The following is a 60,948-nucleotide window of genomic DNA, read 5'->3' as shown; positions in this document are numbered from 1 at the left end:
TTATGATGGGGTGCACCCCACTTTTCCAGTGCTCTACAGGAAGCCCTGAAGTCCTACCACACCCTCCCCCAGGAAATAGCAGCAAAGTGACAAAATGAGCAGGGGAGGTGGGTCCTCCAGACCTGCCTAGAGAGGCCTCATGGAAATAGCCAATCAGAGTCAAGGAGGCTCAGCTAAAAGGAGCTGCAGGGCATTAGCAGGTCAATTCCTAGCTGAGACCAGAGGGGAAAGGAAGGGTTTGCTTTTTTTAGCCAAAGGAGTGTGAATGACAACTGGCTGGACTTGTTGAAGCTGGATTTGCCAACAGAGAGAGGACCTGAGCTAAGGGTGAAGGTAAAAGGGGCAAGGTAAGAAGAAGCCTTATTTGGCAGCCTGAACAAAGGGCTGAATTTAAGTGGTCCAGTGCTGGGGCTGAAGTCCCTAGTGAGGAGAAATAGACTTTAGTTATTGGACTCTTTATTATCCTGGAAGGGGTTCATTTAGACTTGCTGGAGGGCTGAGCTGCTGGAGACTGAGTGGTCTTCCCAGGGTAGCAGGCAGCCTGGAGGAGACTCCAGTGTGAAAAAAGGACAGCAGTATCACACCCAGCCTGTAGGAGGCACTCAAGAGGTGAGTTCACCCATTACAGAGACCTTCTGAGTCTATTGCTACTCCATACTTGCACCCCACAGATTTCTGCTTTTAGAAAACACAAGAACAAAACCTGCTTGCATAGCAGGGTTTGTAACACCCTGATCTCTTGTCTCCAACCACCAATGGCTCTGTCTACAGCAGAACTGATCAGTTCTACTGCAAAATAAGTCACAATTATGAGTGCGGGGGGAGAATAAGGTTATGGCGGGGGGGGGTTACAATGGGTCCAGTGAATTCCTGACTCTATGGCACAGTGGACAGCAGCCATGGAAGTGGAGTAGCTGTGTTCTCTCTCTCTCTCTCTCTCTCTCTCTCTCTCCATGTACTAGGAAGGAAGTCCCCCTGCACATGGCCTGTTCACTTGGGCTCTATGCTAGGAATAAGATATTCCCTGATGTGGATTGCATGTGTGTTTATTACATGGCTATAACAATACTGTAGCTATTACTATCTTTATTTGCTACAGCATCCCTCACCTACAGTGACCTCCAAGCCTTGTGAGGAAGGTGTCTTGACCATTCCACAACTCATTAATCCATACTTGATTTGGGGACGTGAGCTATTTCCCCAAAACCTTTTGCATCTATTAGTCTCATGCACAATAATCATCTTTTGATCCTGTTTTTATGTAGATGTAAAACATTTCAAAGTTTATTCTTATCAAACAAAACTGGTAACTTTATAATTTCATTTTGTATCTGCTTAGACCAAGATATTAACCACGTGATTGGGATTGCTTAATAATGTTTAGGAAATTGCCACTTATTCGTGTCTCTGGGTGTTTGCTATGATGTATAGATTATAAGTGAGTTAATGGAGTGTATAATCTTTACTTGACTGAAATAAGCAATCCCTGGCATTGGTAATACCTTATGCTATATTCTCCATGAGCATTAAAGTTCCATCTTCTAAAAGTAAAGAATATATCTGTTATATTAAATGCCATCTAAGCCTCACAATTTCATCCCTCCTTTTGTTTGGACCAGTTAATTTGATTAATTTGAATCTGTCTATTATTCTGTCTTTGCCATAAAGAGAGGCTGCAAATTTGTTTTCAATATGTATGGGGTTTAGTATGTTCCTTGGCTGTATTTTGGAACATTAATTGAGCTGTGTACTGTTATAATTCTAATACCTCATAAATTTTCAATTTAATGGCTCCCATTCGTGGTGGTGGTGGTGGTGGTGGTTGTTTGTGGTTTTTTTTGTACAGACAGTGGCATTTGTCTGTTTTCTAATGCCTTATTTTTCTTTTCCTTATTCCTAAATATCAAATTTTTTCCAACCCAGGCAAATTGCCATTCTTTAAACAGTGTGGTTGTGTGCTATGTAGAAAACAGTAGATCCTCTGGCTAAGTCATTGGACCATATAACCTGATACTTTGCAAAATTCTAATAGTGAATATATTAACTGTGTGTCTAAGACAGTATATAGGTGCCTAACTTTAGACAACCAAATATTTAAAGTGGAGTATAAGAAAATGGTATTATATGGAAACTTGAATATGTAACGCACCTTTTTTGGGAATTACTGAACTATGTAAAGCAAAATGAAATAGCATGAGCTAGATTGCGTCTGCAATAGTTAGCTGTGGGGAAAGCTAATTGGCTTAAAGGTCAGTACTACTAGCTTCCTACAGGTTTTATACTATTGTTAAAGTGAGTCACCAGATGGCTCTATTGCCCATTAGGTCTGTCTACACTTTGAGCTGTGGATGTGACTCACAGCTCAAAAAGACATAATCATGCTAGGATGCTAAACATAGAATTTAGCTGTGGTCACACGAGCTGCAGGACAGTCTAACGATCCTAAAATATGTATTGGAGCGACTAGCCCATGCCATTGCTAGCTTTCTACAATGCTACTCACAAGTACAAATACTATTGTATTTCTACAATGCTAGCTCTCAAGCTGGGAATCGTACCTACAGCTCCAAGCGCAGATGTAACCTTAGGCTAGGCCTCTGCTTGGAGCTAGGAGTGTGATTCCCAGGCAGCGTGGATGTACTCATGCTAGCTGTCATCCAGGCTAGCATGATAAAATGGCTAGTGTAGCCACAATAGCACAGACAGCAGCAGCATAGGATAGCTGTACCAAGTACATACCCATGGGATTCAGGTGGGCTTGTACTACTAGTTTTAGCACACTCATGCAGATGAGCACAAGCATGACTAGCTTATATGAGCTGGGAATCATACCTCTCGCTCAAAGTGTAGATATAGCCCTAGTCTACAAGTCTTTATTTTTAGCATGTGATCAGCATACAGCATAAAGAAATGCTGCTTTGTTACTCTTGTGTTTGTAGTTTCTTTGTAGTGCTCCTGTGGCAAGCAGCAAGTAAGATTGCCTTCTGTCTTCATCTCTCTAACTAGAGTGAATTCCTGAGGTAGAGATGATCCTTAGAACCAGCCATATATACCTGGGCCTGAAGACATCAGTCCTTAAATTCCAACTAGTCTCCTCAGTAACATTTGCTACTGCAAACACCTCATACCTGTCATCTGCTCTCTATGTTGGCTTTTGATAAAATAAAAAGTCTTTATCTTCATAGTGGTCCATGATGTAGGCCCAACAGACCTAAAAGGAGCCTATAGCCCCTGGAAGAAAACTGTTGGAAATAACTCTGAGGCACAATGGAACTTTTTATCACAAAGGTAAAGTTCATCTGTGCAAGAGACTGATTTCTTTCATCTGAAATGATGGAACAGCCCCATCTTCCCTAGGAATTAAGGAACATCACAAACCTCAGCACTTTCCATTGTAAGTGCAGGGTGCACTTCTTTGAACTTGGCTTCTTTAACGTAAGTGTGCACTCTGCTCTGGGTGTAATTCCCTACCAAAACAAAGCATTCCACTGCATATGTTTCTCCAACTGGGGAGAGGATGGAAGAATGAACAAACCACAGATATGATGCTTAATACACTACTGGAAAGTTTTCAGATATGAGGATTATAGAATAGGCATTGGTGTGTTGGCTGAGATTCCTGAAAAAGAATTACCTCATACCTCTGTTTAAGGACGTGTGTGTGTGTGTGTAGTGTAACTCAAACAAGATTTTGTTACTGATTGCAAGGCTCTGAAATCTGCTAATGCTCAGGGGATGGGTGACAATAAAAATATACCCATCACCAATACTTGAACTATTTGCAGACCTGATATGCATCCAGAAATACTGATTTCTGTGTAGACTCAATAGTATCAGCTTATGAGAGCTACTAGAGAAAACCCATGTTGTAAATGCCTGGATTTAAATATTCAAAAAAAGCTCAAATAAACAATAATACAATGTTAAACTCAATCAACTGGCAGGATTTTTTTTCCCCAATGGATTCTTCAGGACACATTTAATTTCTCGTGAAAGAGGCTAAGAGGAAGTGGCAGGCAGATGGAGTGTAGTGGATGACCAGTAAAAACCCACTGTTGTGAAAACAGAACATACTGCATGGCTATTCTAAAAGTGAGCAAACCCATATATCTTTTATTTAAGATAGTGTTTATTTGGGGGCAGTGGGGCTGGATGGCTCAGGTGCTTGGAGAATTATTCCAGAATAGTTCTACAAGCACTTTCTGATTGATGTTGAGTAACCTCTTTGGAATTATTTGATGGTCTCATTGCTTTTCCTAATAGATAGAAGTCCAATTTGAGTAGTCTCATGCCAAGCTCATCTAAGGCACATCTGGTAGGAAATCTTGAATATAGTAGTCTGATAAAGTTATTTTCCTTTGTTAATAAAAGGGTTGATTCCTAATCCCTTTCCACTCATACTAAATAAGGATTTATACTGTACCACATGTGGAAACTATGCAAGACTATAATGGAGACATAAGCTCTGCCTAAATAGAATAGACTATTTTAACCATCACAAGTGATGTACAGGGAGGGACACTGATTCAAGGACTACAATAGGCACCTTTCCTTTGATCAAGAAGGGAAGAAGTGGATGAAAATTGAAAGGTTAGAAATCTCCTTTTCAGGAAGACAAATAGCACTGGGCAGGAGGGATGCACTGAGAAAGAAATGTCTAAACTATTATCTCTATCCTGATAGTTCTTGTTGCATATCTCATTCAGATAATCAGCAGTAGCTTCAGTACCCAACTGTCTGGATTGCTAACACAGGGTTAAATGGAGAGGGCAGCATAATATAATAGGCTTGGCTAAGTTTTTCTGTTGACCTAGAGTTGCCACCTGTTCAGGTTTTGCCATCTGTCTTTTGAGGTAGCTGGCCCAGGAAATCTGTAAGCGTGCTCAGTACACACTGCCAGCTCTCCAGTGTTATGTGCTCCAGCTCATACCGGATGTCTTGGAGAGGTTTTGTACCTTAGAGATGGCAACCCTATTATTGACCCACCCTGTTAGCAGGTGTTGGAAACCTGCAATGAGATGCCAGTTGAAACCTGCTGATTCATTGTGACAACTCCACTTCACTAACCCATCCTAGATATGAGTTGGAGTGCATCCCCTGGTCACAGGATCTAGGGTGGAGGCTGAGTAGCCTTAAAGAAAGAAACCAAGCCTAGAGCTAACTCAGTCAGCTTCTGAAGAATGGTGTTGGGTGACAGGTGGTGATAACTTGTTAGTAAAGCTAAACTCCTAGAAGAGAATGTGTTTTGAATTTACACAGCATGTGCTAACTGTTCTGACCCTACTCCAGGGCAACTTGCTCACAAGGCCTACTAGATCTAGTACAGAATACAGGAGAACAGAGTGGTTTTGCATTTACAGTTAATCTCCTGCTGAATTCAATTAAAGAGAACTTGCAACAGCTACGGCATCAGTTTACAGTTCTCCACCACTTATCTGATGGCTATTAGCTAGTACCAGAAAGCAAACTAGTGTGGTAAGCTGCTTTTTAATCTTTGCTCTTTTTAAGACCTACAAAATGTTCAAGTCTAAGTCGGCAATCCACTTGATTGCTTCAGGTGATAGAGTGGATAACAGAAATACAGCTGGGACATGATTGTTTGTCACTGACAAAGTGTTCCATAGTTTAAAGTCTGTTTCTGCAGTCACAAAAAAGATGGTGTCTCAGTTCTCATTTATGGAGAAGGTAGGCACATCTGCCATATGATGTATAGATGCAATTCAAAGCGGACCATATTTTCATGGGAGTGAAAGATGAATGAGTTCTTTGAATCCTTGATGAGGTGAATGTTTGGGGTGGTGACATCCATCCACATTGCACTGCTAATCTTCGGAGTGAGGGGAACCCTGAATCTTGGATCTCTTATCCAGAAAACCTTTTGTGGCTTGCAGCATTTGAGTCAGGATCTCAATATATTAGTTAGGTCTTCATGTATTGGAAGATCCTTGTTCCCTCAAATATGATGGAACTCCCGAAGAACTAGATCTTAATGTCTGTAAAGTACATGATTTAAGAATAACAATTAAATCTTCTTCTGAAAAGAATCAGATAATTAAAAATAAGGTATAAAACTGTATGAAGAAATAACACCAGCATAATAAATTTTTCAAGCACTAACCTAAAATGATTAAAGTTGGACTGTTCATGAATGAGCTGGGTAAATTATATTAACTACAATGGGAATCACAACAAAGAATGTAAGTGGTCCCTGAGAGTCCAGACAGGCTTTACAAATAGATACACTGTTTGAGAAGAAAGAAATTCAGTTTGGCATATGGAGATTAAAAGATGAATTTGGTAATATGGAGTAAGAACAGACTTTTTAAATTTAAAGGGACCTTGAACTCAATTCTACAATGATGTGGAGGAAGTACACAGGGGCTACGTGGCTATGAAGCTTGGACCATGTGAATATCTCATGTGCAGAGGTTTCATTTAATTTGTAAATATTTCATCCTTCTCAGTACTTCCAGTGTACCTGTGAGACTGGAGACTTTTAGGACTCAGAGTAACTGATAGCTGTAATCCCCCACTTGATCGACCTTTTCCCAGGAATTTCAATGGGAATTTTAGTCACCTGTAGATTTCATATTAGGATGCTCAAAACATTTCACCATCTGAAGTTGAAATCTCAGACATTCTTCAATCAGAGAGCAATAGGGCCAGAGAATCCTGAGTACAACAGGGTAATGAAACTGGATCACAGACCGGGGAATTCAAGTTGTTTTGAAAAGTTATCCTAGGAAGCTAAGTTTACAGTATGTCCATTATGGAAAAGTGGGAACACTTAACTTTTAAAACCAAATATTATGAAGCCCTGAAATGGGGAAGGGAGAGCTGATTTTTCTCCAGTTCCCAGCCATTAAAAAGGGAATTGTCTCCTGTTTTACTTGACATATCCATCAAAGGCATGAGGCAACATTTGAAGATCAGTGAGAGACATCTGGCATTGATGCAGGTGCAGTGTCATTACTCACATGGTTGGCTCCATACAGAGACTCATCCTCTTCAGCATGACAGAGGGTTGCAGAAATGTGCCAATGGTGAGCAATGGAACTACAAAATATACTGTTGAGTTTTAAGAGCTGTATAGTAGAGTACTATTTTTTTTTTTTTTAAATTTTAGCCAACTTCAACTATTTCCATCTGCTCCATACCACCTTGTTCAAAATTTAGGCATTTCCCTTCCCAAATCTTCCTTTTTTGGAAGGACTAAACAAGAAAGTTGCAAGACTGAAACATCACTTTTAAGCTTATTTCCTCTCCCTAACATACATTTTAATCCCCTTTATAGATCAAGGTAATTGGCAGCATATGTTGCAAGAAAAGTGAGACAATGAAGCCAATAGTCCCCCAGAACAATAAAAAAATTAAATGACATTGGCTTCAATACCAATGCCAGAGAGGATTAGAAAAACAGGTATTATTAACAGTACATACTATCATCCATCCATTGCCTATTTAGTAAGGCAGGGACCTTACTAAACTGTTGGTCAGGACCCCAAAGTGGGTTATGATCTTGTTTTAGTGGGGTTGCCAAGGCTCATGTTAGACTTGTGTGGCTCGGGTTTGGCTTCAGCCCTGGGCGTAAGCTGAAGCCCAAGGGTTTCAGGCTTCAGTTTCAGTCCTGGAGAGCTGGGCTCAGGTTACAGACCCCCTGCCCGGGGCTGAAGCCCTTGGGCTTTGGCCTCCCCACCCAGGGCAGTGAGGCTTGGGCGGGCTCAAGCTTTGGTCCCCCATTCTGGGGTCATGTAGTAATTTTTATTGTCAGATGGGGGTCGCAGTGCAATTAAGTTTGAGAACAGCTGTGGTAAGGTAGTTAAGCAGCTATGTGACATATTGGATTGTCATCTTTGTCGGCCTTGTCTATATTTAAGGCCCAACTCTGTCCCTCCTTACTCATGTTGAATAGCACCCTAGTCTATGAGTAGTGACAGATTACTGACTAGATTTATGTTGAGGGGCTCTGAGATGCATTGTGCATCAGAAAGGATTATGGCTGAATGAGCAAGTGCTTCTTACTTTAAGGCTGCAGTCATATGCAACTCAAACAGAGCCTCACCTGGTGTAAATCATTATAAGCTCCATAGACTTCATCTGAAGATCTAGCCAAGTCTCTAGCCCTTTATGGATATGAAAACTTCAAATTGTGAACCAAGTGTAAATTGAGTGGTGTCTGCCTGAATTTCCACAGATCCTGAAATAATACCCCTGAGAAGTATGAATTGCCCCTTTTCATTTTAATAGGGTATTAATTCAGGTGCCCAGTGATTTCAGAGTTGCTATTGTTAACCATTTCACTGCTATCAAACCATCTCAGGAAGAAGAGGGATGCTTCTAGTGGTCTTGATCAACAGCCCAATAGACAATGTAAAGTTTCCCATTTGATTTTCCTGGACTTTGGATCAGGCTGAGTGTGAAGATCATAACAAGGTTTTGTAAGCGGCATCTCATTTTGACTCCAGTAAGAGGTGCTGCTTGAGAAGTGGCATGACCTGATTTTAATCTCACACTCCCCGCTTCAAAAAAGCCTCACTTCCCACTTCAAAAAAGCCTGACCGGTGCAGTTAACATGCAAGCTGTGGCTTCTTCAACATATTTTGCTACAAGATCTCTTTAATTAGAACTGATCAAAAAATGGAATTTCTGTCCCACAGGAAATTCTAAGACATTGAAACTTTGGTTTAATCTTGAAATAAGACAAAGATGAAATCTCTATTGTTTTTCATAATATGAAATATTCCAGAAATACTATAGGAGTCAGAAGATTGGATAAGGTCAATTTAATATTATGTGTGTAATATAGTCAAATGTATATTTGTATATTATAACAAATCTAAACATTTCAATTTCCCATAAGAGTCTATTCTCACATGAAACCCTTTGCTTAAATTAAAACTGCATTTTCCAACAGGATATCCTATCTTCCAACAAGAAAACTGTTCCATCAGAAAAATTTCAACATGCTAGACTCTAATCAGTCTGTATACAATGCACTCATTTTAGCAGTAATATGATGTATTACTGGGTTGTTGACAAATTATCTTTTTTCTACATTTAGATGCCTCAACTGCTATATTTCAGTTTATTTTCTCTAGCCCATGATGTGCTGAAAAGGACCTGGAGCTCTTCAAACAAATATTAAATCCAGTTTCAACTTTTTGTATCCCAGAGAAGTCTGGGGTTTGTATTTGCTATACTCTTAATTTTTCCATTTGAAACTTGCAGCTACTGGATAGGATTAAATAGAAAATACTTTACTTTTGTTTATCAATTCATGTGTTCACTTTTTAGGGAAAACTATATTAAATGCTAGTTTATCTAAATCTTTGTCCCAAAAGACTGACTAGAATTGAACCCCCATTTTCACAATATAAAGTACCACAGAAAAACAAGGTTGACATGGAGAAGCATTAATAGATATACCAGCAATCAGCCCTAGCTTCATTTAAGGACATTGTACATATGCAAAGCAATATTCAAGATATTAATGCTAATAATTGGAGCCATGGGAATGCTAAAATACTGTTTCTTTTAGATTAAAAGTACTTTGTGCTGGTTTTGGGTACTAAGTCAATAATTACTTGCAGCTATGATGACACTGTTTTACCAGTCCCTGGTACTTAAGAGCACTAAGAGCCAGATTTTTCAAAAGAGCTTAGTACCCATTTGAGCACCATAATAAGTGACCTGATTTTCAAGAGCTCAGCACTTGGGTTTATGCTTTATAGGAAATCTACTCCTTAAACACGTGATTAATTTTAATTCTGCTCATAATCCTATTGATTTCAGTGGGATTACTCAGATGTTTAAAGTGTGTTGCTGGGTGGAGGCCTACTTAGCCAAAGTCAAGTTTGTTTTAAGATTAGCTATGGCTAGAAAATTTGGATCCAGATATTGAATGCCTCAAACTTAAAGGTTTCAGAGGGGTAGCAGTGTTAATCTGTATCAGCAAAAACGAGGAGTACTTGTGGCACCTTAGACTAACAAATGTATTTGGGCATAAGCTTTCATGGACTATAACCCACTTCATCAGATGGGTTATAGCCCATGAAAGCTTATGCCCAAATAAATGGGTTAGTCCTCTAAGGTGCCACAAGGATTTCTCAAACTTAAAGGGCTTTTAAATTTAGAATTGTGGTTTTGGCCCATTATATAGAAAAGACATTTGCTTAATTGGAATGGGATCCTAGTTCAGATTTTGAATACATCCAAAAATTGTCAATAGTGCATTTAAATTCGAGTTCCCTTAGTTCATCTCTATTGTATGAAATCTAAAACAGTACTGTTTCCTTCATACTTGCTGTCAAAACATAATATAATAATTAGCAACACATGCTGTACTATTCCATTTATCATAAAGATAAGATGACACTATTTTTCATTCAGGGTCCAAAGGATATTTTTTTAACCTTTCTGAAAATGTATTTAATGCAGGCATACACCAAATTCAGCTCAGGCTATCATCATCCAGGTCATCACCTCAATTAGGGTTACCATATTTGAATAGTCAAAAAAGAGGACACTCCACAGGGGGGAGGAGAGAGGTATATGCTTGCACCCCCAACCCCTTCCCCAAATTCCTGCCCCCCGCCTCCTCCCCAAGCACACCACGTTCCCCCTCTCTCCCAGCCACGCGAAACAGCTGTTTTGCGGTGCAAGCGCTGGGAGTTAGGGGGGGAAGCAGGCACTCTCTCGAGTGATCAACTTTCACTCTTTCTTGAACGATCAAATCTTCTTTGGGGAAAAATAATAATGGCAAAATCCCAGACTTTTTAGATATTTAAAAATTCCTCCCAGGCGGCGATTTAAGAACCAAAAAGCCAGACATGCCCGGGAAAATACAGACGTATGGTAACCCTACCTCAGTTATATGTGGGTAGAGGACACCCCAAAATATCTGCCACTGAACTGTCTGTGGATGTGTACTACCAGCAGCAAAACTGGGGGGGAAAAACAGGTTTCGCAGAATATATATATGGGCCCCATCCTGCTGTCATTGATTTAACAGAGACTGTGATCTGACAATATCCTTTTCCTCCTCATCATTTTCTTAGACCATGGGCCAGAGAGGAGTCTTTAATCACTCTGGTGATTGTTAATTACATGGATAGTTCCAGTGGAGTAAGGGACTATTCATCGTGAGTAAGAATATTGGAATCTAGCCCTTATTCATTTATTTGGTAAATACATAGGATTTTACAGTCTTTTTTTTTTTTATTTGTGGGTTGTTGGATTTTTTGTTTTGTTACCAAGAACTATTTTCACAATGAAAATGGTGACATTTCTTTATGAAGATAGTAAATTCTGCCAAGAGCAGGTTTAGATAAACTATTTATTGGGAGATTTTTTTTCATTATGTACTTATTTGTATTGCAGTAAAGCCTAGCGGTCCCAGCCCTACTGTACACACAGGTACACACAATAATAACAAAATGAGTTCCTGCCCCAAAGAGCTTACACTATATATAAAATCCTTGTTGTCTGACAGAAATAGGAAAATTTTAATCTTGAACTAAATGTGTCCTTTCAGGCATATTTATTAAACAATATTTCTGGGGAAAGCTATGACACTTGGTCACCTGCATGGTGATACAGCAAACAGAAATACCTGGATGACCAACTGGTATGCCTATATTTCAAAGTGCTTAGATCTCCCTGGGGTTAACCAGCACACTTTGAAATCCAATTTGTCTCCATTTCACAAAGCTTTGTGGCATCATGTTTTGTTTTTGTATTTTTTTTTCTTTGACCTCAAACCTACCATAAAACCACAACTACAAGGAGCATAGTCTTATTTACTTTGGCAAAACAGCCATATGGCATTTAGAGGTTCATTCTAAAGCACAGAATTTAGTCTTTGTGGTATTTAGGTTTCAGTAGGCCAAGAGGCTCTAAAGTCAGGAGAGTTTAGTTGTGATCTAGGCCTGACCTCCGTAAATCCCACCACAGTGAATAGCCTGATGCAGACACTTAAACTCCTTTATTTTCCCAAGAAATTCAAGACCATGTCTAGTTCTATATTCTTTCCTTACACTAGAAAGCTACAGATACTTATTATAGCAGTTATGTCCTTATCTTTCCAGGGCACTGACCCTTCTGACTGCTTGTACATGTAGGAGCTTTTTCTAAGGGATATGCATAGGCTACCAACTGGCATGAACTGCCCCAGACAGTTTCTCTGAAGTCATTTATCAAAAAAACATGAGATGGCAGAGATACTATTCCTCAGGGATATAATGATCCTGGCAAGGGTTGTAAATGTATAGCAGCCCTAGTTATGAAATCTGAAGTGAATTGCTAAATTGGCATATTCAAATTATAATGATAATGGTTTTATATCTTTTCTCACTTACGTTTTTTGCCATGAGAATGGATAAATTACATGCAGCGCTTCAGTTCTAATTAGAGATGGGTCAAAGCTTAAGCTCCTGATCCAAACACTCCCAAATGTTGGGAAAGTTCAAGATCAAACCTTACAGCTGATTTGTTTTCATTTTAGCTTTGCTCATTAGAATGACTGAATTCATGTTGGTCTCCAAAATCCAGCATCAGTAATAGTGTAATGTATTGCTTTTATATTTCAATAGTCTAAACATTGACTGGCTAGCTAAATAGTCTTCCCTATATTACAGCTTGACTAGTTTTCCCAGCTTAGTCACTGCCAATCAAAACACAGTATATTGGACAAGAATGAGCAATACATAACCATTATGTCCCATCAAGTGTAGTAAAGTGCTCACAGTCAATTCCTGGTCTAAACTCCAGAGAACTTCTATAGTATCTCAGATGCCAGGGTGGTAACCACTGGTAATTGTTCGTGTGTTAATTGTGACTACTCTATATTAAGCAATAGACTAGATAGGTTTCAGAGTAGCAGCTGTTAGTCTATATTTGCAAAAAGAAAAAGAGTACTTGTGGCACCTTAGAGACTAACAAATTTATTTGAGCATAAGCTTTCATGAGCTACAGCTTACTTTATCGGATGCATTTGATGAAGGGAGCTGTAGCTCACAAAAGCTTATGCTTAAATAAATTTGTTAGTCTCTAAGGTGCCACAAGTACTCCTTTTCTTTTTAATAGATTTGATGACTTTTTAAGAATTTCATATAACATAGTATGAGTTTTGGAATAAAGAGGATATGAAAATGGTCTAAACCTCCTGTTTTTGAAATACCATATTCTCTGGGGCCAGAAATGTAATTCCTTGCAGGGCTTTCCCTGTCCTCCACTACAATGAGGCAGATCAGCTAAGTACCATACCATTTATTGTGTGTGTGTCTTTCATATTATCCTTTAAACAACAAAGTTCTTTCTCCTCTGCATGAAGACCAAAGATCCCACAGAACTTTTCATAAAATTAGATATTTGTCCCGCATCTTTGGGGGGCAAAACCCTCCGTTCCCAAATCCTTGTTCAGTGAGAGGTTAATTATCTCTCTAATCAATCTAAGACTTGTAACATAACTATCATCTTGGTATGTAAGTGCTAATTGGTTGCCAGTACCACATATGGCAGACTATGTATAAAGGAACAAATCCTGACTTTGTTTTTACTCCTATTGACTTCTTTGGTGGTTTGCCCAAGTACAAACTAAGAAAGCACTTATACACATCCTGTAAAAAGCTACACAACCAGAGCTTTGTATCCCCCAAAGCCCTTTTACCGCATGGGGACTTCAGGTGGTCTCAGGGGTCTGCCTCTGCTGTAGTATCAGGGCCTTTGTTTGTAAAGTCCTTTGAAGCCAGTCCACCGCTTGTTCAGGGAAAGCCCCTGGTGTGCCAGACCAGTTTGTTTACCTGCCGCGTCCGCAGATTCAGCCAATCGCAATTCCCACTGGCCGCGGTTTGCCGCTCCAGGCCAATGGGGGCTGCGGGAAGCGGCGCGGCCCAAGGGACATGCTGGCCGCTCTTCCCACAGCCCCCATTGGCCTGGAGCTGTGAACCACAATCGCCTGAACCTGCAGACTCAGCAGGTAAACCAGTCCAGGGGGCCAACAAACAAACAAGCCAGGGGCTTTCCCTGAATGAGCAGCGGACCGGCTTTGAGAACCAGCCTATTAGGATGAAAGGTGCTATATTGTATGCTTTCTCTGCTCTTCACATGCATCTTCCATTGAGATCAACAGAAGTTCAGCACATATAGACTACTCAAACACTCCCTGCTGTGGTACCTTGCCTAGAAATGTCTCCAACGCAAACTTGCATTTAAAAAAAAATATATATAACCAGATCCTGAAGTTCATGCTCAGGCAAAGCTCTCCTTGGACCAGCTCCTGAAAGTCTTACTTTTTACCCAGACCAAACTCTCACTAACTTCATTGCCAATTTGGGGGTTTGATGGAGGGGGGCAATGCCCCCTTTTTTCCCCCACCGAAAGGGAGACTGCCAAGGAATGACTGAATCCACACTGTCAGGAGATTTTGGTTTCTATGGAGGAATAAACTGGCCAAGGAATAGAGCTGGTCCAAACATTTCCAATGGAACAGTTTTGCATAAGAAAATGCTGTTTCATCACAAGTAAAAGGTTTTTGTGGAAACGTCATTTTGGAGGGAATTTTTGAGGCAACACTTTGAAACAATTCTAAATTAAAATAAAGTACTTTCTTTGTTTCTTGGTCCATTACATTCCTATGTTTTTTGAATTGACAATTATTTCAAATTTTTTAACTTAACTAATTTGTACATTATTTTTGATATTATTTAAACAAAATGCTTCTATTAGGTCATCCAGAGGTTTCTGAAACAAAATATTTTGGCTTTTTTGTTCTGAGAAATAGTTTGAGATTTTGACTTTTTATTCTGATTCAGGGTGAAATCAATGTTGGAATTTCCTGTGGGATGGAAATTCCATTTCCTAACCAGCTCTACTAAATATGCCCTTAAATATTCAAGAGTTTACTGTTCACATCCTGTGGCTTTCTGTGGAGCTGGTCAGCTTGGAGCAGCTTTTGTCCTGACACTTTTCTGCCCCTCAGCACAAGAAGTAGTTCTGAATATTTGTTGACAGATTTATTTTCTCTCACCCCTTCTCTGCTCCTATTCATTGTAATTTTTCCTCTTCAGCTCTACCTCCATCACATTCATCTCTCTCATTCAGTCCTCAGTCACAGTGGCCCTGTGCCCATTTCTCTGCAGTGAGGAACGACCATGTCCACAATGAGAAACTTTCCTTTTTTTTTTTTTTTTTTTGCTCAGTGAGCTCAGCACATGGGCATATTTTTTTTTCTATCCTAATCTTGGACTCATTCATTCTCATCCTGCCTCTCCCCCATACATGACTCCACTTGTAAATGGAGGACAGAACCTATAATATTTAAGAGATCATAGATGCCTAGCGTGTGCTCTGGTGCCAGAGGTCTAAAATCTGACAAACAGCTTGTTTCAGCTCTGGTTATAAGGAGCAAGGTTTGACTTGGAGCTGTTGTAAACACAAGGAGTTCCTCTCTCTTCCCCCTCCACCCCCCCACCATGTGATGTAAGTTTATTCAAGCTTACCCAGTCTACACTAATGTAAAATCCAGACATCATACTGAGACTACAGTAAAATCATATTCACTGAATGACCAGAACTGAGTTCTTAAGATGCTAAATTCACATACTGAAAATCAAGTTACAATCCGTTTCAAACCAAGGTGTGGCTCATCTTAGCCATGTAATATTTTCTCCCTTCTTATTAGGGCTCCTAGCTATTTAAGAATGAGATGTGGAAACCTCATTAACCAGTGCATAATAGCTCTTAGGGTGTCCTCTAATGGAGTTTCATTATGTAATACAGAAATAAGCAATACTGTATTCCATTACTATGACCAAGTTCAAGAATCAATCAAAACAAATGTTTCCTCTGCAAACTTTAATCAATACAAATACATATCCTGGGTTCTTACACAATGGAAAAAAGCCAAGGTTTCTATGAGCTTAAGCTAAAGCAGTCTGGCTGCACTGAAATGTATCTAATCAGAGGAAAAATGTTTAAAAATTCCCTGTGCTTAAAAAATGTATTGAAGTTAAATATAATATATGGATACCTTTTCTCCCTAAAGCTATTGAATTATGTTGAACTAGCCCAGGGCTGTAAATCGGAACAATATTTTTATACCAAATGTGTTTTTCATCAGCACTGAAAATGGTTGCAGATTGTCTTTTTTGATTCTCTAATAATAATTTTAATCTTTCAAACTGTGCAGTAGCTACGTAATATGAGGATAACAGTGGTAGCCAATACTGATGACTACCCAAAATGGAATCGTCTACCTCTCCAATTAGTTTATATCCATTAGAGAGGAACATTCTGCCAAATCAGGTGGGCGGTGCAGGGGGGGAATCAAATACAGTCAAGACTGCTTTTGGTAAACTTAGATGTGGTGAAACTCCACTTTTATTAAAGTAGAATGAAAACCCAAATCACTTGACTGCACTCCAGTGCAAATTGCAATTGCAGTTATTAGCATTGATTGAATAATATTAGTTGAACTTATTCCACCCTTTTTACAATATTTTAATACATATTCAACCCTATTTTCACTTGCTGATGTGTATTTACTCTAATTTGCTATATATATAAAATGAGTTTCATGGCATTTCTTTTCAATCAATTAGAGAAATTTGTTTTCTTTATGTGCTTAGCCATAAAGAAGAATTTTCACTTGGAGTGATTCTGTGACCCTTATTCACATTAAATAGCAATTACTTATGTGAGCATTTGGCAAGTTTCCTTCCCCACTCTGAACTCTAGGATACAGATGTGGGGACCTGCATGAAAAACCCCCTAAGCTTACTTTTACCAGCTTAGGTTAAAACTTCCCCAAGGTACAAACGATTTTACTTTTTGCCCTGGGACTTTATTGCTGCCGCCACCACCAAGCGTCTAACAAATATATAACAGGGAAAGAGCTGGCTTGGAAACATCTTTCCCTCAAAAATCCTCCCAAACTCTAACCCCCTTTCCTGGGAAAGGTGTGATTTAAAAATCCTCACCAATTTGCATCGGTGAACACAGACCCAAACCCTTGCATCTTAAGAACTATGAAAAAGCAATCGGGTTCTTAAAAGAATTTTAATAGAAGAAGAAAGTGAAAATCACCTCTGTAAAATCAGGATGGTAAATACCTTACAGGGTAATCAGATTCAAAATGTAGAGAATCCCTCTAGGCAAAACCTTAAGTTACAAAAAGACACAAACACAGGAATATACATTCCATTCAGCACAGCTTATTTTATCAGCCATTTAAACAAAACAGAATCTAACACATATCTAGCTAGATTACTTACTAAGTTCTAAGACTCCATTCCTTTTCTGATCCTGGCAAAAACAACACACAGACAGAGAACCTTTGTTTCTCCCCCCACCCCCTCCAGCTGGGAAAGTATCTTGTCTCCTCATTGGTCATTTTGATCAGGTGCCAGTGAAGTTATCCTAGCTTCTTAACCCTTTACAGATGAAAGGGTTTTTCCTCTGGCCAGGAGGGATTTTAAAGGTGTTTACCATTCCCTTTATATTTATGACAGCATTCCCATAAAACACAATGGGACTACATACCTAAGTAAATATGACTGAGTGTAGGTTGCAATATCTGACCCTCTGAAACAATCTTCACCTTTTTTTCCTCCCTTTTATGGAAAAAAATATTTGAACTCAATGCAAACATCTCTGTTCAGATGTAGAACACTCTGATAACACCAGCAAACTTTCATGGGAGGAACTGACTGAGATTACAGTGAGGGATTTACCCTCAGATGAATAAGGGCTATGTTGGAGGTTTGGGTTCTACAGAACATGCAGTTCCAAGCACACCTGCAGGATAATGTGACTCCAGTCCACTGATTTATTATCAATCCACTTGTCAATTTTAATTGGTTTCCAACAAGTTTTGGCAACTTTGCTAACATTGTTAATACCTTTCTTTGAACAAGAAATGAGGAATTATGTTTGCGTGCACACCTAGAATGTGCCCCCAGATGCTCTGCTCAGTTCATGGGAACAGTCCATTACCCATTGTTTATGTGTTTATTGCTCAGACACATGTTCTTGGTGATATTGATTGCACACTCAGTGGCCAGATATGATTGATGTTTCCATGTCCACAATTACACAAATTGACTGCCTTTCGAGATACTTAAGCAAGGTACAGTTTACCTCAGCAATGAGCTAGTTAGTATCAATGAGCCCCAGCTTGTCTCTAGGGCTTTTCCCCAACTTTTTCTGAAATGCCATCAGCCCCAACTATCCAGCCAAAAACAAGCTTATGGAAAGGTTTGTGAAACTTTAAACAGGGCATGAAAGCCTTGAGAAGAGAACCAGGGACATTATGGAAGAAATTAGCTACATTCCTATTTACTTACAGTGAGGAAACTCTGTGTTGCTACTGAAATGTAAGGTGTGCTCTTTGCTGTATCTATAGAAACCCAACATCCAAAAGGATGTGGCTAATAAGCCAATGACTCATGCTGAATGAGCTGTTCATCCATTAAGAATTGGGCAACCAGTGGCTGTACAAAACTATCACTGAAATAGGTACAGAAAGTAGTATGTGTACAAAGTAGATCTCAGATGTACTTTTTAGTTGCAAGTGCAGCCAGGGACAATGTAGCTCAGAGTTATGTACCAATATATGACATTTAGGGACTGATTAAGTGGGGACAACTGACATCCCTGGGATTATTAGTCAAAAAATCTGTGTGCTTATGGTAGGTTCCAGTTTAGCAAGCAGGTGATTTAGGTATGAGGATGTTAGATGTATTGTCCAAGCATAAGGAGCAACAAGCCATGCTGAGGTGTAGACTGACATTAGTCAATGTGATGTTTGGAGAATAGGTCCATCAATGGCTATTAGCCAACATGGTCAAGGATGCAACTCCATGAATGCGAGAAGCTCTGACTGGACAATAGTGGATGGATCACTAGCTAAATTATTGTGTTCTATTCATTCCCTCTAAAACATCTGGCACTGTTGGAAGACAGGATACTGGGCTAGATGGACCATTAGTCCAACTTAGTATGGCCGTTCTTATGTTCTAGGTAATTGCTGCACATCTTGGATTCATCATGGAGCTTCCAGAAACACAGTGGCCACTCAGCAGTAGTTTATAGCCTAACAGCCCCATTAAACTCACCCTTTTTTTTATTACAACAATAATGTAATGTACCCTTAAGAGCCACTATCCAGCAAGTTGCTGAACTTCTGCAGGTTTGAAATTTGATCAAACTGCTGTTTTGTTGGACAGCTATCATCTTCTGAAAGTTTCTGGTGATATGTTCTTCCCCAGACATGGATGAGCAAGTGAGGTCTTGTTCTGATGATGTTTTGCTTCTGTCTTGTATTTCACTGGTTAAATGTGTGTCACCCTATCTAGAAGGGAAACTTTTGTACATGATATTCTGGAATAAGACAGAGCATTCATCTTGCTCATGTAGCTGAATTACAAAGCTTTTATTGAAAGCCACTGTTATTTTTCTAAGTCATCTCTAGTTAATGTGATATTAAACTTCCACTGCACACCAAAAATATGCGCTCAGAATGCTTTCTCCATTACTAGTCCAAAATGTCCTGTAAGAAGTGCTTCTTTACAAGTTTTTATCTTACATTTGTACAACCAATGTTCACAAAACAGCATCCAGTTACTCTTGCATAAACTCACAATAATTAATGTATTAATGGATTCATCTTTTGGAATGAAGATACACAGTGGAAACATCATAAATAAATGGTTCTTAACCTTCAGCAAACACACTGTAAATTAAATAAATTAGGTGAAAAAGATTTAGCTTTGCTTAGTTATGCTTCTTTCTCTGCTCCAATAATATGAGGATTCCATCTTTCAACTCCATATATCTTTGAGATCCAGCCTAATATTTGGCACTATTCCCTTTTGATTTGCAATGAAGTAACTTCTTCTGAGCTACTGTATAATATTGTGACCTTTTTCTAAAAAACCTGTGGTGATGGTTTACTTCTAAGTATTAAAGAGACACTTAATATAGTAATTGGAACCATACTATTACCTAAAATAGCTAGACTTTAAAGTTAAAAATCATAAGCTCAATTTTGGTCTCATTCAGAACATGATCTTGTAAAGGTGCTGAGCATATCCTGAGAGATGCTGAGCTTCCTCAAAGTCCATTGATTTCAGACACTGCAGAAATAACTCAATTACAAAAGTGTAACTAGGAATATCAATGGAGTTACATCAATGTTAAAAGTAGTGTAAATGAAATCAGAATCAGGCCGAACATAAGAATGGCCATACTGAGTCAGACCAAAGGTCCATCAAGCCCAGTATCCTGTCCTCTGACAGTGGCCAATGGCAGGTGCCCCAAAGGGAATGAACAGACAGGTTATCATCAAGTGATCCATGCCTGTCACCCGATCCCAGCTTCTGGCAAACAGAGGCTAGGGACACCATTCCTGCCCATCCTGGCTAATAGCCATTGATGGCCTATCTTCCATGAATCTATCTAGCTCCCTTTTGAACCCTGCCTTAGAACTGATTGGTTCTGGAGTATACACATATTTCTGCATTTGTGGGGTTAATTAACTATCAGTATCATGTCAGGAAAAGATTCTATAGTTCTTTACTCTCAAATCTTTTTCTGGGTCTAAAATAATACATCTACAATAACATTAGCTTCTCCTGCGTTGTAGTTATCTGAATCAGATTTTTATACACTTGTATGCCACGTGGCTAACATGACATGAAGCTCAAATATAAAACACTGCAGCAAAACCATGGCTAGCTTTGCTCTGATAAATCCTTATGAAGGTAAACATGTTCACTTCCTTCAAGAACAAATGAATACACCCTTCTTCTGGCATACTTTTCTTTTACAGATTAAGTGAGTTTTGCTACTTTAACCTACCTGTCCAATGTGTGCTCCTCCTGTAGAACCATCTTTTCCTAAAATAAATGGGTGGGTGTGGGGGAGTTTGTTTTTATACTTTAAAACAGATTTTAGAAAGTATTTTGGCTTTAGATTTGGGAAAAATCTTACATAAGCAAAATACTCAGGAGTAAGTATTCGTCAATGAACTTTAACTGGTGCAAGTACTACTCATGAAAAATTGTGATTTACTCTTCAAAGTTTAGAGACCTTTCATCTTATTTTTTTAAAAAATCATTACACTAGGAGAATGTACATCTGCACGATTATCCACTCAAAAGTCAGGAAATGACAATCAGGGTTCCAAGCTCAGCTTTAAATGTGCCCCCTTTGAATTTTCATTAACATATAATCTTTAAATTATATAACCCTATACTAACTTTATTACTGTTACACTCTGTTCTCCTCTCAGATAGTGTACATCTATAGTCCAAAATACATATGTAAGTTCTGATTATGCAAACATCTTGGGCAACAACCAAAATGTTTGGTTAATCTGAATGAAATTTGTTTCTATGGGAATTCTGGTTATGGTAAACTATGTGACATTTTAACAATTTGTGATTCATTTAATTGGGGTTATCCTTTATCTATCTGCTTTGCCAACGCATCGTTTTGGTTTGAATACATTTTAATTAGGGATCATGGGAAATATATCACGAAAGCACTTCAAAACTTGCTGGTTCAATATATGGTACCTGCCAAGGTTAGCCACGAAGCAGTGTCTAACATTACCACAATTTCCCCCGTACCTAGAAAGGGAGATACCTGTGGTAAATGGTTGGTAACAGTTGACAGATGTTGACTTTGTAATAGATGGCTACTGTATATTCCAGTCACCATTTTATCAATGTTCCTTAGCAGTATCTACTGATCAAGATGTGTTTGTGTAGTCAGAGATGACAGAATTTTAAAGCTTCGTCAACATTATGGGCCAGATATTTGAGTCAGTGCTTTCTGTCCCTCACACAGCTCAGTTGGAGGCGTGCAAACAATATGCTTATGTCACTTTTTGCACCGTTCTGATCCTGGGCATGATGGTCCAGAGCTAATTTGCTCTAAATTGCACTGTGTTGGCCTCTGACCCTCAGGGATCATTCCATCAGCATGGGATCATGGGGGCTTACATCAGCACAGGTCATTGCTCCTTTTCCTTGGCCACATTCACTACTTTTAAAGGGGGTATCCTCCCAGGACTAGATCTACTTGCCTTAGAGCAGCTTTGCAGCAGGGGATCATGACAAAGATCGCCTAATACAATGTAGGCTCTGGCCCCACAATTAAAGTAAGCTGGTAATTAGTACAGGTTGGCTCTTTCTTTTTACATGCATTGGGTCTGATTGTCCTCTACCCCTACTGTAAATCAGGGGTAAATAAATTTAAATCAATGGAAAGAAAACTGGCTTGAGAAAAGAATCAAGCCCCATAGTTGTGTAGAATGCACAGGGCAAAATGCAGCCTTTAAATATGTCCTCCTGGGGGCCTTATTAAGTATGCAACAAGTGATATATCTTCCTGAAAGTAAAGCACATCTGGGTTTTGTGTTGACTGTTTGTTCTGTTACACTCTTCTAAACTTTCATTTCAAAAGTGGGCTACTCCTATGTGTATGTGAGAATCAAGGAAAAAGTTTGATTGGATTATTTTAATAAACATTTTATTCTTAACATAGCTGTTTCATTTTCCCAAACAATGCTTCACTAACTAGTCAGCATCTGCTGAAACAACTCATGGTAAACGAACAGATGCTGAACAGTTAGTGAGACAGATGCTGCATAGAGAGGGAAAAGACAAAGTGTAACAGATTACATGATTTATAAAGGCTTTTTTTGGTTGGACTGGGCCTAATCCTTGCATCAGAGAAGACAAACTTCAGATCAAGGCCTTAATAAGCATGCAGCAATATGCAGTGAAACCTGACAAACACTCGGAGGTGTATTTGCAGTATCCCTGGGGTTTAGAATTTATTCATCTATAAGAAGTGATGTGATGAAGGGAGCATGGTGATTTCAGAGAATTCAGGGTCTGCAATTTTGCATGGGGGAAGGGGAAAGCACAATTGTCAGAGGCCAAAAGAGAGGGAAAGGAGATCTTGATTTCAGTGAGACTTCTTGGATGAATTCCACTTTTCTCCTCTCCTTTGCACATCTTTTCTTTTTCTGCCCTGTCATTTTGTTACCTTTCTTCATCCTGCTCTCTATCTTTGTTTTCTGCAATGTATTGCACTTGCAGGCAATTACCCTTCTGATTTAGTAGATAACTCCAAGGTTGAGACCTTTCTTAACGAGTAGATGGGGTGCATGTCCCAAAACTCTTTCCTGTCAGACATGGGATCACAGCATGGAAAAGGTAGTGAACCACTTTTCTCTCACTCTTCTTGTGTTAGGAAAGAGTGTCTTCCGCATGCATTTATTCCTCTTGTTCCTAATTTTTGAAGGACTTCTTCCATGATTTCAAGCTGCTGGCTTACAAATTCTCCTTTCATGGGCTAGCCATATAACAGGCAAAGCAGGTCCAATCCATCTTTAAAGGCTACTATGTTAGCCAGATTTCTAAAGCGATGGTCAGCTGTGGCAGGGCAGAGTAATTCAGCCAGTCTTAACCACTGAGGATCATGTAGCAACATTTTTCAGACAAGACAAACACTACAGAGTGAGATGAGTTTCTAAAGCCACAGAGCAGAATGAAAATGGTGCTTATGATATGTACAGTTTTATCACCCTAGCAATTTTCCAGTGGCCCAAGCTATAATTTTCATAAACCCAGCTGTAGTATTTAGTAACAAAAGAGGGTGGTTTTTTTTGGTTCCCCCTCTTTAATTAACTGTTTCTGAATATTATGAAAGGTCAAAGATGAAGGATTGTTTTATTTCACTTTATGTTCTGCCTACCTCTTTCAGAGTTATATTTTGTTCCTTCTTTGTCACATTCCTGGCCAACTTGAGCTGTGACAATCTGTCTGTTGTGGTCTAAGTCAGCCTTGCGCCATGGGAGAGAGGCCAGCTTGGCCTATTTGAACTAGAGACATAAAAAAGGAGCAAGAGTGTTTTTCTGTAAGCCCATAGTGTACTTTTTTACAAGTGCTCTCTTTCATTGTGGCTAGCATGATGGTCACCCTCACTTCAAAGTGTTCTCATATGGAGCACATCTCTTTATTTCTGGCAGGAAAAAAAAGAGAGCGATCTGGTGGAGAACAGTGCTGCCACAACTCACTACTCCCTGTCAGTGGTGGATCATCAGATGCTTACAAGGTGATCTGACCAATGCTTATGAGACTTCAGCAGGTGTCAGAAATTAACTAATCTCTTACCCTTCTGTGGATCATCTTTCTGCAACAAGTCAAAGGCCACTAACATCTTTGATTACACTAAGTTATTCAATCTGGAAATCTACTTGGCCAATACCTGTTTGAGATGGTGTAAGAACAGGAGCTGAATTCCTGGTCCTATTGAAGTGCAGCTATTGACTTCAGTAGAACGAGGCTTTCACCAAGGGGGTGTTATATATGGGTGTTGGTCAGAGATTTGTATTTAAATTGTACAAACGCTCACTAAATTGCCCCTGAAAGGATGGCACATTTGGAATGAAGTAGTTGTTGAACTAGGTGAAAGGCATGAAAATATCACAGGGCTGCTAAGATGCTTCTTTGCTTAGTGAATCAACACAGCTCCTAAGACATGCCCTGGTTGTATGCAGGCTTTTCACACATACGCAAGTCTTCCTGTACAAACTCAGACAAGTACAGTATATCACCCATAATTATGCCCAGGCATAGGTCTATATTTATTCATGTTTGTATCTTTTACACATGGTGTTCTAAAAAGGCTAAATAAGATAAAGTTCATTTTTAAATTATATTACTAACATTTCTAAATTGACTCCAGTTAATTATCAAATGAACAATACCATCCTATTTCACTACAATATATCCACCCTTAAGAAGTTCCATTGGTTAAATGTATTCTATTGGGTCTAATGGAATTCACCATCTTAAAGACAAGGAACATCTGAGACTCTGTAGAATCTTTTATATCCAATGCAACATTTGAAGAGCTGCCAAGTTTGTCACTTATTAAATATAAAAAAAAGAGCCAAGAGTTTAAAAGTGACTAGTGATATTGGGTATTAATATCCAGCTAGCAACTTGACACCTTCTAGAGACAAATTTCAAACAGTAGATGCCAGAAGCTCCCCTGAGCAGAGTTCAGGTTCAGCCCTCATTAGTGCCTGCTTTTCCTCCCAGATCATGTGATTGAAAGAGATTTGTGTGACAGCAGGAATATATAAGGTTCCCTTTTTCCCTCAGCATGAGGGATACCAAGTGAGAGTGGGAAGTGCATAGGCGACCCTCTGCAGTGAGTCCTGTGGAAGGGATCCTGGAAAAGGGCCAAAGAGATGCTTAGAGACTCCTGTAGAGGGCCAACTTCAGAAACCAGGTGAAGAACAGTCATGGGTTGGGGAAGGTCTCCAGGCCTGGGATTAGGGCGTGGCCCTATGAGCTTCCCTGGGGCGAGGGACAAGGGATTCAGATTCTGTCCTAAAGAACGTATGAACCAGCCTAGGAGGCAGCCAAGCCAACTAAGGAAGAAAATAGCCATGAGGGAAGAGTGGCCCATTGGCTGTTCTCATATGTCCGCTATATAAAGCCTGGATTCACAAATAGGCTCTTACTGCTTTGTGCCACGTTAGAGATGCAAACCAGCTATAGATTTGGTTTATCTGGTCAGCTAAACCAGTTTCTGGCCGATTTGTGGCACAAAGCAATTGGAGCATATGGATGAATTTGTCCCTTCAGCCCTATAGCATGTAATAGGTGTCAGGGTTTCTAAATGATGACTTGATGTCACTACATTTTCTTACTGTGCATCAGTAAACAATGCAATAGGAGGCACACATATATATGAAGCCAAACTAAACTGCAACAGAGAAGCAAAATGAAACAAACAGGATGATAGTGTAAATCTGTTGTACAAAGCTAACAATTCTCCTAATAAACCCAAGCTGTTACAAACATGGAAATTAAGTGGATTATGCTTATGCATCTTTATCAGGAACAACTGGGACTAGAACGGGAGAAGAGAATGTGATCAAAATCAAAGACCAATGATGTGAGATATCGCATCCTATTGATGCATACAGATTTTTGACCCAGATTTCTGTGCAAACTGCGTGCCTGAGTACTTTTTAAGAGTCTGTGTGCTAGCCACACGTGAGCACCCAGAAATACATAGTACTGAACCCCTGTCTCAGTCCCACCTAGACACCTGCTGTAGGAGCAGACCTTTGTTCCATATATTTCACAATCCTGTATTTGCAGTGACTGATCTTCAGGAGAAGGCCCAAACCCTCCATCATATGTTCAATTGTGAAATGTGTGGAAAAAATTCCTTGCCAAAGCTCTGTGGCCTGAGGCATGGGTTTTATTAAACATATAATCCTCACAGTGTGCATAGTTCTAATTGTTAATGCTGGAAATTAATTCATCCAGATTTTTAATGAGAGCCTTGCTGTGTGAACCTAGCTGCCTGACATCTTAATCTCATATGGTCTCAGCCTTGAAAGATCAGACACAAAAACAGCATTGGCGGCCATAAATCTTGATTATGAGACGGTGTTAAAACTGTAAAAAAGGCAATAAGAGGACATGCCTAAATGAGTGTTAGGAGTTAAGATAGCTGGAGCATACAGCAAATGTACCTAACATCTTTGTTAGTCTTGACACCTCCTCAGTGGGTCTCAGTAAGCTTGTCTGCTTTTTAAAAAAAATAATGGTTTTTTGAGGTCCCAAACAGCTGGTTCCATACAACTTATATTGTCTGCTCCCCCCCTCAAAAATAACCCATAAAAAATTGAGAGCTCAGTGTCATTCCAGCAGTGGGTGGATGTTGAACCACTACAGTATGTTAGGTATTATGAGCCCAGCTACTGCTCCCTCCTTGATAGCCACAGAAAGCCCTGCTTGTATGGAACCGATAGGTGTCTACTGTGTGCTAGAGCATCTGAAGAGCTTACATGGGAGTGTGGCATTCTCTGTCAACCGATGAGTTCCACAGGAGCAACTGGTAATCTCCTGTGAAATAAATCCAAGAAGGAGAAGCAGAAAGTGGAGCTGATGGCATTAGGAATCATCGGCTTTCTTCTCACAGACCCAAAGTTTCTGGGTACGCCCTCATCCCCCAATCTTCATCCACAAAAGGGGAGGATTTGGCTCCAGTAAACTAGAATTGTATTACAGCTGCTGTGTGCAGGGTTGGTCCCCGAGGACTCATTTCATCAGCCTTAGGGCTAGTTTAGCTTATGCCAGTTGTTAAGAGCTCTAAGCAGATCTGACTGAAAATTTTCCATCCAAGTAGTTAGATGGAAATCTTTTTGGCCAAAACGGACTTTTTTTTGGTGTAAAATATCTAATTGTCAAATTCACACATTTTCCTCAAAAATGACATTTTTGGGGTTTCTATTCTTTTTTTTTTCTTTTTTGACAAAGTAAAAATGTCATTTTTGAGGAAAACCTGAAACTTTAAAGAATTTCAACCAAAACAAAATCTCTCTATTTTGTTGCCGGGTTTTTGTTTTGTTTTTTGTAGAGGGAAAACTTTCCCAACCTCTTAATCATAAGGAATCAAAACAGCAGTTGGGTACCAGCAGAGCATAGCAATCTTTGGCCATGACATCTACACCAGCAGTAGGGAAGAGAACTGGCATAGGAACCTTATCCCAATGCTCTAGTACTAGAGTATCCTTCATGCCCTCAAGGGCCAGGTTCATCACTTTAGGGACAGATTCACCAGCAATATGGCACAAAGTAGTCTCTTTGCACTGGCTTTCTTTGTGCCATATTGCTGGCGAATCTGGACTTGTTAATAGACTTGCAGTCTAACTTAAACCTATATTCTATGCTCATCATGGAAGTAGATGTACAAAAAATCAACAAATCCAAGTTTATGAAAGAAGGCTTTCTTGGTTAAAAAAAATCATGGTGAAGGTGAAGGCAAGAATAAAAATAAAACACGCATACATATGTATCTATAGCATAGAAAAATGAGGAAGCTGATAACAGTGAGAACAAATAATCAGTTAGGATATGCAGGACAGTTGATAAGGGAAACTAAAGGTATCAATGAAAACTCTACAGCCAGTAAGGTTAAAAACAATAAGGAATTCCTATCTGTATTGGGAATAAGCAAAATCCTACTAATAGCATAGACAAGGATGGTAAGATTAAAAATTATGATATAGAAAAGCCAGAAGTATTCATATTTTACAGAGCTAATGAAATGTTTTCTGTTCCATCAATATCTAAGGAGGTTGTTAAACAGCATATCTTGTACCCAAAATTATGAAAAGAATTGGCTGAGTTGAAATCATTAGGCATTAATTAAGCACCTTTTTTAATTTTCAAATTTTCAGAAACCTCTATCTGCATCTTTTAGGCACCTAAATGCTGTGCCTTTTAAAATCTGAAGAATGCAGGTCATATTTATAAAATGGTAGAAAGCAGTGATTCTGAAAAGAATTTAGCAGTTATGGTGTTGAACATGAACTCCTAATGTGATGCTATAGCTAAGAAGGAAAATGTAATCCTTGGATGTATGACTATTTGCAAGATCAGCCCCTTAATATTCTTATCACAATATAATCTCCCTTTACTGTAAAATGATGGTGTTTACAAGTCTTGCTAGCCCACATTTTGATACATTTTGATGATGGTACTGTAAATGTGGTAAAGCTGGTGAATTTGGAGCTCTACAATTTCTAACAAGAGTATTTTAGACTTACCAGGACCGCAGAAGTATAAAAATACATATTATTGCCTCTCTTAATCCCATAATGTAACAGATTATACCAGTTAAAGCTGCAGAAAAGTTTTTCTAGGCCAACACTTTTGATTACAGACTATGATTTTTAGACTTTCTAAGGACAAGAAGTTCTTTACAGGGTCAGACTGACATGAACAAAACAAGATGAATGAGTTATAGGAAAGTCTATTGTGCTCTCTGTACAGATTCCTTAGTATAGGATGCCAGATTTGACATTATGGAACTCAAAAGCAAAATCTGATTCGTATTAGCTGTAATTAAAATATTTTGTGAGTTAGGTACATAATGTCCCGAAGAGATGATATCTCAGAAATAGTGGAGGTTGAATTGTCTCTGCAATAAAGCTTAGAGCATACTTTTAAATTCATTAGAGCCCATTGCGACCCTGCTAAATGCTATTAAAAATCCCCTGAAACTCCACTTGAGTCTATGTAGCAGGAGCAGTATGCTATCTCCTAATTTATGTTAAAGTTCTGCATTCAATAGGTAAATGTAGAGTGATTACAAAGGTTACCTCTGCTCAGTAGGTTAAGTATAGTTGGCAAAGACATGATGCCTTGTGTAAACAATTATGGTTGTGATTCTCCCTCCTGAGTAGTCTATCTCCATTGACATCACTACTAGTGACATCAAACACTATGCCTCCACAGGTATTGGGTAGGAATCGGTGGGGAGGTGTAAGAAGTGTGTTGAAAACAGGTGTAACTTGTATTCCCTCTAGTCCTGCCTTGCTAGTGGTAGCAGGAGATATGGGCATAGGCTGCTGTAGGTCCCTAGCCACACATGACACTAAGCACAGATGAGCATGCTAGAGGCCCTGTCTCGAGTTTCAGTGCACTTGCAGATACACCTACTGCTAATGAATGGGGAAGAGCTCCCTTTGTCCAAATCCCATCCATTTAGAGGGAGCTACAATTTACCCTTAAAACTTCAGTTTTCTATTAAAACTAAAGGGGTCAGATCTTCAGCTAGTATAATCTATCAAAGCTGGTGTAACCATCAAAGTCAATGGGGCCATATTAATTTACACCAGATAAGGATCTGGTCCAAAATGTATTCCTATTAATTTATTACATTTTTCTTTCATTCCCATCAAGGACAATCATAACATCTGTTATAACTAATTTTAAAATAACAAAATTGCCAGATTTGTATTGCTTTGGTTCAAATGGTCTTGAAAGCTTTAAGGACAATGGACAAATCTTACAGTAATGTTAGAACTTTAGCCAAGAGGCTCTTATTCAAAAGCACAGTATATTCTTGGATTGTGTGTGATAGTGTGATCATTTATTTTGTGACTGTTTGTTTGTTTGCTGGTGGTATGCAACACTTAATCATTGAGACCACCATGGCGGGGGAAAAAAAAGCTTCTTAACTTGCATCCAAATATGAACGCTTATGTTAGATTGTGGTTGTCTAGCTGACTTTCAATTTCTAGAAACACTCTAAAGTATAGTTTTATCAGTGCCAAAGTTGCTTTACTAGAAGTTTATGGAAATAACTTCTAGTACTGACAAGCACTTTTGCTGTACAACATTGTTGATCAACAGTCTCAAGGCAGTCAAGGAGGAATTTGGTGAATCTATAATGTTCAGTACCCTGATGACATACAAGAATCTCACCAAAAATATTTTCTGAGTAATGCAAATGCAGCATCTCCTTTTGGGTTTTTTGTTTTTGAAGATTTAGCCCCATAATTCTTTTGATGTTATAAGACAAAGGGTTGAAATAGGATTTGAAAATCTGTGGCGAATTTGAATTGGGTATGTGTTCAAATAACTCAGATGAACTTTTATGGGTTGGGTGGCAGTTGTCCAAAACTCCAAATGAGAACATTTAAAGATGCAACCAAACAAAGCTTCATGGCCAAATTCATGTTAGATATAACTCTACTGAAGTAAATGGAATTACGTTTGACATGAACTTGGCCACTTATGTGGAAATTGTTTAAGCTTCTGTGTGTATTTAATTTTGAAAAGCATATCTTTCACTGTCTTAGATGGAAAAATTGTTCTATATTATAGAATATTGAGGCAAATTGTGATACTGTTACTTCGGGTGTAATCATGATCTGGTCCTTGGTTTATAAACTCCCCAGCGTGTGGGTTTTACAGCACTTAAGACGGAGGGACCTAGGACACTTTTTTGAGAGCTCTGGCCACTAATATCAAATAATAAAGTTATAATTAATAATAATTCCTCTCTGACTATATGGCCATTCTTACCAAAATCCATCAATATTTGTGATTATTTGATATAAATGTAAGAGGTTTTATGAATAGATTGGGGAATCCGTTATTTCCCCTCCCCCCCCACCCTGTGGTTGTGTAACTGAGAGCTGCATCTTAAAGATCCTTCAAAAAAAAATTTATTGATGTCCTGTCAAACGGCAGGTCCACTGGAACACCCTCCAGCAGCAGGCCGCATAATCACATGCACAACTGCCTCTGTTTCCCCTCTCTGGTAACACAATAACTTTACATCAGACTTTCTTCCCCTCCTTCATACTGGTTTATTATAAAACGTTGTGCAGATGACCCCAAGCACAAGTCCCAAATATGTAGTCCAATTCTTACTACAGTGTAAGCAGTCATCAAAACATCTTGTCTCTCAGTGCTCCACATACCACACATCAATACCTTTGACCACAGCTGGATTCTGCCACTCTTCCATTGCCCTTGTACCTTGTACCAGGACAATTGCATGTTCCTGTGGCTCCATAGAGACTCAGTGAAAATATGAGAAGACTTAGCTGCAAATTTAAACAGTGCAGATATCCAAAATATGTCCTTTTACTCTTTACTGCTTTTTAAAAAAAATAGTGTCCAACACTGCTTGATGACTGAGAGGAAGAAAATGTTTCCAGTTAATATCTATTCTCCTGTGTACAATTTATCTTAGGTTCATGTTGAGATTAATGAATCTACTCATATAAAATCTTCATGGTAAATTAAGCTAAAAGAATCTTTCAAGAGTTTGATACTTAACAAATGTTTTAATACTTAGTCACGGACTGTTGTATTACTGGGCATTAGGGAAAAAAATTTCAGATGCATTTATTTATCCGATTTTATTTTATATAAAACCCTGTTGCCAAATTTCACAGAATTTGTGTAATGTCAGAGTAATTGGGCTGCATCTGTGTAATCCTAGGGCTGCATAGTTGTAAGTGGAGCAGAATGTGGTCCCTTGTACACATAAATCATGGAGTAATAGATTGGATTCCATAAACCACCCTCACAAACTCTAGGGCTATTACATGTAGGCTGGAAAAGTAACCTCAACCATGAGGGCTAGAAATTTACTACTTATTTTTTTAAACAGCATAGATTTAGATCTTGATATAATCACATTAGCAGGCTGGCTGCATAGCTGTTGTTGATTTCACACCTAAACTGTTCTGAGCACTTTTGTAAATATTACTAGGCTCCTATCTGCACCTTTTAGGTGGCTGAACAACTCTGTAAATCTGGTCCTTAGACAAAAGTGATGGAGGTCAAGTCAATGAGACTTAGAAGCCCAAGATCAAAAATCACTTTTGAAAATGGGACTTAGGCTCCTAAGTCACTTAGGCACTTTTGCAAATTTTACTCTGTCTTAATGTGGCCCTGCGGGGGAGGGAAGGGATTTTGTCACTAGATCCAGCTTCTAAAATGAGGTAAATGCACAAGCCTAGAAAACCTCAAATATTTATTTATTTTTATTTTTTTTACTTTTTAACAAGCCTTCATTTGTGTATGTGTTTTCTCATAAGGTAAACTTAAATATAAGGTAACTCTATTCCTGAGGGTTATTGATTAGATGCCTTTTTAATTTAATATAGGCCACTTTTTCCTATCCTTCTTTTGTCCCTTAGCCATGAGTTGTTATGGAATAACACAGCTTGGATTTTAGCTATAAACAGCTACAAGTAATCTTCATAACTGGAAAAGACACGTGTAAAGAAATTCTCAGAATGGCTATCTCCTTATAGGGGTACTTCCTCATCCAGAGCCCCTTCCTGATTGATCTTAGAATTGCTGCTTGAAGAGGCTTCTAGACACATACGGTCTTCTCATTGGAATAGAAATGGGATGTGATTTAAGCAGGACTCTCAGTTTTAACATGTCTCCACAACTGATCTGTGTATGTTGCTAGTAGGCTTTTTCTTATGTGAAACCTCATGTGGCCTTCTCATTGTCTGAGACACTATAATAAAGTTACAATGAGCACCCTATACAAATTCCAGCATCTTGAATAATTCCACCTGGTCTCATCAAATCCCATGTTTTAAAAATTGCAAATATCTCTGCAACAGGCAGAATCTTTTAAACCAGTAGAACTTTAAGCTCACTTGTTATAAGGGGGTATACGCCAATGTCATGTGTCATATGCAGAGTGTACAGTTTGTATCTGAATGTCTAAGAGCAATCCTTCCTTAATCTAGGACTGGGACAATTCCTAATAATCTAAACTAGAGTTTGTAGGAAAATTTGTTTTTTTCCCCCTGAGGAAAATGTTGAGGGAAAACATAATTATAATTAATCATTAATAATTTTGTCAAAAGTTTTCCTAGGAAAAAAATCTTTGTATTTTTTTTTCTTCTTTTTCATGGAAAACCAAAAATTTCTATTCCGAAATGCCATCATGGTGGCTTGTGGAAGTGGTAGTTTTGGATGCCTCATGTCTCTATTCTCCTATATCAGAATTCCCCTTTGCCGCATCACCACTGTGTAGCGTTGGAGATGTAATCTGGCTAAGAAAATCAGCCCATAGAGGGGAATACAAGCAAGAGGCACCTGTACCACAGGGCACCATGGTGGCATTTCTGAATCAATTGTTTTATTTTTTCTGGTTTTCAGCCAAAAATGTTTTCGGGGCTGGGGTTTTTGTTTTTGTGTGGTTCTTTTTGACAAAAGAAAAAAAACAAACAAAAACAATTTGCTGTGGAAAGCAGACACTTTTTTGTGGGGAAAAAATAGTTTAAACCCCATTTTCTATCAAAAACAGTTTTGATATAAGATTTTTGACTGACCCTAAATCTTAAAAGGAATGTTACACTTTGTATGTACCACGTGTAATATGTCCTCATTTATCTTTCACTGTGCACTTAATAATTAACAAGCTAATTTCGTAGCTATTTGTCCTGGCAATGGAATGGCTTACTACTGTAGCATTGGCTTTATAAAATCTCATGACAGAACTCTTCATAAGATTATGCACACTGTGCAGTTTCCTTTGGGGCTACACTACTTCCCCTTGATCTCAAGAGTCAAGCTAGTGTGCTTTTTGGATGTTCTTTTGAACTAGTTCACAATGAGATGGTTGAAACTTTCTGAATAATTAGAAAAAACAGAGAAGTAAGATCCAATAGAGAAAAATATATCATCTTTTGGGGTTTGCCATTGTGTTTGTAATCCTGGGGATCAATATCTTGTAGCTAAATGTGCTGATGTTTCCAGGCCAATAAAGAACTATTGTATTATGCTTTCTTTAATATGAAATAGAAGGCATGGGGAATTAAAGAGTTGATAGTGTGTAGGAATACAAATCCCCAGAGTTTTTGTGAACATGCCACTTAAGAACTACTGCAATGCTTTCAGAATAGCAGCAGAAACAAAAGACAAATTATAAAATGCATGCCTTCCATACCAGATGGTCGCATCCCACCTTTATTAAAACACTCAGTGATATAACGGAGTACAATTGCAATGTGTTAGTGTTATAAAGTATTTGGAAGCTTTATGGCTGACAATGTGAAGATGGGTTTTAAAAAGGTAAGCGGATCAGGTGCTAGCAAATGCCAGAAGCAGTGGACCTAACTTGATGGAATATTTTGAGAAACTATGGCAAATCCTATGGCTATATCTACTTGACTGATTTCAGGTTTTTAATTTGATTCAATTTTAATTGGTCACATGCAGATCGGAACTCAAATCCTAGTTGTTTTTTTTTTCTTTTGGCTCTCAATCTAGTAAAAATATTCAGGATGGTGAAATACAAATTAGTAGGCCCTCCATCTTTTTTCTGAATAAGTTGCTACCTGTCTGTAACATGAAGGGTAATAAATACAATAAACTGATGGTGCTAATAACTGATTTTAAATGCACTTCTTAGCTTGTTCCCTTTCCCACTGTAAACAGGCATGTTACCTAAAATATTTTAATATAGTATTTTTCCAAATAATGGCTGACAAACCTTACTAAAATTATAGGCAAGTAATTTTATCCAAGTTATACTGGACTAAAATCGCTCTATGCCAGTTTTGTGAGGTGAGGTAGTGGGAAAGCCTAGAAAGAGGAGAGATCTAGTGATGTCTAAAGTGAATTTTTATGGTGCAAATATTGAAAGTCCTTATAAAGAAAAGGAGTACTTGTGCCACCTTAGAGACTAACAAATTTATTTGAGCATAAGCTTTCGTGAGCTACATCTCACTTCATCGGATGCATTCAGTGGAAAATACAGTGGGGAGATTTACACACACACACAGAGAGAGAGAGAGAGAGAGAGAGAGAACATGAAACAATGGGTTTTATCATACACACTGTAAGGAGAGTGATCATTTAAGATGAGCCATCACCAGAGGGGGGGAGCAGGAAAACCTTTCATGGTGACAATCAAGGTGGGCCATTTCCAGCAGTTAACAAGAACGTCTGAGGAACAGTGGGGGGTGGGGTGGGGGGAGAAATGACATGGGGGAATAGTTTTACTTTGTGTAATGACTCATCCATTCCCAGTCTCTATTCAAGCCTAAATTAATTGTATCCAGTTTGCAAATTAATTCCAATTCAGCAGTCTCTCGTTGGAGTCTGTTTTTGAAGTTTTTTTGTTGAAGGACAGCCACTCTCAGGTCTGTAATCGAGTGCCCGGAGAGACTGAAGTGTTCTCTGACTGGTTTTTGAATGTTGTAATTCTTGACGTCTGATTTGTGTCCATTTATTCTTTTACGTAGAGACCGTCCAGTTTGGCCAATGTACATGGCAGAGGGGCATTGCTGGCACATGATGGCATATATCACATTGGTAGATGTGCAGGTGAACGAACCTCTGATAGTGTGGCTGATGTGATTAGGCCCTATGATGGTGTCCCCTGAATAGATATGTGGAAATCTGTCCTATCTCGGGGCCTCTCCTTTTGCCCCTCCACCCTCACAAACATGACACGGGTCTGTGGTAACCTAGAATCCTATTTTCGACATCTTCGGCTCAAGGAATATTTCCAACACACCTCTGACCAACATATTAACCCACAGAGACCTTCCTACCAACACTACAAAAAGAAGGATTCTGGGTGGACTCCTCCTGAAGGTTGAAACAGCAGATTGGACTTCTACATAGAGTGCTTTCGCCGATGTGCACGGGCTGAAATTGTGGAAAAGCAGCATCACTTGCCCCATAACCCCCCAAAAAAGATGTGATGGGGTTGGGGGAGAATCTAGCAGTGATTTGTTTTCCTCAAAGCTGAACTTTAGAACACCATAAATGGTCACATTTAAGTTGGATAAAGACTCTATTAGTTGTATATGCATTAAATGGTAAATTAGTGAAAGGATTCAAGATAAATGTTTGAGCTGTCAGATAAATTATGTAAGAAAAATAGAGGTGATGTATTCCAAACAGAGCAGGGATCAGACAGGCTGTGGGTGAATATTAAGAGCCAATTTCAGTCCTTGGATACGTCTGTGACTTCCCACTGCACATATCTGAGGGAGGAATATGGTCCAAATAGTAAGTATTTTTAAACTATAGAGGGATATAAATGAGAATGGCAAAGGAAACAGCTGGCAACACATTCTTTAGATCAGAAATTAAGAACTAAGCTAAAGATATAACTGAAAATAAAGGAAATGGAAACAGAGTTCTGGCTCTTCTGTACAAAATAAAATTGGCACATAGGCAATGGGGTAGTGTAATCTAAAGGAAACATAGTAAAAAGAAATAGATGTAATTAATGTTACTGAAACTTGGCTGCATCAGGACAACTGATCTGGATATCAAGTTTCCAGAATTTAAAGACCACAGGAAGAATAGGCTCCACAGTATAAGATGGACTATGGCAGAAAATAATTATGAAAAGATATTCTGAAATCTAAATGGCTCACACAGATTGACTGTTTGAACTGAGATTAAATTGTAAATTGTTCACGATCTTCAGGGCAGGATGAAAAAAAAGATCAGCCTGATAAGGGAGACTTGTAAAAACGTTTGAACAATGATCTTGGGAGACGTCTGTTAGCCTGACACTGACCGGAAAAAAGAATTACAGAATGACTAAAGAAAGATCTGTTGTTCAGGATGCCATGGAACTATGTTCTTCCGCAGCTACTATTGAGTAATATAAAGCATTACAAATTATTTAGGGAATGAACCAGGTCTGAACAAGATGATATAGGTCAATAATCTGGTATTAGCAATCCTGATATAACTGGCTTTTAATATTTACAAGGTTAAAAAGATAGTAGTGAAAAACAATGGCTGTGTAAAAGCAAGTCAGGAGAAGATACACAATGAATCTCGTGGAGATGGATTTGGAAATCCTAATATTTATGATTAAATGCTGTAAGCAGATGTGGAATTGGAGGTATTTCAGTGGTCAAGATCAGATTGTGGAATATAGATATTTGTCTACTCTCTATTGGAAAGCAACTTGGCCATCTGGCATCCAGTTGAGGTCATTTTTATCAAGGTAGTGAGGAGTAACACAAGTAAAGACAGGAGTTACACCAGTACAAAACCAGTGTGAGAGAAGAATTTGGCCAGTTTCATGTTTGTAAAAATTATTGAAATTTAAAATGGATCAGCATTACTAGAGTACAACCTGACTTTGGCTTTCAAAGAGCTCTCACAATCAGTTGTCAGCTGCCACTTAGAAAATGTCAGGATTTTGATTGTTCTTGTATAGTATCTTTCCACTCACTTAGCCATGAAGCGCAAAACAGACACTAGAAATATGGAGAGATTAGTTATCATTGATATAGTACACTGAGGCAGCTTTATTTGAAATAAACAGTCTTCAAAATAATTTAATGTTTTGTCGTCTATTAGTGTTTGGTACATTAATATGCAATTGAATCTGACATAATACAATAAATCTGCCCTAAAGGTCAATGAAAAACTTTTCATAAGTAAAAGGAAATTCTGTTTACCTAATTTTTAGTCAAGTTGGGAAGAAAACTGTACAATTACAGATGACCCAGTTTTTCATGTACATTGGGTAACTGGTTGTACAGGCGGCTAATTGTGGTTATTTACATGCACAATTACCTGATTTCTGCATGCAGCCACAACAATTGTGTTCACAAATTAGCCATTCAATTGTATGCAACTTGTTTACCAAATAAACTCTATGTGTAAACTAATGACTTGTGTGAAGCAAAAAGTCTTGCAAAGAGCTCAAAATATGACCAATCCATTTATAGTTCTAGCGATTATCACTTCCTGTCTTCAAGATTCATTCCTTGCCAAAAATGCAGTGTTAGCGTGTGTTCGTGAGATCCCAGTGCTTTGCCTCTCTTGCTTGGGATGTTGATGACTTTTGCATTCTGAAAAATTATAGGGCATGACTCATATTAGTTAGCACTGTTCCCAAGAAAAGACCTTATTCCATACATTTTGCTTTATATGGTCTAGGGATAAAAATGGCCTAAATGTTTAAATTTGGGTTCCTCCATCCATATTTAGTAGAGCTGGTCAGAAAATAGAATGTCTGTCTGTTCTGTTTCAGAGTAGCAGCCGTGTTAGTCTGTATTCGCAAAAAGAAAAGGAGTACTTGCGGCACCTTAGAGACTAACAAATTTATTAGAGCATAAGCTTTCGTGAGCTACAGCTCACAGTGGAAAATATTGACATTTCCAATTCCTTTTGTCCTGAATTGGAACAAAATGTGGAAATTTTGAAATTTACCACATCTAATTTCTGAAATATTTTATTTTGAAAACCTCAAAATAAACATACCAAAACATTTCATTTAGATTTTTCCATTTTTTATTATAGGGTATTAAAGTCTAAACAGTAAAGCAAAAGGAAACATTTCAACAATAACCCATCAAATTTTGACAAAATTGACACTTTCACACAACATTTCAACTTCAACAAATCAATGTTTTCCAATGGAAAACTGGTCAGTTGGAAAAAATTTAACCAGCTTGAATATTTAGGCACTTAAATATAAGTGGTCTGATCTTCAAATCTGCTAAGCATCTTTTGCTTCCATGGATTGCTATAGGAGAAGGGTTTCTTGGCACTTCTCAAAATCAAGTCACTTACATTTGTGTCTAAATATGGAAACTGAATTTAGGCATCCAAGTTTCAACATTTTGACTACTGTATCAGTTCTATGAATGAAAACATAATCCATCTTTTCTAGGCTATTAAATCAGACCTTTATATTCTATAACATGAATTGTTAACTCTTCATTATAAGAGAAATATTATCATTTTAATGGTTTAAACAGTTATACTGAGGAAAGAAGTATATGTCAATAAAATAATTATGGATCAAAGATAAAGACTGAGATTCATTCTTAATTCTTCTCCTGTGCCAAATAACATAACCGAATGCTAATAATCCTTTGTTTTTGAAGAATTATATTTTTGACACATTTGCCTTAGATGTTCGAAAGCAATGAGAAGCTAAAAGGATGGTAGGATGAGAACTAAATGGAAATTCCCAAGGGCTAAAGTCACTAATTATTGCTGAGGTTTTGCAAAATTTTCAATATTGGTACTGTTTCAAATATCACCAAAATAAAAATGTCACAAATCTATTTCTGGATTTTCCAACCAGCTGTTGAGGAAAAACAGACATACACCACCATTGACATTAGTTACATATTGCATCAGTAAGTCAGCATAGGGAGTGGAAGTGAGCAACTCAAGAAAAAACATCCAGAAGGGGTAAAGGTGGGTGGTGAAGCACTGTAATGGGTTACCTAGAGAGGTGGTGGAATCTCCATCCTTGGAGGTTTTTAAGGCCTGGCTTGACAAAGCCCTGGCTGGGATGATTTAGTTGGTGTTGGTCCTGCTTTGAGCAGGGGATTGAACTAGATGACCTCCTGAGATCTTTCAACCTAATATTCTATGATTCTAAGCATGTGCTACACTTTTATCTTACATCTTTTATCCCATTCTATTAGCTTATTTTATTGCTGCTTCTTCCCCGTCCGTGACACTGTAACTTTCACTCTCTCCCACTAACTTACATTCCCTTAGGGTGAAATGCGGCACTCAAACACCACAAAGTTTTTGCTAGAGCTCACCTTTCAGATCAACTGCGTCAGGTGACCATGTACTCCATACACAGCAAAAAGACATGGAAGTCCACAGTGGGGTTGGGCTGGAGACAAGGATGGGGCAGGGACACAGATGACTTCCATAACTCTTTCAGCTAGCACAGAAGCTGAAGCTGCTATTCTATTTCATTCCATTAGCTGGATAGTAACCATGGGTGAGAGTGATGTAGTAGACTTTTGCCTGAATTCTGGTTTTGAGGAATTAACTTTCACCTCCCAGCTGCTATGGACTCCACTTGCATAGAATATAAATACTTGAGCTTTTTGGAGAGTGTGGATTTCACCATTTAGTGCTTATGTAACTCATCTAAGCATGCATGTCACCTCTGAATTCATGAACTTCATAGCCAAAATACATTGTTTTCTGGATTTCTAGTATTTTGATATTCAAACAGTCAATTACTATACACATACTTACAAAAGCAGGATAGCCCTGCAGTGAGGTTCTCTAAATCAAGAGACATCTTCAGTTTTCTTGCTGGGGTCACTTGCTGGAGGATTCTCTGCTCCTTGAAGTCTTTAAACCACGATTTGAGAACTTCAATAGCTCAGACATAGATGAGCGATTTTTCACAGGAGTGGGTGGGTGAGATTCTGTGGCCTGCGTTGTACAGGAGGTCGGACTAGATGATCATAATGGTCCCTTCTGACCTTAATATCTATGAATCTACGTCTGCAATCATCTTGCAAATTACCTCTCCCCCACCTTTTCTGGGCAGCTTAGTTAGAAAGTTTCCACATCTTAGTGCAAGAACACCTGCAAAGCAAGCCTAAGAAGCTGTCTGGGAATTTTGACTTTTATTCCCACCAAAAGACCAGTGATGAGTTAATACACTAAAAGGACAAAGTTTTGGTAGAAGACAGAGAGCCAAATTGAAACTTCTTGTGAGCAGATGCAGTTCTACTGAAGTCAGTAGTTTTTTTCTCATACAAGGAATTTGAATTGCCATCTCTTTGGATTGTTCATGCATTGGCCAAGGTGATATTTTGCTAAACACTTGATGTTTATCTGGCTACCATATTGGGATAGACATGAATCATTCCTAAATGTACATTTTAAAGGATAAATAAATACATTTACCAGGAGGTTATAAACTAGAACAGAAGGAAGAATTCACTAGATAACAAATGTGTTAAAAATTTCTGTGGTAGGATTTCATCATAAATATTTGAAGTCATCAGGTCCCTAGGCATCTGTTCACTTTATGCTTATTTTCCCCCAAGGCAGATGGCTAGTTTGCCTATGCCTAAGGCTTATCCTGAATAAAGTCTACAATGAATATCTTATCGGTGAGTAAGTTGATGGCAAATGGCAAGTGTTCATTCGTGATTACCTTGAGAGTATATCTGTGTGTATTACTCTAAAGCAGAACATTAATTCATTTGAATTTGGCCACAAAACTGAATGTAAATTTTTTTCAGCATTTGTCATTCACTACACAGTAGTTGGTTGGTTGGTTGTTCGATATTCTCCTGTTTTTAAAAATGGAGGACTCAAAACAAGGAACAGAAACAATGCCCAACTGTGTAACTTACACATGGCTTATAGCTAATAGGCTGGATATTGTTCACAAACTGAGTAGTTATGAATAATAAATACATATGCAGAAATCAGGCTAAGTTTATGAATGATATATGAAGAGATAGTGCTGATATGTAAGGTCCAGTGATAGACCTGTCTTTTTAACTTTCTAGCCTTCTAAGAGGAACAAAATTATGTTCGGTATAATGTAGGTCCTTGCTTCCCACAACCCAGCCCCACAGGGACTGATGTAATCTGACTTCAGGTACAGATGAAGGGAGGAGCCATTGGTATTTCTCTGCAAAGATGTGGCAAGTCCCATTGGCCATGATTTTATACAGGAATAATGTCTCCAGCCACATCTGCTCTGGTAATGTGCTTCCTTCCCCTCCCCTGCATGCCTGTAGCTCCTGGGAGCCACCTTTGATCTTATACCTAATTATAATGTAAAACAATGGTTACAAGACAATGTTCTGTATAATGTATTTGGAAACTCATACCAGTGTGTCATGTAGCTGTAACAAAACTCTAGCTTTAGACTTCTTCAACTGTAATGCAAATGGGTTAGGGAAATGACAAGCCTGAAAATCTGATCCATAGAGTCCATGCAGACGGTGACAGAGCAGAGAAACTGCTGCCAGCACCGTGGGGGTTAAAGAAAACTTTTGAGTTCAGTTAGCCCTTCCCCATTATACCTGCAGCCAATGCCAGGCCTGGAGGGGAGAGAAAAGAAGGGAGCCTGACTCAGTTGGGGGCTAACCAGCGAGTAAGCAGGAGTTTTCTGTGTGCTTGCCCAAAGAGATGGATCTGTGACTTGCCAGCCAACACAGCCACTTGAGACAAGTAAGGGCTCCCCTGCCAAAGGGAGGTGGCAAATAAACCTCTGCACTTGGGACAACCTGGACTTGTGGGGCCCCACCCCAAACTGAAGAGACTTGTAACAAGTAGCCCAGGGAAACGGGTTTTGACTTCCCAGTTGGGAGGGAGACCTCATCTCCCCTGTTTAAGGGTTACTCTACATGGGACCCTGGGCTGGGACCAATAGAGAGAGAGGGCTCAGGTCCTCCTACCAACCTCCCCCCCCCACCCCCACCAGAGCTTATAGACCAGGAGACCAGCAATCTAGCCACTAAGCCGCCCAACTACTGACAACCCTATGACACAGCCATTTAGGTAAAATTCTAGGAAAAGAAGCATGTTTGGAGTGAACAGACTGTCCAAGACCTCCACTTTACACAATCAGTGCCTTTTTCAATTAGGCCATTTTTACAAAAAACTATTATGCACAATATAGCAGAATGAAACAAACTAGTTAACCAGCAGCAATATTCATAAACACTGAGACAGCTCCATTTTCTTTTTGGTACCATCACCCTTGTTTGGCCATCTAACAATCTCTATTTAAAATATAGTCCAGATTCTGTCCTGACTTACCCATGCACACTTTTGACATTAGGAGACAAAGTAACCTTATGTGAATTCTCGTGGGTCTTTGCAGAATTGGACCCAAAATCACTAAACTCTTTGGGTCAGGGACTATGCTTCTGTTTGTTACCTACCACATTGTGGGTGCAACTGTAATGTAAATGAGACTCTGTTCAAAGCAAATGCTCCTTTGTGTGCTTGGTCACCTAAGTCACTGAGCATCGCACTCCTAGGTGTGTTCCCTGATTGTATGATCTTACAGGCCAGTGCCTGAAAAAAATCATTAGGGGATTGAAACTCTCCGGGAGTGCAGTGAGACATAAGGGATAAGCAGGCCTACAACATCTAAACAAAATTGTATTCCACAGAAGTATTATATTTGGTTATGTACGTGGTCCCCAGATTTAAAAATAGCTGGGTTCCTTTCTTTCTGAGGGTGGGAGAAATATATAAACCAGATTTATTCTACATTTGGTTTCCTCTTTCAGTTTTCTAATTTCATGTACCATGTATATATTATGAGGCCCAGGTAAGCAATTCCTTATACTCATTCACATTCCAATATCTTTGTCGTTTACAAGCATCTGTATTTGTATGACTAAAAGTACCTTCCCAAACCTTCATGGGAACCAAGACATTGTCACAAAAATCATCTCAAAAAAGTGACACAGTATTATGGTCCAATTCAACTGAACAAATGTTCACAGATTCATGATCTACAATTTATTCTACTTGTCTTTACCATAGAAGCTATATTCTAAAAAAAGAGGGGGGAAAAGGCATTTTGCAAGGGTTTAAACTAGCATGTTCCAGTTCCCACTATGAAACTAGCAAGCCCCAAATTAGAACATGGAAATGACAAAGAACACACAACTTGTGCTGGTTTAAATAGAATTTGTAAGAGAAGAATGAGACATTCCTATTCCAGAAACTCCCATTAACTTGAATGATACAGGAGTGAGCTCAAAGAGAGAGAGATCTGCATGAATCATGTAAAATAGTTACCAAATACAGCAATTATGTCAAGGGTTGGGGAATAATCAAGTAGTTCACAGAAGAGAACAAACATAAAAGATTTGGGAGTCTTGATCATACCTGTGATTCTGACTGTGTTTAACTGCATTGCCAAAATACCCAGGGGGCATATCACATGGGAAAATAAAACATGTAGGGAAATTAGGGGAATGCTGCATTCATAAGAAATTCAATCTTATGTGCATCAAATATAGCTTTAGGAAAATATGGCACTTTCAGCTACATATGTACAACTTCAGTTGATTTCAGCACCAATTCTATCCCCATCTCCTCCTGAGAATACAATTTTGAACCATGGCAGATTTTTTTAAATTACAAATTGAGCCACTGCTGGTAAAATTCTATCTAATTGTCTGTCTGTGGTGTAGAGCAGTGGTTCTAAACCAGGGGTATGCATACTCCTGAGGGTATTCAAAGGTCTTCCATGAAATACATCAACTCATCTAGATATTTGCCTACTTTTACAACAGGCTACATGAAAAGCACTAGCAAAATCCGGACAAACTAAAATGTCAGACAATGATTTGTTTATACTGTTCTGTATACTATACACTGATATGTAAGTACACTATTTATATTCCAGTTTTATTTTATAATTATATGGTAAAAAGGAGAAAGTAAGCACTTGTTCAGTAATAGTGTGCTGTGACACACTTTTTTGTATTTTTATATCTGATTTTGTAAGTTTTTTTAAGTGAGGTGAACCTTGGGGATACACGAGACAAATCAAATTCTTGAAAGGGGTACAGTAGTTTGGAAAGGTTGAGAACCACTGGGTAGAGAGCCCCAGTGCAATGGAAACAAGGGGCAATATCCACTGAGAATTGCTGCACAACAGAACTGTGGGTTACAGCGGGAGCTGGGCAGAGCCAAAGACTCACTCTGACTTGGATCCGGAGGCTATTGTCACTGGTAGAGTAGAGAAGAGGGGGTTACCATAGCTTCAGGACTGTACCACCAATTCTCCTCAACGGGATTCTTCCCCACAGAATACTCCTTTACCAAACCTGGGTATTTGGTCTTGATATGAAAAGACGGAAATTCATCGTGGCCAGTGAACACCCTATATCTAAACAGATCTTGGGCCATCTTCTGTTTAACTAATACACAAGTATTTGTTTACTTCAGTGAGTAAGGCAAACAGAGCACCGTGTCAAAGCATCTCAAAGATACAAATCCTATTTTTAAATGTCCTTACCTGGGTTACTAGTAACACATTACGGCTGCGGTTCAGCACAGCACTTATAAGCATGTGGTTAAGTCTGGGAACTGATTATGGTTTTCCTCATGTTGGCAGAAGTTCCATGGGTGTTTTTGTTTGTTTTGTTTTTAAAGCCAGAAGGGAACACTATGTTCATCTAGGCCAACTTCTTGCATAGCACAAACCATAGAATTTCACACACAGATTCCTGCATTGAGCCCTGTAACTTGCGGTTCAACGAGAATGTTTTTCTTTTAGAATTATGTCCAGGGTGAAATTTTGGCCTCATTGAAGTCAATGGGAATATGATTTCATTCCACCCCACCCCAGTCCCAGTCATGATTTAGGCTGAGATTTTCAAGGGAGATTAAGGTGGTTAGGGACCCAACTCGATGGGAACTGAGCACCTCACTCCCCTAGGTTCCTCTGAGCCCTACAGCCTCCAGCAGATAGTACTGTTGACCACATCCTTTGGTAAGATCTCAATTTTGAATTTGCCTTTGAAAATTTGTATTTTATTTCCAGTTAGAAAATTCAAAACTCATTTTGGATCTTGTTAAGACTGACCCTGCTAAATTAAAGACCCCTTGAGGATCAGATGCCTTCACCTTCTCTAGCTACCTACAGGCAATAACCAAGTCACTTTTTTGCCTTCTCTTTGATAAAATAGATTTAGCTCATTAAGTATCACCACAGTGTGTTTTCCAGAGCTAGAATCACTCTTGTAGCTCTTCTCTGAACCCCTTAGTTATTTCAGCACAATTTTTAATATATTGTACATTCATCTCTTTTACTCACTCTCAGAACAGAAGCTGTGATAACAAAAGAAGGGGTAAAGGCAGTAATTCTTAGGGCATCAGCAATGCCAGTATCAAGGCATCAACATGCTTAGTGTTGAAGCAATTTTTTCATACTCTGCTAAGAAATCAGCCTCTTTATATCCACTATGTGCTGTGCCACATAAAGAAAGGGATTAACTATGCCCATATTTCAAATGACCAGCCCAATCATGTTCAGATTCCAGTATGGTGGCATGTATTTTTTTTTTTGATCCTTTACTAATTGAATGCTCTAAGGCAATGACAGTGCTGGTAGAAAGATCTTATAAATGATGATGGAAAAAAATCCACTTGTATAAATGAAATACTGATCAACTCAGCTCTCAGAGCTCAACAGGAGGAGAGTGTTTTGAAGTGATTAACATACTGTGTATAAGTAGAGGTATGTGAATTAACCTCTCTCTACAAAGCAGTTTTAACCACAATCCGCATTAGAAAATGACAAATCTTGTAGTAGTACTTACATACTATATAAAATGAGTTAGAATGAAGAATCTGAGTTTCAATCTTCAAGCTCCAAAGCAGGAAAGAAGGTAAATGCAGCAAGTAACTTGGTTGTCTCTCTAGTAATTTAAGGTCCTGGGATTCACTTAAATTAAAATAAAGTGACTATAGTGTACCCATGGGTGCCCATTAGTGTTTTATGACAGATTTAAGGACTCTGATTATCATCACTCTGTACCCATGAGTACCTCATGTCTCTTTGATCAATTATTGTACTTCAATTAAAATATTTTTATTTCACTGTCGGGGAATCTTGATCACAGTGCATCTTGCTACAGCTGTCAAATCATTGAAGTCTTTCACATTTCAAGGTTATCATTCCTTTCAGTTAATATATCAGATGCTTAAGGGTGGGTTCTTGCAGCTGGTACAAATCCTTCTGCAGGATCCAGGAACTACTTTGTCCCATGGTTAGCATTAGTAATATTCTGGTTAACATCAACAATCTGGTTGACTTATACAAGGGCATTAGCAACTGCCCACTTGAAGCAGGCAACAGCATGATTAAAAATAATAAAATGGGCAATTCTCCTCCTTGATGCATGATAATCCCACTCTAAAGAATTGTCATAGATTGTCCATTCAGCGTCCAAGAGAGGGCATTTGCACATCTGTCAGGAAATGACCCATTCATCTTACAAAGCAAAAATGCTTTAAGAAAACCATTGTTTAATGATACCACCCAGCCTTTTTTTAATGAAGAAGGCATCTTTGCAGCCACTACACACATGTAACTCTCACTAAACTCACCTAGTGTCTTGTGTGACAGGGTTACAGGTGTGGGCCCTAAAAGAAATTAAAACAAAGGAATGCTTTTTGCTCTAAAGTCTTGTGTAGCCCCTCCTCCCCTGAGGCATGGCTTGCTGGTGCTTCCTAATTGGAGGAAGGAGAAGCCACTCCACACATAGGTTGGGTCCTGGGCTTTTTGTTGTGATGACTCCATCCAAGGTGACTCCTCCCTGTATCATGAGAAGTGTGACAAAGTTACTCCTCTACTTTGGTGGGTCTTGTGCTTATTGGCGGATTTGCTTGCCTTGGAGCTTCACAGCAGCCCTCAGATTGGCTGTTTTTTGTCAACTCACAGTCCAGGTCAACTCCTCCTGTGTCTGACCAGGAGTTGGGAGGTTTGGGGGGAACCTGGGCCTGCCCTCTACTCTTGGTTCCAGCCCATGGCCCTGTGGAATGCAGCTGTCTACAGTACCTCCTGGAATAGCTGTGCAACAGCTACAACTCCCTGGGCTACTTCCCCCATGGCCTCCTCCCAACACCTTCTTTATCCTCACCATAGGACCTTCCTCCTGGTGTCTGATGATGCTTGTACTCCTCAGTCCTCCAACTGTATGCGTTCTCGCTCCTTATCCGCGCACCACAAACCTGAAGTGAGCTCCTTTTTAAACACAGGTGCCCTGATTAGCCTGCCTTAATTGATTCTAGCGGCTTCTTGATTGGATGCAGGTGTTCTAATCAGCCTGTCTTAATTGTCTCCAGAATGTTCCTTATTGTTCTGGAACCTTCCCTGTTACCTTGCCCAGGGGAAAGGGACCTACTTAACCTGAGGCTAATATATCTGCCTTCTATTACTCTCCTGTAGCCATCCGGCCCGACCCTGTCACAGAAGCTAATGGAAAGATTCTATCAGCACTGATAATGCCCCTAAAGGAGTAAGTCTGTTATTGGTGAGTATTGAAAAATGACTGTAAAATTATTTAATGGTACTAAAAGATTTTTCAAACTTTAAACTACACTAAGCTATCACTCATTCATAATTAGTGGATTGTGTATAGTAAGGAAGGACTGTTCTGAGAGTGCAGTTCTCCTAGATCTATAGTGGCCCCTATTTAAAAAAAAAAGCCAGAAATTTAGACACACAGAAATAATACTGAAAGCGGTATTATCAGGGGCACAATTCACAATAAATTATTCATTTGCTGCACAATCTCATCTGCTTTATTCAGAAAAAGCATGTGGAGTGTAATTTTCCAGTGTAAAGTATGCTTTGTAGTGACCCGTTATTATCTCTGAATTTAAATGAATACCTTATAATTATGTTTCTGTAAACAATTCCAAAAGGAGGCAGTCTTTCTAAAAATAGGCTTTTCAGATGTGAAATATGCATAGTCAAAAAAAAATTGACAGCCACTCTTGCTGCGGGGTAGCAGTAATTCATGTGCCAAATTATGTAGGTCTCATACACGTTTTCCTCCAGTTTAAAAACCCATGGCTTGAATCCTGGAAACCTTGTTGTCGTAACACATTGAATTAAGTGTTCACATCCAGTATGAATTTAGCCCAATGAGTACTGTACTTATTAAGACAGGGAAAAGGAACACTTAACCAAATAAACTCTAATACATTCCCAGTACAAAAGCTACTTCAAATTTACACTTTCAATTACCCAGAGAATAAAATGGCTGGGTGTGAAGTCTTGTGAACATGTTTATCTTTTATGTGGGATTGCAGCTAAAATTTTACCCATATAAATAGATATTTAGGAACCTAATTGTCGTCTCGATTACATCACAGCAGCTCTAAAGTCTAAACGAGATGAGAATTTGTGGCAGTATGTGTATGATCTCCCAAGAATCGGAGATTGACAAATATGAGGGTAGCTTTAATTTTTGCAAAACGTCATTTGTCAAGGTTTACTATTTTAAAAAACAATACTAGTGATAGTATGGTTCTGGGTCATATTTTGTCAGGAGGGTTCAGATTAATAGTTTAGTTTAATAACTGTTTCTACTATAGGTAAGATCACCTCTATACTGGCAAAACAGGAGTTTGCACTGGTCCGTGTCTGGGTTTCACAGGTAACACTGCTCTCATCCACTTGTGGTCTCATCCACATATTCCCCTTCTCCCTTCACACTCAGCCAATCCAAGAGGGAAGGAAAGGACAGAAAAAATAAGAGGAATAAAAAGGGAATAATGGGGACATTTTCTTTCTATTTGCTCCAGAATTACTGTAATGAAGTATTCATATAAAAAGATTGTAAATCTGATTTGTTATCTTATGTTAGATTGAGTCTAGTGGCTAGAAGCATAAGATAGAACTGAGAGTTGAGATCTCTCTGAATTTCAGACAGACCAGAGTCCAAGGTTTTGGTTCAGGGCCATGACTCATTCATGTAAGGTCCAACACAGCTCTGCAGGCCATTTCATTGCAGTAACTTGAACTTTAGTACATTTCTCTGCCACGTTGATACAAATACTGGCACTGATCCTGTATTAATTACAGTAAATGGGCTAAATCCCAATGTCTTTACTCAGGCAAACTCTCATTGACTTCAAATAGCAATACTAAACTCCTGGCTCATTTTGTGGTATTACATAAATAATAACCCCAAAACATGGCCTAGTATAAATTATCAATTGATTTTAATGCAAGCAGGATCAGCCACTGTCAATGTAGCTTCTATAAAAAGCAATTGTCTATCACAGCAATCTTGTCCTAGATTTTACTTACCGTATACAAGTGTTTCACAACCCCCAATGAGCCGTTTGATTTGCAGCTATGGTGCTCCTCCCCTTGGTTATTTTTAAAAGGTTAAATGTCAGATTCCCTAACAGATTAGCTAGTAACAGACTGCACACATTTTGGAGTGTGTCTTGTAGACTGCTTCAGAAACACACGAGTTTTCCCCAAAACAATTTTTTCCAGCACTGAATACAGTAAACTGCTTGGGCTCTTTATCCCAGATGGAGAGTGAGGGAGAATGATTTGTTACTGAACTAATTAAATATGGTTAGTACACATGGGGAGCATGGAGGGAAGGAACCTCTCAAAATTGCTACTTGCAAGAGTCTTATAACGTGTAGGTGCTTCTGCAGTACTGCAATGGTCAAAATAAAATTCCCATTATGTTCCCTCCCGACTGAGTAAACTACAGAAGAAAGGACCGAATCTTTCCACCCCTCACTCCTAGGAATAGCTCCATTCATGTCACTAAAACTGTGTATGAGTTATGGTTTTCAAGGTTAGGCCCTAAATTAGAATACAACGCCTTAGATATTTCTGAATCAGAAAAGAAGATTGGCGTAGTAGAGATGTTTATCATGTATATTAAGCTGTGGCTGGGTGAAGCTTCCTTTTTTATTTTTTGGCATCTGCCATTGAAAGAACTGTGAATCTATTGAAAAATTCAGACTGTATGTATCGTAATCATTTCAGCAGAATTTCCACCGCCGCTGCTGTTTTTGAAGGACCTGGAATTTAAGGCTTTGGGATAAATTTCAGCTCTTCCTTGTCTCATGCATTCTACTTCTTGAGGTGCATATCTTAAAAACACAGAGAAGTGACAAAACCTCAAATCATTAAAATATGCTTCCTAATTTGTATTTTGCCGCTGCTGGACAAATTCCAAGTAGGTTCTCTAAAGCAAAGTAATAAAAACCCATTCTTTTTCAGGCCATCTGTAGTTGTGTTGGCAGGTAATGTCATTGCTGGAGGTGGAAAAATGACTATAGTTATCATCAGAAGGGGAAGGGGTGGGGGTCAATTAACAATATTGTTTGCCTTTTTATTGCAAAATCAGCTACTGGAGTACAGTGTATTGGGTCCAGTGATAGAGAAGCACGACAAATGACTGAGCCCTTGCAGCTGAAGAAATTTTATTAGCAGCATGTGAGAACTGTGTTTGTGTTCCCATTTCAAGTGGGTCATATAAACCTATAAATTGGGGCCGCCTGTGTTTTCCAGTCATATATTTTTGTTTTCAACATATTACGACAATATCTATTTGTATTTAGAAGAAATTTAGTGCATTTCCAAAAGAAGATTTATAGAATTTTTTAGAGATAGGTAGGTGGTGTTTTAATAATTTATTTGGTTTTATGTTATCTATTTCATAAAGCCTTCTCAAGTACTGTTTTTGTATTTAATCTGCTTGTGCTGTTCCCTTATTGGTCTTATAATTACAATGCAGCAATGAAATGATTGCTATTATTACTATATAATGTAAGCTAAGCCCAAGTCTGTGGGCACAGAGAACTTGGGTTGCAGAAGCGTTAGTGTGATTCTACTAAGCCAGTGGTTTTCAACCTCTGGTCTATGGACCTCTAGGGATCCACAGACTATATCTAAGATTTCCAAAGTGGTCTACATCTGTATTCAAAAATGTTTAATGAAAAAGGTAGAAAACCACTGTACTAAGCAGTCAAAGACAAATTCTGGAGGCTGTCAAAGGGTTCCATAATTCATATGGGCCATGGTGCTGAGTTCCATGGGTGCTCCTTCCACCCCAGTGTACAGGCGTGACTGGGAGCTCCCGAGGTGAGGCGTGTGGATCCATGATTGCATTGGTTCCCATGCATTTTCTCCATCCATACCTCCAAATGGTGAGGGAGATGTGGGAAATTTTAGGCTGCAATAACAGCCATGGAATGGATAGATTTGGAGTGGGTAGATTTCCTCTTCCCACAGAAAATCCCTATGGCAAGCCTATCTATTTGGGCACAGCAAGGGTACGGGATTTAGCCCTTAAAAGATAATCCATGTGGAATGCAGACTGCAAGCATTTGCCTCTTATGCCAGGTATTAAGGATTTAACATTGTGAGGCCACCGTCAAGTATCCCTTTTCTTTTGTTTTACTCAGTTTGACACTTTGGGAAGAGAAAAACAAGATACCACAGCTGCTGTCTTCAGACATGCAGCATGAATATTCCCATCTTTCCTGTTATCATTCTGTACGTTTTCATCTGGCTCTGAGGCTTATTTATATTTTAGTATCTTCTTTGCAAGCTTGCTTATGTCCATTCAGGCTCATCAAGAGTGCAAACCTCCCACGCAGACAGGCAATAAAAGTTCTCAAGTGTTCCTTCAAGGGCCTGTTCACCTTCGCACACTGACGCTATCTGTGCTTCAAATGCTTGATGCTTGGAACTCCCTGTAAGGAATTCTCACAAGCCAGTGAAGACTGGAGATGTACAAAATGTTGACAATGAGCTTGAAACATCCAAACCTCACTGGTTTCATCGCACCCTTGAAATTCCACCCAGGTTCCCTAATTGCTTTGCTAATCTTTCAATGAAGCAGAGCCAATTTGGGGTAAAACTTGGTGCTTTAAGCTGTTGTGCTTTGAGTATTTACAGTCAAACCCTGATACTCAAAGTGAAACTTTTTTAGGGAGCTAGGGGGGGACAAACCCTGCATGACAACCCCAAGAGATGAAAATGTGAGCATGTGACGCTGACAGTTGAATCATGCTAGTGACTCAGGCAGTCTGTTACTATAGTTAGAAAACATCATGTTGACTAAACCCAAGGAAAACATGCTTCTATTTTTACACTTAATTTTATATGAAAAAAATGCAAAACTGACTTTTTTTTCCAGATTCTGTAAGAAGTAGCTAAAGTATCCTGCTGATGGCTGCCTATTGCATCACTCTCATTGATCCATCGCTAGGAGACCATGTGTATTCACAGAAGCGCGTCTGCTATTAACATTTCTAGCCTGACATGTTTCATATTAAATGGTTTCCATAACAAAGCACTCATTGAAGTGATTTCTTAAGTGTCTAGGGGAAAAACACTGATGATTACAGTATTTGTGGTTAATTACTTGGGGCTTTTTTCCCTTCAAAATGTATACATTCTGCACTACTCAACTAAGTGAATCCATAGTACAGTATGTGCACATGCCGTAAAGCTAAACTATTTGCTTCTGATTTTATACTTGCAATGATTTCTCAGATTTTATTTGAAGAATCTGTTAGTCCATGAGCTAGTTGAAGAATGACAATGCTTGAAACAAATCACCATGCAACATAGATGCAGACAGCACACAAGCCTGTCAGCTGCATAGAGGTGGTGAAGAGGCAGGAAAGCTGCCTTTTAATTCCTTATGTGGTATTGCATAGACCCTTATATGGCAATACATGCTGCTGGGTTTAGTACAGAGCCTTCCATAGTTGGAGAGGAAGGATTTCTTTCTCACAATGCTGTGTCCCTGGGATTTGGGATGACGGTGGATTTAGTTGGCATTGGCCTCCAGAAATAAGATGGAGAGTAACACCATTAAGAATCCTGAACTGGGATCAACCAGGCAGCAGCTGAAAGAGGCAAGAGAGCCATTGCCTCCACCAAGTCCTCTGTAGTAATTACAAGTGTCCTGGAACTTGCTGTCTGGAAGGAGCAGGCCAGGCAGGGAGTGTGGTCAGCTGAGGGAAAGGATGGAGGAAGGGAAGCTCCCTCAGAGTACAGAATCTTTCACCTTTGTGCGCACTTCCCACTGCATAATTACAAATGTAGCTAATCTTAAACGGGGTGTGAGGTTCCCTATGAACTCTTTACGCAGCAGCACTGATAACTGCCTTCTGCGTCCCTAAATCTCCATCTCCTCAGCCCAGCAATTTCAATCGGCTATGGTATCCTTCACCTGCTCGTCTGGCCTGTCAGAGAATGTTAATGTGTGCTTTAAACAGGTGCTACGCAGGCACTTGAGAGAACGCTTCATTTCACTGGTAATGAGAAAATTCCTATACCTAACTGTGTGTATTCCTTGTCATCTGTAAAGCATTTTGGCATCCATAAGGATGAAAAGTGCCATGTAAATTTAAAAGATCATGTTATAATCATCAGGGAGCTTTCTTGGCATGAAAGTGCAGTAGTGGAACTTGGGAGGTTGGGTTTCTATTCCTAACTCTGTGGGTATATGTGTACACTGCAATTAAACACTCGCCGCTGGCCCATGTCAACTGACTTGGGCTTGCAGAGCTCGCAGGGTTATGAGGCTATAAAATTGCGGTAGGTGTTCAGGCTCAGGCTAGAATCTGCCCTCTAGGACTCTCCCCCATTGTGGGGGGTCCCTGTACTCAGGCTCCAGCCCAAACCCAAACACCGACATCACAATTTAACAGTCTCTCAGCCTGAGCCCTAGGCAGGTGCCACGGCCAGCAGTGGGTGTTTAATTGCAGTGTAGGTGTACTCTCTGGGCCTTGGGCAGATCTCTTCTTCCTTTGCCTCAGTGTTGACATATCTGTGCTGCAATGTTCCCTTCAATAAAATGGGTATAGTTCTCATCTACCTCACAGGGGTGCTTGTAAGGTTAATTTCCTCAAAAGCTTGTCAAGAGCTTTGAGATCTGCATGTGGGAGGTGCTGTAGAAGTGAAAATTTTATTAATGATTAGTATAGACAGACTACTACTAAATATCCTGGTAGGCTAAGTAGTCTGTTACACCAAGTGAGACCTCACACTCTGATGCTGCAGTGACTTACAAACATACTTAACTTTTTAGATCCTGTGAGCAGTCCTATTGGCTTCAATGAGATTACTCAGTATGTATTAAGTATGTGTCTAAGTCTTTCCCGGATCCTGGCTTTGGTTCCTTTCTAAACCATAGCTATAGTGTAGCTCATGCTGCAGGCCTTTAATACCACTGGTGTTTACTGAGAAGTTAAATGGGCTGGATCAACAGCTGGTGTAAATATTGGCTCCTTTGAAGTCTGCTGAGGATCTGACCCCATAGTGGCTCAGTTACCCTTTGTCTTTGTTCCCTTCAGAATTTTCACACTGATGCCATTTAGACTTGTGATTTATTGCTGTGGAATTAGACACATATTTTTGTGCCAGCAAGCAGACGTGTTCAACTTTAAAGCAATAAGGTGAGTGTAACATCACAGCTAATTTATGTAGATCTCTTACACTGCATCCATCATATTTTTTTCATAAACATAAATTAATTTTGATAAGAAATAGCAATCTTGTGTCAGAAAAGCTCAGATTTTGTAACATGCCTCAGTAATTTCAGCATTCCTGTACACTTCAGAACAATGACGATGCCAGCAATCTAGTATAGTACTTCACCAATCCTCCACAAGGAGGAAACGGTGCACTTTTTTTTGTATTGTTGAACCCTGACAAGTTCCTCAAATGTTTCATTATTACCACACAGCATAACACTGAACTGAATCAGTTGCAAAAACACTGACATTCCCATGTTCATAAGGGTTTCCCTAGCTGCAAGACATTTTGTACTGTCCCCTGGTTGAAATATAAATAACACTAGACTAGATGTGCAGATTTTACATGTATTGGCAGGATTATAACAAGAAAGGTTATGACTTATAACCGAAGAGATCCTGTGGGTCCATTCTTACGTCTAGCAGTTGATCAAACATTAAGTGTGGGCAGATTCAGACATGTGACTATGAAAAATTGGTGCGTTCTTTCTTGACTGATCTGGTCCCTATATGTATGCCAAGGCATATGACTTGACTTCAGCAACAAATAGCTTTATTATTTTTTTAATCAAGTTATCACTGCGGAGTCAACTAACAGCAGTGGGAGCTGCTTTTTTATTTTTTTCTGCACATGTCCATTCCCCAAAGAAGTTTCAGAGGCAGAATCTCTTCCTTAAAATGCACTGAATTGTACATCTCTGCTGCACCTTAACCATAAGTATAATATAGTTAACTTTAGCCAGGGTTACTGCTGGTGACGACTTTCAGAGCGTATATAGAGTCTGAAGGATGTGCAGTTAAGGGGGGGCAAATATCTTTTTCCAGTAAACAGAGCAATTTGATATGGAGGGCAAACACACAAACATGAAACCCCAAGTCTTCATATTCTGAGCCATTTTCAGAATAGGAGCACACTCTGCAACTCAGGAACTGTAATTATGTGTGACCTAATTGTGATCCCATTTACATCAATGTAAAGCTGAAGTTACTCCACTGAAATCAATGGTATGGAAGTTAAACCACTGCAAAATAAATCTCTGGAAAGACCACATGGGCCCAATTTTGCACTGACTTTCACTCCTATTATCTTTAATGGGTGTAGTTCAAAGTTTGGCTGTACAATTCCAGAAGTTTTGTCTGCCGATTCTAGTGTTTTGGTGGGTAGGGAAATATTGTAATTCCTCTCCTATAAGCTGCATGTAATTCATCTGTCAAAACAGAAAGTCTCTCTTCTCCATGGATATTTAAGATCTTATGGCCTTTTCCATAACAATTGGGTTTCTTTGGTATCCATCTCTAAAATTCCCTTCCCTACACTTATGCTTGCTTATGCACAGTTTTGCATTATTTTTCAATGTTGGCTGGCTATTGAGGCAAGCTGACTAATGGATGTGAGAGAGAACCACAGAACATAAGAAAAATGGTAATTTTTGTATATTGTTACAATGTATTATTGTTTGTGTGCTTTACTGCATTTGCTCTGTGGCTGTCAAAATTTAATGTCCTGACCCACATGATGGAAGATGCATGTATTTTTATTTTACCAAATTTTATTTTAAGTTTACCAAACTTCTTGATTCTCCAGAAGGTTTGATTAAAGTTTACTTGGAATTTGATGGCTAGATCAGATCAATGCTCATGTTCAATCCAGCACTACAATTTATACAAAACAGTACACTGTGGTTAAATATTCATTTATTGGGCTTTTGTCATCAGAGTAACACAAGCAAAATGATTCTTTAGGCATAAAAAAGATGCTAAGTGCATAAAGCAGAAATACTGTTCCATAGTGCTGTACAATTAAAGTGTGGTGTGTGTGGTTTTTTTTTCCAACTAGCATGAAATAAATTGGGAAGCAATTACCACAATGTCACACATAAACATCACTTACCAGGTGATTATTTACAATTTACTCTTTGCATAGAGTAAACTAGAGTAACACCAAGTGTAATCTATTTATTTTATTTTCACTCATTTCCTTAGTTAAATGCAACTAGGTCCTTACAGCAATTATTACAGGCTTTTTCAGTGTGAGGCCAAATAACCTTATCTTTACCTATCAGCATAGTAGGGTAGAGTTTCACAACTGTCTGTCTGTCTGGTTTTTGCAGGGGAAATTTTGCACCTGAACATATGTGCCTGCATTTTGCTGCCCAACAGTTACTGTAAATAATAATAGTTAGACATCAAAATTCCTGGCCAGGGCATCGCCCTCACTCAAGATGTGCACAGGAAGTGGGTATTATGCAGGTGAACTCTGGTGCCTGGTCCTTGGACTCTGCTGAGGGCTTTCCATGTGGTCAAATGCACCCTGTGATGGGAGATGGAGTTGAGACAGGTCAAATCAGGGAAGGGGATGGCCAGGACATTGGCCAGAGAAAGAATAAGGGAATGTACATACCCCACAATCTGTCCCCATAGAAAATACTCCCAAGTGTGAATGCAGCCCGTGGCTGTTAGCTGTGGGGAGGGAGAGTGGGACTGCTGAATGAGATGGCATCTCTGCAAGGAATTCTTGAAGAGATTTCCCAGTATAACGTCCCCTCCTGCAGGTTTTACCATGGGAAGAAACTATCTGGTCCCTAATCTGCACCCAAAAGCCAGGTATTGCAGCTGCAATTCATTAAATGTGGGTGCAAATATTTGCAAATATGATTTGCACCCACAAAAAAGGACATTGAAGTTTGGCTGACAGTATGGCTATGTATTTACATCTATTCATCAGATGAGTATTATCCCATTTTGTATATAAATACACATGGTGAGTAACTTGTTTGTTTGCTGATAGTTCTGGGGGAAAAAATGATTCAGTTTGAACCAAATCCAACCTTTTTCAGAATTTTCAGCAAATTGAAAAACTCCCTTTTGGGTCAGTTAAAACTTTGTTCCAGGCACTTAGATTAATAAAACAGCCAGAGGACAAGGCAGCAGCCTTTTTATAACCCACAGCATTTGCCTAGAATGTAGGAGACCCAGGTTTGAATCCCTCTTCTGAGCAAGGATTTAAAGCTAGATCTTCCTTTACAAGGTGAATTTCCTAGCCACCAGCTATAGGCTATTCTGTGGTGGATCTGTCCTATTCAAAGCCATTCCGCTTTGTTTATATACACTAAATCACTGGATCAGCTACTTGAACTCAGGTCTCTCACTACCCAGGTGATTACCCGAATGTCCAAGCTATGGAGTCATTTTCACACACTTTTTCTGGCTCAATGACCTAGTCAAGTATTTTATACACAGTGGCACAGCTTCAATAGGAGAAACTGAGAGAGAGCCCTCCTCCCCATTCCAAAATACCATATAGGCTGGTGGTAGGGCCTTCATGTGGGAGGGAGGAAGACCTAACTTCAAATGCCTGTTTCAGAGCAAGAATTTGAAGCTGCATCTCACATGTCCTAGATGAGTGTGCTCCTCACTGGACTGAAGATTATACTAGGGGGGGGCACTACCTCCTCTGGCTGTTTTATGAGTTCATTTAAGTCCCACTAAGAATGTAGCTCTGAAAATTGTTTTTTAATTAGTAAATAATTTCTGGCCAACCTCCATTTGTTGACAAACTATTCATCCAAAAAATTTCACCCAGTTCTATTTTATAGGATAGACAGTAAGGTACTGGACTGGGATTCAGGCGATCTGACTTCAATTCCCAGTTATGCGACAGGTTTCCTGATCACCTTGGGATAAATTTTTATTCATTTTGAATGAGGTGGTCAGGTTTTGGGCAATGGTGGTGGGGCTCAGTCTCTCTCTGCCTCACTTCCCCCTTTATAAAATGCCAATAATAATGTTTTCCTGCCTCACTTGGGTGTTGCGAGAATAAGTCCATTAATGTTTGTGAGGTGCTCAGATAGTGGATAGTGATGGAGCCATAAAAGGATGTACTGCAGATATGTATTTTCTGTATGTGTGTGCATGTAAACACAAACACACACAAAATAAATGATCTAAAAGTGTTACTGATGTACAGTTGGGAGAGCCTACAATACATAGGTGGAAAAGCCATAAACCAAATCTCAGGTTATTCAACATAGGTGCCATTTTACTACTCCTTATCACCGTCAGGTATTTTGTATATGGCACACTATTATAAAAACTGTTTCAGGAATGTTTTATAGAGCTTTATTTTTCATAAACCTCCCTCCTCCAAAACAAGGTGCCTCAGTACCATGAGTCAAAGAGCGAAAAATTATAGCCAGTGGAAATGTATAAAGCCCTAATCATTACCTAGAATAGCATTCATGGGGTTAATAATGTCACAGTTTTAAGGTCTGATATTTGTTATCTCCATAGAGCTGAAGTGCTTTTAGCTATTGAAGAAAAGGGATTCTGGTCTTTCTAAGGTAAAAAGCACCATTTGTAACCTGAAGATATCAGACTTTACACTTGTCACTGATTGACCATTGACCACCCTACACATCAGCCTGGTTTAATTTTGGGCAAAGAAATTCCCCATTTGAAAATAAAGAAGGAAACACTTACCTGACTGGCAGTTTTTGGTGGCTGCTTTTTGAAGCTTTGCAGAGGTCTGTAACACTAGCAGCAATCCAGGGTTAGTGGTCAGAATGCAGGTGAAGTTGCTAATGATGCTTGATAAATGTAGTTTATCACATGGTTTTCATCATTATGTTTTGTGTATATGAGAGCTACTGCAGAGTTTATTGTTGCACAGTTCATTATGGCAACATTTTTGTTATTGTATTTACAGTTGCAAAAAATCAAAAGTTTTGAGGCAAGTTGAGTGAATGCTGCCGTTTATTTAGCTTCTTTCCACTGTGTACTATCTGTTTCTGTGGTACTGGTTTAGTTACCTAGGAAACAGCTGTAGAACAGAATTTATTCTGTCTGAATAAGTGTCTGTGATAGATTCATAATGCTTATCCCACTTGGGTCTTTAGGGAATTATCATGCATGCTCTTTGGTACTATTGGTATGATCCCAGGCATCACAAACTACATGCAAACAATTATTGGCACTGCCCAGTTAACAAAAGTATTTTGTAATTCTTGAAAAAGAGAGGCAGGGTAGACAATTTTCAAATATACTATGAGGCACATATGATATCTGAGGGGGAAGCCACAGGAGACACAGCTGTCCAAAGTAAATGGGAACCGGAGTTGGATTGGTCACTTCAACTAAAGATAAAGGATTTCAACTGGAACAGATTGTGAGCTGTAGGAAATGTTGCTAGCAGCTCACCAAAGCTGTAGAGATAGGGAGAAGAACAGATGTCGGGGTCAAATCATCTGACCCAAGAAGCAGTCCCATTAGCCAGTAGAGTGAGGAGAGGGCTGCTTTATCATCCTATAGGAACCCTAATGAAAAACCAGATCACCAGAAGTTGAGGGAAGAGGGAGAGAATCCAGCACAATACTGGGTACCATGGACATCCTGAATTGGTTAACCATCATTATACAGCATAGACCAATATCTCATTCATGGACTAAAGTAAGGGGAGTGTGAAAAAGCCTCTGTTTGCTCAGCCTTCAAGCTCCACTGCTGTGCTAGTGCTCCCATGCCTCACTTTCTTCACACCGTAGCCATTCCACCAAGTGATTTGAGCAGCCCCTGTTACCAGGCCGGAAGGCAAAGAGAAGCAGCCCTGTGATCCATTCCAGTTCCTAATGGGAGTCCTTACTTTGGCTCCATTCTTCATGTACTTTTTGGAGCAGGACCAGAGTGCTTTCCCTGAGCATGAATTTGGGGAACAGAAAGAATATAGCCAAGCAGTTTCTCCTTCCACTGCACTTCCTAGCAGTCCTACCCACCATAGTCTTGATGTGAA

General features: G+C 39.2%; 1 long non-coding RNA gene across 1 annotated transcript; it reads left to right on the top strand.

Annotated features, from left to right (window-relative positions):
• Positions 1-226: 226 nt before the first annotated feature.
• LOC119861662 lies at positions 227-52,937 on the top strand. Its single transcript, XR_005294977.2, has 4 exons — positions 227-347; positions 48,079-48,163; positions 49,233-49,294; positions 52,817-52,937. It is a non-coding gene; the product is annotated as an uncharacterized LOC119861662 (long non-coding RNA).
• The last annotated feature ends 8,011 nt before the right edge of the window (positions 52,938-60,948 follow it).

Source organism: Dermochelys coriacea, chromosome 9 (assembly GCF_009764565.3).
Source record: "Dermochelys coriacea isolate rDerCor1 chromosome 9, rDerCor1.pri.v4, whole genome shotgun sequence".
Lineage (NCBI taxonomy): Eukaryota > Metazoa > Chordata > Testudines > Dermochelyidae > Dermochelys > Dermochelys coriacea.
Note: the sequence above shows the minus strand (reverse complement) of the source record. Positions and strands in the feature narration are given on the sequence as shown.